The 72,089-nt window shown below is 39.5% G+C and overlaps 3 protein-coding genes across 5 annotated transcripts; 2 read left to right on the top strand and 1 right to left on the bottom strand.

Moving 5' to 3' along the window:
• Positions 1 to 16,280: 16,280 nt before the first annotated feature.
• On the top strand, positions 16,281 to 30,048 carry LOC149815611 (uncharacterized). 3 transcript variants are annotated; one of them, XM_089989160.1, is made up of 6 exons: positions 16,281 to 16,390; positions 16,705 to 16,836; positions 20,214 to 20,306; positions 20,406 to 20,632; positions 28,831 to 28,875; positions 29,342 to 30,048. In XM_089989160.1, exons 1-6 carry the CDS (start codon positions 16,291 to 16,293, stop codon positions 29,549 to 29,551), a joined length of 807 nt encoding a protein of 268 aa, XP_089845286.1. In that variant the 5' UTR covers positions 16,281 to 16,290; the 3' UTR covers positions 29,552 to 30,048. The 3 variants fall into 3 exon arrangements, with proteins under 3 accessions (XP_089845286.1, XP_089845287.1, XP_089845288.1); XM_089989161.1 differs by having other exon boundaries at positions 20,214 to 20,300; XM_089989162.1 differs by lacking the exon at positions 28,831 to 28,875.
• Positions 30,049 to 32,052: 2,004 nt separating this feature from the next.
• LOC149815612 (uncharacterized) lies at positions 32,053 to 32,637 on the bottom strand. The gene has a single exon (XM_089990583.1). The coding sequence runs from the start codon at positions 32,635 to 32,637 to the stop codon at positions 32,053 to 32,055; it is 585 nt and encodes a 194-aa protein (XP_089846709.1).
• Positions 32,638 to 47,603: 14,966 nt separating this feature from the next.
• On the top strand, positions 47,604 to 67,650 carry LOC149815613 (uncharacterized). Its single transcript, XM_089989516.1, has 5 exons — positions 47,604 to 47,799; positions 48,511 to 48,575; positions 48,991 to 49,124; positions 65,257 to 65,649; positions 66,910 to 67,650. Exons 2-5 carry the CDS (start codon positions 48,549 to 48,551, stop codon positions 67,322 to 67,324), a joined length of 969 nt encoding a protein of 322 aa, XP_089845642.1. The 5' UTR covers positions 47,604 to 47,799; positions 48,511 to 48,548; the 3' UTR covers positions 67,325 to 67,650.
• The last annotated feature ends 4,439 nt before the right edge of the window (positions 67,651 to 72,089 follow it).

The raw sequence follows: 72,089 nt of genomic DNA on the forward strand, positions 1-72,089 counted from the left end.
CTAAGAAGGTTGAAGATGTTGAAGATAGTGGTTATTCACAACAAGTCAACAATGAGAGGTTATATAGTAACTCTGATAAGCATGACAATATTGAAAAAAGGTAAGCTACATGTGGATGTTCAATTGAGAAAGTTTCAAAAAAATGGCAACACATTAATCATGGTAACAAAAAGAGAAAGGAAAGTAGACGAGGAGAAAATAAGAGGTACACCATCAAGGGTGTTTTACACAACAAGAGAGCTTAGGTTTCCATATGAGCAGAGATGACCTTACATTCACAAATATTGTAAATGTTGGTAACACTACAAGAAAATTGTTAATTAGCGACGACAATTTGCGACAGATTTTTTTCCGTCGCGAATTAGCGACAGATTAGCTAGAGAAACAATCTGTCGCTAATTCGCGACGGATTAGCGAGGAAACAACTTTTATCGCTAATCCGTCGCTACTTAGCGACGGATTAGCGACTGCAATTTTTTGTCGCTAATTCTTATTAAAAGAACACCATTTTAGCGATGGATTTAGAGAGGGAACTTTGTCATCGCTAATCCGTCGCTGTTTTTGTATTTTGATTTACGATGACTTAGCGACGGAAATCCGTCGCTAAATGTCGCGTAAATCCCTAATTCCATCCCTCTTTCTCTTTTTCCTGTTTCGCTGTCTTGCTCCCGCCCGCCGCCCTCTCCCTCCCGCCGCCCGTCGGCTCTCGCCACCGCCCGGCCGCCGCCGCTCCCCGTTCACCGCTCGCCAACCGCCGCTCCCCTTTCCTGGCTGCGCCCTCTCCCCACTGTTGCTCCTCCATCGCCAGACCACCGTCATCCTTCGCAAACCCTGCTACCTGCGAACCATCTTCCTCAAAACCCTCTCACCTTCTCCTATCCACCTGATCCCTTCACCACCATCTTCCTTGAAACCCTCGAATACCCAAAAGGACGATCCCGTACATGATGCAAGATCGTCAGGGTTCAAGTTTTGCTCGATAGGGGTTTGAGCGACAGAGTTAGATCGTCAGGTTTCTATAGTTCTTGATCGACAGGGGTCTGAGCGATGGGGTTTGATCGATAGGTTTCGTCTGGGTACTACAACGAGCATCCAATGTTGCCTTAGCGAGGTAAAGAATTCTGTCATCTCCCTTCCTTCTGTAGCTTTCTCTTTCCTAATCTCTATCGCCTTCTCTTTTTTAACCTAGTTGTTGTGCTCTTTCAATCCCTCAAACACTACTGGAGGTGGGAGATGTTTTAGGGTTTCTTTTAAAGAGATATCATCCTCTCTCTCTCTCTCTCTCTCTTCGTACTCTTGGCATCCTGCCAAGGAAATACGTTTCATTCATCCCGTCCATCTCTTGATGGACCTTTATGGCTATGGGCATGTTGCTGATAAAAAATTATGTGGTGCTTATAAATATTTGTTATGGGCATGTTGTGGAAATTCTTGTATTCTCCTGTATTGTAGCAATGTTTTGCAATAGCACATCAACTTATTTCTTTGATGTTATGTATAGATTTAACCTCAGTTCCAATTAATGGATGAGATTGCAATTTCTTTGCAACACATTGACATTTCTTTGCCTGTTGTCTAATTGAGACATTTTAACCCTGATTCATTGCGGACTTGGGAGTGCTGTATGAACTTTATGATGCTTATAACTGAGACATCATAAACTCCTGATTCATTCCTGATTTGGCAGTGTTGCATGAACTTTATGTTGCTTTTCGTATTTTCAATGCCTTTCAATATGGCCAGGAAAAAAAGATTCATCATGCAGGATATTGAAATTTTGAGATTTGTTGACTGTATCTGCTCATTGTTAGGTGCCTTCTAATTGTATTTGTGCCATATTTAAGATAAGTCTGCTTCTGCTACAATTCGTGTGTTTTTCACTTTAACATCACATTGCTATATCATGCAATTGTGGCATGACTATGATTTAAGCAATTTGTTTGTATCTGTTATAAGCAATCTTACAATGGGCACCCATTCCCATTGTCTTCTTCATCTTGATAGGCATCATTTCAGCCTTCACATTGTAACAGATTTGAGCACCGCATGCATATTTATTGTTTGAACTGAGGGTTTGTCCATTTTTTTCTAGCACTCTAGTTTGTATCTTTGGCATTTTAGACAAGTTATCTTGGTGGTTTTAATATCTTCAAAAGAGTGTAAAGAAAGTAGCACTGATCATAATCATCCCTTTAAAGTTCAAGTTTTGATATTGGGAACATAATTGTCATTTGTACAGTTTGATTGAGGTCTGAGTACCAAACAACTAGATATAGATTGAATATGGTATCTGGGAGTGTACGCAGGGGGAGCATTATGAGCTTTGAAAAATATTCATTTTAACACAGTGTTTTTTGCAGATTTCTCAATGGAACTCGCTTGTGCCCCGCCACCCGTGGTAAGTAAGTGACAAAAACAATGCAAATCGGGTAAATACCCGTGGTGAGTAAGTGATGCAAGCGCATCACATGTTATTTAATTTATTGAATGTAACACTTTATTGTTCACACACTCACTTAGTTGTTGATATCTAGGACTGCTTTGTTGGAGTTCGGAGATCATGCTGAGCATGATTTTAATGTATGAATATGGAAGTGTTCTTATTTTTGGAGTATGGAGTCCATGCTAGGCATGGTAGTAGTTAGTGGGATTATGAAGTGTGTTTGTTGCAGGTACATGTTTGACATTTGTTTGATATGAATTATTTCGATGTATTGCAATGTTTGATGTGATTGTATCCATGCTTACATATAGTTACTTTCAATTTGATTATGTCTTCCATGTGAAATTGTATACTGAAAGCATGCTTCAAATGAATGTATCGTGTCATGAATAGTTTGCACATGAAAATATTAAGTTATCAATGCATGCATCATAATTCTTGTGATTGTATGACATCATATATTGCATGATAAATTTGATATTTTGTTCATCATAGCATTCTGATGATTCTCTTTTAACTGGTTAGGATACTATTCGTAACATCATACGACAAAATGACTGCAAACCGTGAATGGATGTACCGTAGGATAGTGGACAATGAGTTATCGCATGAATATATGGATGGTGTTGACAGTTTTATTGAATTTGCAACGGCAAATGTCAGTACAGTAGATCCCACAGGTCAGATTAGGTGTCCCTGCAAGATTTGTAAGAATAATCGATTTGTAGAACCTTATGGCGTTAGACATCACCTATACAGGAAGGGTTTTGTGAGTGATTATCAGAACTGGACGTTTCATGGAGAAGAATTTAGAAACGATTTTAATGCACGGGTGAATGTGGTGCACGATAATCCATATACGAATTTGATATTTGATGCCGCAGGAACAGAACTGGGCTCTGCTATGAGTTCTAGTGATGTAAGAACTGCCGTAGATGAAGAATCACCAAACGATGCAGCTAGTAGATTTTATGATTTACTTAGAGATGCTGATGAGCCACTTTGGAACGGTTGTGAGAATCACACTATCTTGTATGTAGTTCTTCAACTAATGAATTTGAAGTTCGAGTATAATTTGAGTCAATCATGTTTTGAATTATTTGAATGTATTATAATTTACGCAACGAATGATTTGAATTATTGCAATACTTGATGTGAATGATTTGAATTATTTGAATGCATTGTAATACTTGATGTGAATGACTTGAATGCATTGTAATACTTGATGTGAATTATTTGAATGTATTGTATGACATATGTTATTTGTTAGAATATGGTTCGTGGAGGTTATAGTGGTTGCTCATCCAGTAGTAGTCAGGCTCAGCCTTCATCTTCACGGGCTCCTGTGATAGGTATATCTTATAACTAATTGGATGCTTGATTAGTTCAAATGCGCATTCTGAGAATTTCTAATGTATTTTTTTACAGATGATGTTGCGCTTGTACACGACCCACCTACATTAGTTGATCACACAAGTCAAGAGCCAACACAGGAAACAGGGTCTTCTCAGGCTGGCACAAGAAGACTCATTCGAATAGTGTATATCGATAATCGACCGTAAGTATTTTGTTTTCAATTACTGCATATCTTTTAAATATTTTATATTGATATTTACTATATAACAATTCATGTGCAGCACGAGGTTTGAGCCACAAGAAGTAGTACGGGAGATTAGGAATTCACTTCTTCAACATCTACCAGGACCAGTTGCTCAATGGAAAGAGTACCCAAAGAAAGTGTTAGACAAATTGTGGTCCTCATTCATGGTATACAGTTGTTCCTCATAGTGAATGTGTTTCATATTTAATTTATTTAAGTAATGTCTACTAACTTTTTGAAAATATTTGTAGGCTTCGAATCGCTTTGCAACTACGGTGGAAGAAAATGATGCAAGGAAGGTGTGGCAGAAGGTGGCTGCCAATCGATTTGCAGACATGTTGCACACTATGAAGACTGCAACAAAAAAAGCATCTGACGTAGTAGATGATCCATTACTGTGGAAGGGCCATGGTCCTATTACTATCAGGAGAGATTACTGGGATGAAATGTGCGATAAGTGGGCGGGAGATGTATTTAAAAATCGCTCTGCGAAGGCTGCACAAAATCGATCGAAGATGCCTGAAGCTCATCTACACACAGGTGGATCTAGGACATTTGGGAGCCACCTGAAGAAAATGGTAACTCATTAATATATAATATTAATTTTATAAGTATTGTTGCAAACTTGTGTACTAAATCTTTTGTTATTTAACTTCGCAGGAAGCAGAAAAAGGAGACGGTGTACCATATAAGGATGTGTTTGTTGAAACACATAAACGGAAGACCACGGGAGTCTTCGTATCAGAGAAGGCGAGAACGACAACGGTATATATTAATTCTATTAATAATCATTGCAATATATATGCAAGTTATCCTAATGTTATCATTAATTATTAATGAATACTTTAAACATTATTTTGTAGGAGGCATATGAGCAACAGATGGTAGAGCGATATGGCGATGACGCTACTCAGCATCCATCATTTGATCCTACAGCATGGGGTGACTGCAGCAGGTGAACCCAAATAAGGTCGTGTGTTCGGGTTTGGGAGTAATATGAACACTTCACCAGTTATTGGTTCTTCCAGTTACGGCTCACCGACTTCTTGCGCCGACATAAGCTCCAAGCAGCCGACTATTCTTTCCGGTGATGATGTACGTCAGATCGTTAATGAATCACTGAATAATTACTTCCAATACACCGTCGCCCCCTTTCTTCGAAATGAGATCAACAATCTTGTTCTGAATAGGGGATCTTCGAATCCAGGTCCTTCTCAGGTATAATCACATATTCAATTTTTTGTCTACCTTAGAACACATATGAGCATAATCGAATCACATATATAACTTTTTGTCTGCCTTAGAGCACATATGAGCATGATAGAATCACATAGAGTTTTTTGCTTGCCTTAGAGCACATATGAGTATGCTATAATAACATATAGAGTTTTTTTATTGCCTTAGAGCACATATGAGCATGCTATAATCACATATTCAGTTTTTTCACTGCCTAAGAACACATATGAGCATGTTATAATCACATATTCAATTTTTTGACTGCCTTAGCACACGTATGAGCATGATAGAATCACATATAGAGTTTTTTTATTGCCTTAGAGCACATATGAGCATGCTATAATCACATATAAAGTTTTTTTGCCTGCCTTAGAGCACATATGAGCATGTTATAATCACATATTCAGTTTTTTGACTCCCTAAGAACACATATGAGCATGTTATAATCACATATACAGTTTTTTGACTACCTTAAAACACATATGAGCATGCACAAATCACATATAGAGTTTTTTTACTACCTTAGAACATATATCATTTATAATAGAATCACATATAAATTTTTTTGCTTTGCCTGCCTTAGAGCACATATGAGCATGCTATAATCACATATTCAATTTTTTGACTGCCTTAACACACATATGAGCATGATAGAATCACATATAGACTTTTTTTATTGCTTTAGAGCACATATGAGCATGCTATAATCACATATAAAGTTTTTTTGCCTGCCTTAGAGTACATATGAGCATGTTATAATCACATATTCAGTTTTTTGACTGCCTAAGAACACATATGAGCATGTTATAATCACATATTCAGTTTTTTGACTACCTTAAAACACATATGAGCATGCACAAATCACATATAGAGTTTTTTTACTACCTTAGAACATATATCATTTATGATAGAATCACATATAAATTTTTTTGCTTTGCCTGCCTTAGAGCACATATGAGCATGCTATAATCACATATTCAATTTTTTGACTGCCTTAGCACACATACGAGCATGATCGAATCACATATATAGTTTTTTGCTTGCCTTAAAGCACATCTGAGCATGGTAGAATCACATATAGAGTTTTTCTAGCTACCTTAGAACACATATGAACATGCTATAATCACATATTCAATTTTTTGACTGCCTTAGCACACATATGAGCATGATAGAATCACATATATATATAACTTTTTGTCTGCCTTAGAGCACATATGAGCATGATAGAATCACATATAGAGTTTTTTTATTGCCTTAGATCACACATGAGCACTTGATAGAATCACATATAGTGTGTAATTTATTTCATTATATTTTTTTTATCAATACTGACTGTTCTTTTTTTGTGTAGGCTGCTAGCGATAATCAGCGTAGTGGAGCTGAAGGGACAGATAAAGACAATGAACAAGAAGACGCACAAAATCTTGGCGATGATTAGAGAACTATGTTGAAGAAGTTCTATTTTTTTATGTTTCCTAATTGTAATTGTTGAATTGTAAATAATTAAACTTGTTAATTTTAAGGTGGAACGATTAATTGTTGTAGATTCTTGTTATATGGAATTTTTTGTGTGGTTTGTTTTTTATTTACAGGAAATATAAATTGTACAGGAAATATAAATTGTACCATTCTCGGTATTTAATTTTCAAATAATTTTTTTTTTAATTTTTTTTCGTGTTTGCGACGGGTTAGCGACGGAACCATCCGTCGCTATTCATATAAATATAGCGACGGAAGTAAATCTGTCGCCAAGCCGTGGTCGCTGTTTAGTACCGACGGATTGGCGACGGAATATAGCGCTTGTTAGTCCGTCGCAATTAGCGACGGACCTGGCGACGGAATAAATCTGTCGCCAATTAGCGTCGAAAAATTCGCGACGTAAGCATATCGTCGCCTCGTCGTCGCTAAGAGGCATAGCGACGGATTAGCGATAGATTAGCGACGGAATGTGGTCGTCGCTAATCTACTGCTTTGTTGTAGTGTAACTAATGTTACCTACCTTACGTGAGTCCATTTACATGTAAAGCTTAATATATGTATGTAAGGTGAGACTACGTGGAAAAGATGTAAGAGAGAAAAATAAGAAAGATAGTAGAGAGGAAGTAGAAAAAAATAATTTTGTGGACGTAGGCTACACTAGCTGAACCGCGTTAATCCTTCTTTGCTCATTGTGTGTGATTTGTGTGTGTTAATCATGTTTTTTTCTGATTTTACACCAAGATAGGTGTTGAATGATACTTGTGGCAATTGTATTAATGAGTTGACAACTACACAGATAACCAATTGGATGTCTAGCTTTTGACCCTCAGTTTGAATCAATTGCCTCATACTAATATCATATTTACACCAACAACTTATTGACTTTCTATCAAAATCCTCCTAATTCATCTTGAAAAAATTTTCTTTGTCGGCTCTTCAAATGTCATACTTCATATTCCTGGTTGATTTCTTGAATATTTACTCGATAAGTTTTCATGGGTCAACTCATCGAACTCCAAGAAACCAACACTAGTAAGTTGGAAGCAGGTTATGTTGTCTATGGAGAATAGAGGGCTCCACTTATGGGCTATCAGACAGTCAAACTTTGCCTTTAGCTAAGTGGTGTTGGGATCCTTGTAACTCTCTATCTGACTGCTTTACCTATCTAAAATCCAGATATAACTTGGCCCTCTCCCATTAGAGATGAAAATCAAGTTCCTCTTCTTTTGCTCGCTTACATATCTGGGTCAGGTTGGTGTCAAATTTGGAGGGTCTTCAGAGAGTTTGACTTACCTCAATTGGGTGACAACTCACATATAAGGTTTTGGTTGAATTGTTATATGTTCAACAGATGACTCAGTCCTTCCCATCACTCTTTCATCTTGTTGTCTTTCTCGATGATTTGGTGCAACAGGTGTCGGGTGGGACATTCATTTTGTTAATGAAACTGACTCAACACACAAGGCAAGTCATTTTCCAAGGACTCCATCGAAGTTGATAATATCATAATCCACCAAGGATCATCCTACACATCAAATGAGGTTCAACCACAACTACCTCAATGTGATTTCAAGAAATGAAAGAGGTAGTGATTGAGCTTTCACTCTTCGACATTTATCATGTTTCCTTAAATTATGTCATTGCTTGTAATCCTTTTATATCTTTTCTTAATGTACATTGATCTAGATTTCTTTCTAGACTCACATCGTAATCAATCTCTTCATATATTTATTAAAGACTTCTCTTCTCTTGATGTACAAGAGAGATAAAGAGTTTCCCAAGTCATGAGGTATTCTTTCATGGTATCAGAGCGTACCATCTCTAACGAGTTTTCTATGGCCTCCTCCTCCTTCTCAGTGACTCAATGGAATGCTATAGCCAACCTTGTTTTGCTGAAGCTGAACCGACATAATTACCTTCTCTGGAGGTCCCAACCTGAGTCAGTTATGCTTAGCCAGAATCTCATCAAGTTTGTTGATAGGTCTTCTTATCAATATGATCAGTCCATATCAGTCGTTGATGGGAGAAAAACCAAAAATACAGGCATTGTTTTGACCAGTAGCCCCTCAGCTAGTCCAAAACAACAATATCTAAACCCAACCTAGGACAAATTATGAGAACTAGGCTAACACATGAAGCATGACTAATGCTGAAAAAAACATATGGATCTCAATCTCCGTTAAGACTCATAATTTTGAAAAAGGATTTTATTTTCATAAGAAAAAAGTATAGACATGTTATTGTATTTAGATTACATAAAATTCCTAGCAGATTCCCTTGTTGTTGCTAATCATTCTATGGAGGATAATGACCTTGTCCAGATAGCCTTAAATGGGCTTCTATTGAATATAAAAGTTTTGTTACTTCAGTCACCACTAATGCTTCTATTCACTTGCTTGAAAATCTATACGATCTCATCCATCAAGAAAAATGAGTTCTCGTGCTTCACCCAAAACCACTTGAAGCACGAAAAAATGCTCACATTGCCTTCAACACTTTTAGAGCCTGTGGTCATGTGTGTGGTTTCTAAAGAAGCTGAGTCAAAGGTCAAGGAAGAAATCCCAACCTAAATCCACCCAATTCAAATCAAGGTGCACAAAATCCTCAAAATCAAAGAGGACCTGTTGCTTTTTAGTATTGTGAAAAATGTGGTCATATAGCTAAAAACTATTGGGATATTCCTAAATCCTTCTTTGCCAAGTCCATACAATAAAGAATTAATGACTATTGGTATCTTAACATTGGCGCGACAAATCATCTTACCATGGACAATCAATAATTTTCCAACAAGTCTCAGTATCCTCTCTGCTTAAGCTCCTACATGTCGATGTTTAGGGGCCGACTCTAGTGTTCTTGCGTGAAGGTTTTCGATATTATCTTCTCATAGTGAATGACTTAACATGCTTCTCGTGCCTTTTTTCTATGCATGCTAAATCTCAAGTATTTGATTATTTCAAGAACTTTAAGCATATTGTTGAAAATCAATTTTAGTTTACTATTAAATCTTTTCAATCCAATGGTAGTTCATGATTTTAAAAAATTTCTACAAATTCACTGGATCCTCCATAGATTCTCATGTCTACACACACCTAAACAGAATGGCCTGGTTGAGCGTAAACACTAGCATATAGTTAAAATTGGTTTAAATATGTTGAACGTTGCCTCTTTCTTATGATTTTTGGGTTGGTACTTTTCGAACAATAACATATGCCATTAATAGGCTACCGACCTTAGTCCTTGGATGTAAGATGCCTTATGAGCTACTTTTAAACACTTACCTGATTATCAACATCTTTGCATTTTTGGCTCTTTTTGCTACTTGCTCATAACTCCTTACAAACTTCGTCTGTGTATAATTGTTTAGTTATACACTGGCGATCCCAAGCCCGGATAAAGGAGGAGGGTTGTGGTAGGCCAGTGACAACCAACATAAAAACTTAGTCATACCCTATGAATATGAACCAATATGAGAATTTCGTTGGGGCGTTCCCTACTAAGCGACGCATTATACTCTATAGGCCCGGAGGCAGTGATAAATGAGCAAGGGTTGCTAGGTCTAAAAGCAACGCGTCACACCGGCGCCCGGGTGTGATGTCAAATAGGAAAGGGTTCCCTCACTTTGTTGGACGAGTGTGGGTAAATAAGTTAGTCCAAGACCATAAAATTAGGTTAGCCACTTAGAACATAGGGTCTTTAACTGATAAGTTGGTAGAGTTGGTAGATGTTATGTGTAGGAGAAAGATTGATATTTTATGTCTATAAGAGACCAAATGGGTAGGTGAGAAAGCAAAAGTGATAGAACCTTGGGGATATAAGATTTGGTATACAGGAATAAATAGGAATAGGAATAGAGTAGGGATTGTTATGAGTCGTGAGTTTATAGATAATGTAGTTGAGGTCCGTAAGAAGGGTGATAGGATTTTACTTATTAAATTAGTATTAGGTACGAATATTATTAATATTATTAGTGTTTATGGACCTCAAGTAGGTTTAGATGATTCCATTAAGCGTCAATTTTGAAAAGATTTAGATGGAGTAGTACAAGGGATATCTTATGGAGAAAAGCTTTTCATTGACGACGACCTTAATGAACATGTAGGCATTAGTAGGGATGGATTTGAGAGTATCCATGAAGGCTATGGTATAGGAGAAAGAAACGAAAGTGGAGAAAGGATTTTAGATTTTGGTTTATCCTATGATATGATCTTAGCAAACACTTGGTTTAGGAAGAGGGAGTCTCACCTAGTAACATTTAAAAGTGCGGTTAATACAAGTCAGATAGATTTTTTCCTACTTAAAAAGAAAGATATAGGTTGTTGCATTGATTGTAAGGTTATACCGGGAGAAAGTGTAGCTACATAACATAGAGTCTTAATTTTAGATCTTAGAATTAAACAATGTAGCAAAAGGGATAGACATAGGATAGATTCTAAAATTAAGTGGTGGACACTGAAAGGAGCTAAACAAGAAATGTTTGTAGAGCAGGTAGTTAAGGAAGTTTATTGGTATCTCGAGGAGGATTCAGAATCAATGTGGAATAAGATAGTGAGTGACATGAGAAAGGTGGCTAAGGAGGTATTGGGTGAGTCTAAAGGCGGTGCACCGCTAGGTAAGGATACATCATGGTGGAACGATGATGTCAAATTAATTATTAAGGTTAAAAGAGAGTGTTGTAGAAATCTAAGTAAGAGTCATGGTGATAAGAATTTGGAGAAGTATATGATAGCAAAGAAGGAAGCTAAAAAAGTAGTTCAAAATGCGAGAGATAAGGTATATAAGTAGGTTTATGATAAGTTGGATACCAAAGAGGACAAGAAAGATATTTATAGGCTTGAAAAGATGAGAGATAGGAAATCGAAGGATCTAGGTATGGTTAGATGTATCAAAGATGAAACACGAAGGGTTTTAGTCAAAGATGAGGAGATTAAGGAAAGATGAAAAGATTATTTTGATAAGTTATTTAATAGAAGTCATGCTCAGGATCTTGAAGACTTCTTAATTCCTTTCCATGAGATGAATTGTGACTTCATGCGCAAGATTCAAAAGAAAGAAATTGCAGAGGCTTTGAAAAAAAAATGAAATCAAGAAGGGCAGTTGGCCCAGATGGTATACCTATCGAGGCTTGGAAATGCTTGAGAGAGAATGGTTTAGAATGATTGACAAATCTTTTTAACAAAATTTGGCAGACAAATAAGATGCCTAATGAGTGGATAAAGAGTACTTTGATGCCTCTATATAAGAATAAGGGTGATATACAAGATTGCACAAACTATCGTGGTATAAAACTCATGAGTCATACTATGAAACTTTGAGAGAAGGTGATTGAGTATAGGTTGAGGAAGGTTGTCATGATATCGAAGAATCAATTTGGTTTTATGTATGGAAGATCAACTATGGAAGCTATACATCTTCTTAGACAACTTATTGAGGGATATAGAGAGAGAAACAAAGATTTGCATACGATAGAGTACCTAGGGACGTTCTCTGGTGGACATTGATGAAGAAAGATGTTTCTCTCAAGTACATTAGTATAATTAAAGATATGCATGAAGGAGTAGTAACCAATGTTCGCACTTGTAGAGGGGTGACAACAAATTTTCCTATAACGTTTGGGTTACATCAAGGATCAGCTTTAAGCCCTTTCCTATTCGCTATAGTGATGGATGAGCTTACGAGATCAATTCAAGAAAATATGTCGTGGTGTATGTTGTTTGCTGATGATATTGTTTTGATTGATGAGTCTAGAGCTAGGGTTAATGCCAAGTTAGAATTATGGAGACAGACATTGGAAGCAAGAGGTTTTAAGTTGAGTAAGAGTAAGACAGAATATATGGAATGTCGGTTTAGTAAGCAACGAAGTAGTGATGAGAGTGTAGTGAAACTTGGTGAGCAAGAAATACCGATTGATGATTATTTCAAATATTTGGGATCTATCATTCAAAAGTATGGAGAAATTGATGAAGATGTAAATCATAGGATAAAGGTTGGGTGGATGAAATGGAAAAGTGCAACTGAAGTGTTGTGGCGATCGTAGAATGTCATTTCGGTTGAAGGGAAAGTTTTATAGGACGACTATTAGGCCCGTTTTACTATATGGTACAGAATGTTGAGCTGCCAAGAGACATCATATTAAAAAAAATGAGTGTAGCTGAGATGCGTATGCTTAGATGGATGTATGAAAATACAATAAAAGATAAGATTCGGAACAAGGTGATACATAAGAAGATAGGCGTTGCACCTATTGAAAATAAGATGAGAGAGAATCGTTTACGGTGGTTTGGACATATTCGGCGAAGGCCTAATGATGCTCCAGTTAGAAGGATGGAGAAATGAGAAAATATATTACTTAAAAAAAAGGTCGGGGTAGGCCTAGAAAGACTTGGATGGAGATGATAGGAAAGGAATTGAATGCTTTGAACCTCACCGAGAATATGACATTGGATAGAAATGATTGGAGGAGAAGGATTCATGTGGAAGACCCCGAATGGTTTTCTTTTTTTGTTCATATCGCCGACCTCAATTGTTTTGGGATGAAGGCGTAGTTGTTGTTGCTCACAACTCCTTACAATACCTCTAAGTTTCAGCCAAAAACCAAACAATGTTTATTTCTTAGCTATGTTTCTCGCCACAAGGAGTATGTTTGTTTTGATCCTAAAACTCATTGAACCTATGTCTCTCGTCATGTTACTTTGAAAAAATGTCATTCTCTTCAGGTAACCCGTCTGTCTCACCATCCTAACCGAACCTCTCTCAATGGGGCTTATCATCTCCCATCATCCTTCCACCCCTCTATACTGAACCTGAGGCCCTGCAGTCTCCTGTTGAACCACCTGGCCCACCCGAACTTGGGTCCCTTGAGTTCCTCTGTCTGACGTCTCTTGAACCTTCTCCACTCGAGTAGGATCAACCGTCTGCTCCTCACCTGCTGCATCTAGCTTCCACCATACTACCTCAATATCTTCTTCTTACTACTGCAGGTCACGTCTGTTGCCTCTCTCCCTCGACCTGCTAACCATGTTTTATCCCATGGTCACCCCATTTATGACCGGCTCTCTCAAACTATGATCCTTAATACTCTTTATCCCATGCTAATTAAAAAAAAAAAACACAGAAAAAATACTAAACCCTAAGAAAACACGAAAAAGAAGATCAACATTGACATGTCGTCAGACGATAACAAACCTAAGGCCCTGAGAGAGGACCTGCAAGGGATATGTGGCATGCATCGGAAGTCACCGTCGGTGGATGAAAGGCTAGCCCGCTGGAGGTACAGCTGTGCAGGTTCTGTGACGTTTTGGTGAGAGAGGTGGGGTTGAGGTTAGGTAGGGGGAGCAAAGAGAGGTCAAGGAGGACCTCTGGGCTGGGTTAGAGTTATGCTCACCTTGACATGACCTCTATTGCGAATTCTGGGTTAGGGTGAGCACGTGCCCTAACTTAGCTTCGCCCCTGTTTACAACTGAGATTCAAATTCTTTGCACTCTATCAATAGTGAGAAGCTTCAATTCACATCCCAAATATAAAGTTCACATTGGCCACGGCAAACGTTGCTTAGTCCATGTGTGCTTGTGGCAGTGGATTGAGGGGAAAGGAAGATTTGTTAGAACCCACCCCGTTTGGAAACGGGGTGGAGATGGAGGACATGAAACAGTGAATGGATGGGGAAAGTGGGGATTGGTTCGAACCCAGCCTCTTTGGGTCTATAAAGGTAAAAATAAAAACTGAGATGGAGGTGGGGATTAACTTATGCTTTTCCTTGTTCTGCCCCGTTTTCGATCTCAATTAATAAAATGATTAAAATACCTTTAGTTATTTAATAAAATTATGTATAACTCATATATATATATATATATATATATATATATATATATATATATATAATAAACGGGGACAAGGACAGGATGGGGGTGGTGGCTGCGATGGAGACGGGGATGGTAAATTTGAGACGGGGTGGGAGTGGAGGTTCAAAGTCTCCCCTGTCATAAGAATGGAACGAGGATGGAGGTCACTATTTTGAGATGGGGATGGAGATGGATACTTTGTCCCCCACACTCGCCCCGGTCTACTGCCATCCCTATCTTGAAATTTTTAGCATCCATACCACAACACAACAAGATATCTAGCCCTTCCTGCAGACTTAGAAATTTCAACTGCACCCAGTTCGACAGTAGCACCACCAACTTCAGAATCATGCTTCAGAATCATGCTTGTAAAAGCTTATAGTTTCATGCATTGTCATACATAGGGGTGGGCAATGGGCCGGTTTGGGCCATGATTTTAAGTCTGGGCCGTTAGTTACCATGTTATATACATGGATCAGGATTGGGCCGGCCTGCCGACTTGATGTGATTGAGTTATTTATTAATTTTTTAATAATATATAAAATTTAAAAATGAACTATTGCATAGTAACTTAGATAACTATTACTATTTACATAATTCGTTGCATGAAAACTTGCTATTTTGTTAATTATTACTATTTAACTAATTATTGCATTTGTTAATTATTACTATTTACCTTTCTTGTAGCATCATATCATAATACATCTGATAGTATGTTAACGTAGTGCATGGTGCTTTGTCCTTTGCACTGGACATCATAATAACATGGGTGGATGTGGATGTTTGCATTCATAGAATAAAAACCCATTTGAATCCATTTCAAGCTTTATATCTCTTATTTTGGAAATATCATAGCATGATACAAAAAGGCTTTTAAATGTTTTGTGTTATTTTGAATTTTATATTCTTTTATTTAATTTATTTTTTTGTATTCTAAGAATTAATATATTAATTTTATTAAAGAATAACCTTTAAATAGTTTTGGGCTGGGCCGCGGGCTTCTCTCCAAACACGAGCTCTTTAAGAACTGGGCCCAAGTCGAGCCATTGACCCGATTGGCCCGGTCAACGGTCTTATCAACCTGATCCATTAGCGGGCCGGCCCGATGCCCACCCCCAGTCATACACATGTCATTAACAATCAGTCCATACAGCTCGCTATAAACATGATTGATTAACCGCTCTTGACCCCAATGGTTTGTCCAAAATCTAACAGGTCTTCAACTCAACACCTTCACAACCACCCTGCTTGGGTAAAAAAAAAACACACAAAAGGTGCGATAAATTCACTTGGGGCTGGTTCTACCCGGATTTTATTATCAATTTATATTTTACGAATTTAACATGATAAAATTGCAATAATCTACAAAATCATCGATATTTGTGACATAAGAGTCCCACCTGATGGGACTAATATAGGCGATATTTTCAAAATCCAAAATAACCTGAAAAAACATGATATTTTCACAATATCACTCATTCTCAAAATAGCACACTTTTATCACGAGATTAGCATCAAGAACATTTTTTTATATTTTATAATTCTAATATTTTTAATGTATATTAAACATCATATATTTTTAATTATTTAGAATATTCGCTGAGTATTTTTACGACATTTTTCTGAATTTTTAGAGGAAAGTAAAAGAATATATAAATTGACCGCCAACCGCCGAAAAATGAGCAGCTTGGGGAATGGCGGGTTTCCGAAGACTGCTGGTTGCGAAGATGACCCTTCTCCCTTCTCCTTTTCCCTCCCAAAGGACTCCACGATTCCACGCTTCCTTCCATTCAAGTAAGTCTCTCTCTCTCTCTCCATTCCCACTTGATGCCAATTCTCTCTTCGCCACCAATTAGTTCATCTCGTTCAATTAGTTTCTCCATGGCCAAAAACGAAAAAATATTTTGTTTGGTTGCTAATACATTCTAAGAAAAAATTGGGACGAAACGAAACGCTTTCAAGTTTCAGCACTGCCCTAAAACGGTTGCAAATTTCATCTTTAGGTTTTCCAGACTACGAAATCCATGGAAACTGCGTTTCTGAATTCCTTTCTGCGGTTCTTTTTTTTTTCCTTCTTTGATTTGTTCCAATTCCATTTGGGTATGTAGTTTCTGGCAAGTACAAGCTTGTAAACCCGCAATTGAAGGTTTCTGATATCGCATTGCGATGTCGTGTGTCGAAATTGGAGGGGGTTTTCGATTATATCAGAAGAAGTTGTCTCCGTCGCACCAATTCTTCAGGTATAATCTTTATCCATGATGGGGATCAAATGACTTACATAAAGATGGCTTTGTTTGGCTTATTTACTACTGTGAGTATGAATTTCACTGTTAATTAACTCAGGTATTTGTCGCTTTAAGTGTGGTGTTGATTGGCTTCTCAGTATACATGTGTTTGTAGGAATTACAGCGTTAATTCTTCATATATGAGTTGTTTCTTTAATGGATTTTTGCTGTTGTTATCAGAATGCTTAGTTATGTGTGCTATCTTTCCCAATTTTTTTCTCAAATTTTAGAATGGCATTGGCGTGGAGTGGAAAATTAGAGGAATAGACCACTTAAAATTGACTCAAGCATAAGTGTGCTCTTGATCTTCTAAACGAGAGTGGGATGGCTGAACGCAAACCTATGTAGACTCTAATGGCTCTAGAGAGTCACTTGAGAGATGACAAAGGAAAACTATTAAAGCATCTTGAGGAAGTCAGAAATATTGTTGGGGCGATATGATGCATTACTTTTACTTGACCTGATATATTGTTATCGGAAATTAGGTATCTCAGATCGTGCATTCACCAAGTATGTCTCAGTTAGTTGATAGGAAAGAATAATCAGATATATAAAAGGGGCATTACTAGAAGGTCACTGTTATAAGAGATTGGAATCTCACACAAGTCTGCCATTTATTACTATTATGGCATAAAAAGTCAGATGCTGATTGGGAATCCGTTCATTAAACCAGAAGATCTTTTTTGAGGTGTTATGTTTATTTGGGTTGTCACTTCATTTCATGGAGCAACAAAAAGCAAATAACTGTGGCTGGATTCAACACTGAGGCCGACTACTGTTGATGTCATTAATTAAATTGGAAGTCACTTGGATTCCACACCTCCCCATATTGCTGCACCAAAGTATTGGGAAATTCATTTTATATAGTGGCAACAAAAGTGTGATTTCCATCTGCATGAATCTGGTGCAATGTAACAAAATCAAGTCTATTGAGATAGACAAAAAATTTTGTTTGAAAGAAGGTGGAAGACCAAGAGATGGGCTGCCGGCTGTGGTACCATTGGTATGGAATTTCTAGTTGTGAATATTGTGACGAAGCTTCAAACTTTTTCATAGTATAATATGATCAAGTGGGAATTCTCGCTAGTGATTGACCATGCTCAAGACAAGGGTGTGAGAGATAAGTTATTTTAACATAGTGGTAAGCCTGTGATGTATTTGGTAAATCTGTAGCTATTTTATATAGTTATAATTTAATGTATTTTATAAGTTGTTCCAGGGGTATTTTTAGTAAAATACCCTATAAATCGTGACTTCATGCGCAAGATTCAAAAGAAAGAAATTGCAGAGGCTTTGAAGAAAATGAAATCAAGAAGGGCAGTTGGCCCAGATGGTATACCTATCGAGGCTTGGAAATGCTTGGGAGAGAAAGGTTTAGAATGGTTGACAAATCTTTTTAACTTGATTTGGCGAACAAATAAGATGCCTAATGAGTGGAGGAAGAGTACTTTGGTGCCTTTATATAAGAATAAGGGTGATATACAAGATTGCACAAACTATCGTGGTATAAAACTCATGAGTCATACTATGAAACTTTGGGAGAGGGTGATTGAGTCTAGGTTGAGGAAGGTTGTCATGATATCGGAGAATCAATTTGGTTTTATGCCTGGAAGATCAACTATGGAAGCTATACATCTTCTTAGACAACTTATTGAAAGATATAGAGAGAGGAACAAAGATTTGCATATGGTTTTTATTGATTTAGAGAAGGCATACGATAGAGTACCTAGGGACGTTCTCTGGTGGACAATGATGAAGAAAGGTGTTTCTCTCAAGTACATTAGTATAATTAAAGATATGTATGAAGGAGTAGTAACCAATGTCCGTACTTGTGGAGGGGTGACAACCAATTTTCCGATAACGGTTGGGTTTCATCAAGGATCTGCTTTAAGCCCTTTCCTATTTGCGATAGTGATGGATGAGATTACGAGATCAATTCAAGAAAATGTACCGTGGTGTATGTTGTTTGCTGATGATATTGTTTTGATTGATGAGTCTAGAGCTGGGGTTAATGCTAAGTTAGAATTATGGAGACTGACATTGGAAGCTAGAGGTTTTAAGTTGAGTAAGAGTAAGACTGAATATATGGAATGTCGGTTTAGTAAGCAACGAAGTAGTGATGGGAGTGTAGTGAAGCTTGGTGAGCAAGATATACCGGTGAATGATTATTTCAAATATTTGGGATCCATCATTCAAAAGTATGGAGAAATTGATGGAGATGTAAATCATAGGATAAAGGTTGGGTGGATGAAATGGAAAAGTGCTACTGGAGTGTTGTGCGATCGTAGAATGCCATTGCGGTTGAAGGGAAAGTTTTATAGGACGACTATTAGACCCACTTTACTATATGGTACGGAATGTTGGGCTGCCAAGAGACATCATATTCAAAAAATGAGTGTAGCTGAGATGCGGATGCTTAGATGGATGTGTGGAAATACAATAAAAGATAAGATTCGGAACGAAGAGATACGTAAGAAGGTAGGTGTTGCACCCATTGAAAATAAGATGCGAGAGAATCGTTTACGGTGGTTTGGACATATTCGGCGAAGGCCTAATGATGCTCCGGTTAGAAGGTTGGAGAAATGGGAAAATATATTAGTTAAAAGAGGTCGGGGTAGGCCTAGGAAGACTTGGATGGAGATGATAGGAAAGGATATGAATGCTTTGAACCTCACCGAGGACATGGCGTTGGATAGAAATGATTGGAGGAAAAGGATTCATGTGGAAGACCCAAAATGAATTTCTTTTTTGGTTCATATCGCTGACCCCAATTGTTTTGGGATGAAGGCGTAGTTGTTGTTGTTGTTGTTGTTGTTGTACCCTATAAATCATTATAATGAGAAAAAGATGTCCCAAAGAGTTTAGCTTTAGGAGTCTTCTATATTTAATGTTTAGCTTTTCCCTTTCCTTTTCATCTCTGTTATTCTTCACATCATCCTAGTGTTTTCCTTCTATTCACGATGTTATTTCAGGCATCTAAAGCAGCAAAAATTGGAATTCTAACATGATTAGACCTAAGTGCGTATTTATGTTAAAGTTGAAGGTGGTAAAGTAACTAATGTTCTCTTTGTGAAGTGACATGACAGTAATGATATATGCACCTATAAAACTCCACATTCAAAATTTTAAGTTATGGAATCAATAAAACCTTGACGTTTTATCTGATTGACTCGGTATAAATCATTCGTTGTTTGAGAAAGGCTATTTATAATCTAGCACTGTTATGTTCACTGCATTATGCCCTAGGTAATTGCTTCTTTTTATCATTTTCTTCTGGAATAATTATTTATTTTATCATCTGCATTTGATGATTCACATTCTTATTTTTTCAGGAAAGTGTTTGAGCTTTAGTTTTTTATCAGGAGTGCCGCTTGCAACAGGATTACAAAGCCTATGCTCTACAGTATATGCTATTGACAGTAAGAGTGTGTTTCTTTATCGGAGATCTAGCTGTATGAAGAAGAATGTAATGAAGTTTAATATTTCATTTCTAACCCCAGAACTCTACTGCTTACGTAATGCAGAAGATATGGCTTTAGTGGAAGAACATGATTTAGATGTCTTAGATGATTCAAGGCAATGGAAAGAACATGTTTTTTGGATGTGGGCAACAAAACTCTGGCTGCCGATTGTATCGGTTATAACTGTGCTGATGGGATGGAGACATCCTTTGACTCTTGCCATAAACTTTACCCTTCTCCTTTTCAGCACAAAGCCAAGTCCATTTTCAGTTTACCTCTTTATTGAACAGGTAAATCTTATAGTTAGTTATTGTTAAAGAAACTATTTTGTTAATTATAATTTGACAAGGCTTGTGATGATTGCCACTGTGATGAAGCCATATAGTAATGATCTATGTCACAGGGATTCGGCTAGCAGGGTGCCGCACCCGCGTCGACGCGACTCGACGCGGGTGCGGGTGCGGCACAGGGTGCGGTAAACCCGATCCTGGGTGCGTTGACCGCACCCAGGATCATTAAGGTCCATTTTTTTTGGGGATTTTTTTTTTAAAAAAAAATTGCCCAAATAGGCTGCGATTTTTTTTTAAAAAAAAATTATGCTGACAGCTACAGCAGCTGTCTGTCAGCTGCTGACAGCAGCTGTCTGTCAGTTGCTAACAACTGCAAAATTTGAAAAAAAAAACCCGCCTGTTCCCCCACCCCCTTTATATATATATATATATTACATTTTTGCCCCTACCGCACTCCCGCACCCGGGTTTTTTGGAAGTGCCGAATCCCCGCACCCGCACCCGCACCCATGTGACATAGGTAATGATCATAAAACCAAATGGAGAAATCTCATTTATTCTCAAGGAGTTTACTATTCGGATAATATTATATATAAATTTTTTGTTGTGTAAGGATGAGGTATTCCCGTCTTTCTATGGGTATTTATTGTGGTTAAATTCTATACTTGATGTGCAATGTCTGGAAGAGCTATACATGGTATAGTGTTTGAAAGTTGATCTTCTTCCCTCAGGGTGATGCTTTAACTGCCTACAACAAGAGAGAGAGAGAGAGAGAGAGAGAGAGAGAGAGAGATTTGTCATTCCAAGTCATTGGAGGCCACCTCACTCCAAAATCTCAACATACTAACGGAAAGAGGGGAATTTTTACCTGAAATGCTTCAAAAGAAGTGAAAGTCATGAAGATCACCTTTCTTCGCCTCAATGGTGGGAAATAAAGCCCCTTATCATACAAAATCATCCTCTATAATGCAAAACAAAAGGCCCATCTAATCTCCCACTTGAAACTCTGAATACCCATACTGGAACCCTCTCAAATGCATTATGGTATCTTTGGAGTTAAAAACAATCTAAACAAATAAAGAAAAAATAAATAATTTTCTTTGTAATTTCTGCCATATTGGCATCACGCAAATGCACTCCACATCACAGTGTATCATATGAAATATCCCTGTATCATATATGATAAATATGTGATGCAGGGCAAGACCTGATTGGACCCATCGTGCCACCCAATCCACCACAAAGGGCAGATGATCGGACCCACGTGTCTGACCTCATTGCAGGTACGGAGCCGCGACGCAGGGACGTACCCCTGCGCACCTACTCCAGGCGTGGTGCGGTTCGAACATCACAGAGCCAGCAGGTGATTGAAGCTGACCCGGATCGCGATTCGGGTCCAAGGCTGGACCCGCGACCCGGGTCTAGCAATAGTCTTTAAAAGACCCTCTCCTAGGGTTTCGTGGAGGACAGAATATGAAAGACTCAGCAGCCTTTTCCTTTTTTTCTTTAGTTTTGACATTGCTTGTTCCTTTTCTTCATTCCCTTTCAGTTAATCGTCGTTGTTTTATTCCTTTACTATTCCTTGTTTCCCCTGTATTGCTAGAACCTTATTGAAAATAAAAAAACAGCATAAGCCACACCGATTCCAGGTGGGCATCAATTCTTTCTCCCCAAGAACGCTGCATCGAAGTGGTATCAGAGCGGGCGTCCACCTTCATCAGCGAGATGACTCTTGAAGCAGGGACCGATCTGGCACGAGGCGAGGAGCGTGAGGAGGTTGGCAGCGAAGATCCAATGCTGCGTGTGATGGATGTACTGACGAAAATCCAGGAGAATATGCTGCGAATGAACATGGACATCGTCGGCCTGTCAAAGCGACTGGATGGGTTTGATGAGCGCTTGGTGGCCCTTGAATCACCCAGGGAACAACATGCAGCAGCAGACACAGATCTGGTGGACCGCGACTGTAGGCGTAAGCCCCAATCTTTCTGCATCCTGTCAACCGACCCAACTTCAACATGGTCGTGTCACTTCGTTATCGTCAGCTCCGATGCCCACCACCGATCCGAGTATTTTCCAGCTGCACCAAGGTGTTTCAATAAGCGACCTTTCCTCTGTGGGGGTATCACAACCAAGGCTGCCAACCAATGGGGCTGCGTTGCAGGTTGGACCGGCCCTGCAGGGGCCCAACGTCCCACTGGGTCCACCTGCAGGTTCGGGTCCGGGGTATCAACACCTTGCGATCACGTCGCAGGCCGGCCCGAGTCAACGGGACCCAGCATTACACTGGGTCCACCTGTAGGCCCAAGCTCGTGGCATATGGCAGCACTATCGGTCGGGTCGGGACGACAGGGCCCCAGCGTCACGCTGGGTCTCTCGTCGGGCCCAGCTCTGTTGGCCTGACCCGGGAAGGAAATCTTATACCCCCCTGACCTAGTGCGTGGAGGCCTAGTGACAGCGTACCCGCGCACTGGAACAGGTGTGCCCCTTTTGAGTGGGTCGAACCCAGGAGGGTCCGGTCCAGCCTTCATGTCTACAGGGCACAGGCCCGATTCGCTGGGACCATCCGTTGGGTCTCAAGGAGCGGGTCTGAATCCAGAACCCCTTCACCCGGCTTACCTAGTTGGGTCCGGTTCGCGGGCTGCTCCGAACCAGATCCAACTCGTTAATTTTATCCCCAAGATGGATCCACTGCCGACCCAGACCCATATCGGACCCGGACGAAGCTCCAGTTTGGATTTGAGCCGGGTCAAAACCAAACCCATCATCATATGGATCGCGGATCGAGTTCAAACCGAGCCTCTTATCCCCACAACTCGACCCACGATCCAACCTATCCAAATCTAGGTCCGACGAATAGTCTAGGATTAGGCCCGACCCATATCCAATCGGGCGAATCATCTCAGTCCTATCCCAACCTAACCCGATACCCAAACCCCAACCAACCCATTAGCCCCTTACCGATCCAAAACCTGATACCTCACCCGACCCAACAACACTATCATAACCCGAACCCGTATTACCCTGCTCCTACCCAGTTAGAACCCGAAAGCCACCAGACCCACACACTTTACCCTGGACCTCCTGTCATTCCGGTGCCTTAACGCCGACCGCAGATGGCTCCCGTCCACGGACAAGCCAGACTGAGACAGAATCAACAGGGAGCGGCGCGACCTGAGCACCAACCACCCATCAGTGGAGTTCGTCAGCACCAACATCCAGGCGAGCAGTACCGCACAACGGGCGATGAAGCAGTATGGGACGACGACACTTTCTGGAACGAGTATCCTGCAGGAATGGTAGAGCCTCAACAACAGAAAACACCAGAACACTCTACCTACGGGGTGAAGCTGGATCTTTCGGAGTTTGCGGGGGGTTTCGACGCGGAGCAGTTCTTCGACTGGTCTTATGTCGTGCAGTTCTTCAACTACCACATCGTCGTGTCTCTCTAGCGTCTACTCTCCTGAGAGGCCTAGCACAGACATGGTGGGTGAAGCTGCAGCGATCGAGAGAGCGACAGGGATTAGAGCACGTACAGTCATGGGAGGAGATGCAAAGATTGATACAGTCAAAATTTGTGCCTTCAGATCACGCTGAGAGAGCCTACAAGGAGTACCTGACCCTGCGTCAAGGCACCCGAACTGTGGCAGAGTACACTGCGGAGTTCCATCGTCTTTCCCTACGTGTGCAGATCGAGGAAACCGCTCGCCAGCAGGTCACGAGGTACATTTCGGGTCTCTGCCCTGCCATTTCTGATGATTTTAGTTGTGTCACAGTTGAGACATTAGATCAGGCCAGCAGTTGCGCCATGAATGTCGAGGAAAAGCTGAAAAGGAGGCAAGAATATAGGACCTCCCGTAGTGAACCCACCAGTCGACCTAAGTCGGGTTTCTCAACCAAGGGAGCAAGCTCCCCTAGTGACTCAAAGCCTAGAGCAGACTTTAGCAAACCTGGCCAGTCAGGACCAGCTTTCCATACCCGGTCCAAAGCCAAACCTAGTGAGTCGACCCTTCGTTGTTTTAGGTGTCAGGAGTTAGGGCATGTCGCGTCTAAGTGTCCCACCGTGAGCAAGAACACCCATCTTGTTGAAGGTATTGTAGAGTCAGCATCTGAGAGTGAGAGTGAGAGCAAGTCATTAGTTGAGGACGAGGATGAGAGGAAAGTTATAGAGTTCGACGGTAACGTCGAAAGTTTGTTGTCCATTCGTCATGTGTTGACCACACCTTGAGAATCGACCCCATCGAAATGGTTGAGGAATAACATTTTCAGGACCCGGTGCAACTGTGAGGGTCACGCATGTGATGTTATCATTGATATCGGGGCATGCGAGAACATGGTGTCTGAGAGTGTAGTGTCTACCTTGAAACTCAACACCGAGAAACTGTCCCAACCCTATAAGATGGCTTTGGTTCAAGAAAGGAAATGAGGTCCCCATCACTCAGCGATGTCTAGTTCGGTTTTCCATGGGGTAACACTACCACGATGAGGTGTGGTGTGATGTAGCCCCTATGCACGCGTGTCGCATCTTTTTGGGATGTCTCTGGTAGTTTGATCGCCAGACAACTCACGATGGCCGCAAGAACACATACTCTTTTATCTTTAATAGTCATAAGATAGTCCTTCTCCCTATCAAGGAGACCGGGTTTCCCACCGTGGATAAGCATGAGTGAGTCCCCAGGCTAGCAGGCCTCTCGTACCGGCTTTTCTTGAACCATTGTCAGGAAGATGGCTATTGTTATGCCCTGGTGGCAAAGCTCTTGATGAATTCGTTAGTGTCCATTCTCGCGGACGTTGCCCCTCTTATAGAGGAGTTCCGCGACATTATGCCGGATGACCTACCTGATGGATTACCTTCGACAAGGGTAGTCCAGCATGCCATTGACTTTGTGCCGGGTTCGAGTCTACCCAACCTCCCTGCATATCGCATAAACCCCTCCGAGCATACCGAGTTATTAAGACAGGTTCAGGAGTTACTGCAAAAGGGTTTCATTCGCGAGAGTGTTAGCCCTTGTGCAGTACCCGCCTTGCTCACTCCTAAGAAAGATGGGTCCATGCGCATGTGTGTTGATAGTCGCGCGATTAATCACATCACGATCAAATACGTTTTTTCATCCCTCGTTTGAACGATATGTTTGATATGTTGTTTGGTGCTTCCATTTTCTTTAAAATAGATTTAAAAAGCAGGTATCACCAGATTCGTATACGGGAGGGGGATGAGTGGAAAACGACATTCAAGACACGTGATGGGCTGTATGAGTGGTTAGTCATGCCGTTTGGGTTATCTAATGCCCCAAGTACCTTCATGAACATGATGACCCAAGTCTTGCATCCGTGTATCGGGAATTTTGTTGTTGTCTTCTACTTTGATGATATTTTGATTTATAGTTCGTCTTTGTCCGATCATTTGAGTCACCTGCGTCAAGTCTTAGAAATTTTGAGGAAAAACAATTTGTATGTCAATGCGAAAAAGTGTGAGTTTATGACGTCCAGTGTCGTGTTCTTAGGTTTTATTGTGTCTCATCTGATGGAGTCAAGGCAGATCCCGCAAAAGTCTGTGCGATTGTCGATTGACCTACCCCAAAGACTATAGGAGAGATCCGTAGTTTTCACGGGTTGGCCACTTTTTACCGACGTTTCGTGAGAAAGTTTAGCACCCCCATGGCCCCCATCACGGAGTGCCTAAAGGGTATTAGCTTTCATTGGACGCCCGCGGCTGGAAGAGCCTTTACGATCATCAAAGAAAGAATTACTAGTGCCCCTATCTCGGCTCTCCCTGATTTCAGTACAGTCTTTGAGGTTGAGTGTGATGCCTCTAAAGTGGGAATTGGTGCCGTATTGAGTCAGAATCGCCATCCTGTTGCTTTCTTTAGTGAGAAGCTGACTCAAGCCAGGTGCCAGTATTCCACTTATGATGTTGAGTTCTATGTCGTTGTACACGCCCTTCGTTATTGGAGGCATTATCTCATTTATAAGGAGTTTGTCTTATACACGGATCATGAGGCATTGAAGTACTTGAATAGTCAGAAGAAGCTAAGTGCTCGTCATGCCAAGTGGGTCAGCTTCTTGCAAGAGTATACTTTCACGATTCGTCATCAATCGGGTACTTTGAACAAGGTGGCTGACGCCCTTAGTAGAAAAAAAAGCCTTCTGATGACTATGTCAGTGCAGGTTATTGGGTTCGAGCAGTGCAAGGAGTTATACCCGACTGATCTTGACTTCCAACAAGTCTGGGAAGGATGCATCTCTTCAGATCACCCCGTCGACCACCGTTTTAGTATTCATAATGGTTACTTCTTTCGTGGGAACAAGTTATGTGTGTCTGATTTTTCCCTTAGGCTTCAGTTGATTTCCGAGTTACATGAGGGAGGGTTAGCTGGACATTTTGGATATGATAAGACGTTCGCCTTATTAGATGAATGATACTTTTGGCCCAAAATGCGCAAAGACGTGGTCAAGTTCATTCAAGGGTGTCATGTGTGTCAAGTGTCTAAGGGTTATCGTCAGAATAGTGGTCTGTATACTCCGTTACCCATCCTTGAGCGACCGTGAGAGCACGTATCCATGGACTTTATTGTAGGCCTTCCCAGAACTCCACGTTGTTTTGATTCAATTCTAGTCGTTGTTGACCGGTTCTCCAAAATGGCTATTTTCGTCCCGTATAAGTGAACCACTGACGCCTCATTAGTAGCTTTCTATTACTTCAAGGACGTCACCCGTTTCCATGGCTTACCCCGCACCATCACCTCTGATCGTGACACGCGTTTTATGAGTCATTTTTGAAAATCGTTATGGGCTTTATTGAAGACCAAGCTTCAGTTCAATAGTGTATATCACCCCCAAACAGATGGCCAAACCGAAGTTGTCAATCGCACCTTAGGAAACCTGTTACGGAGTCTAGTGGGGGAGAATGTCAAAACTTGGGACCTCGTATTGCCTTAAGCCGAGTTCGCATATAACAATTCCATTAACCGTTCTACAGGTAAATCCCCGTTCCAAGTGGTGTATGGTCGGTCACCCACCCATGTCGTTGACCTAGCCCCTGTGTCCGATCTCCCAGCTCCAGCTCCAGCTCCAGACGCATTTGATGTTGTCGAATATATGCGTGACATCCACAGACAGGTCTGCGCCAAACTTGTGGAAAGCTACGAGGCCTACAAAGCTTTCGTAGATCAGAGTCGTCGTGATGTCCAGTTTCAAGTCGGTCAACTCATCTGGGTTTACTTGCAAGTCGTCAGAGCCGACTTCTTCCCAACCAGGGGAGAATGATGCAGGGCAGGACCCGATTGGACCCATCGTGCCACCCGATCCACCACAAAGGGCAGATGATCGGACCCACGTGTCCGACCCCATTGCAGGTACGGAGCCGCGACGCAGGGACGTACCCCTGCGCACCTACTCCAGGTGTGGTGCGATTCGAACATCACAGAGCCAGCAGCCGATTGAAGCTGACCCAGATCGCGATTCGGGTCCAAGGCTGGACCCGCGACCCGGGTCCAGCAATAGTCTTTAAAAGACACTCTCCTAGGGTTTCGTGGAGGACAGAATATGAAAGACTCAACAGCCTTTTCCTTTTTTTCTTTAGTTTTGACATTGCTTGTTCCTTTTCTTCATTCCCTTTCAGTTAATCGTCGTTCCTTGTTTCCCCTGTATTGCTGGAACCTTATTGAAAATAAAAAAACAGCATAAGCCACACCGATTCCAGGTGGGCATCGATTCTTTCTCCCCAAGAACGCTGCATCAATATGGTACAGGACTGACGTACCCCTGAAACACATTTCATGAGTGTATTGCCACTACAGGACCATGTATTGAACAGTGAAATGTATGAATGCATGCGATGTAAAATATTGAAGTGGCATGCAAACAACGAAGAGTAACTACGGGTGTAGTATTCTTTCCAATCTTAGTCTAAACATCTAAATTCCTAGGTGAAGAATGAATAATTTAACCTTGCAAGGTTTGATGCTGGTACCGATTCCATTGGCAATTTGCCAGATTCCTTTCCTTTCCATGTAAATCAGTATATTGGTGTATTCTTACTGAATAGGAACATACTTGACACACGGATGATCACCTCATCACTAATGGGTGAACATGATACTATCTGCATTTCTTTTGTATTTTCATGTTAAATGAACCCATCCATATTTAATTTCTGACTATGTAACATATTTCTGAAATTAACACTATATTTTGCAGTGTCCGCGTCCTTCAATTTGGAGGCAAGGACTTGACAGAATGCGGGTATGAAGTCATGCATGTGTTTTGGCAATAGTAGTACTTATCATCAATTTTTAAAACCATCAAGGTGCACTCATAAGTGCATATATTGGAGCATTTTCCTGTTTAAGATGGGATCATGGGGAAGATATCTCGAATTTGCTGAAACAAATCAAAGCACATAAACAAATAGAAAATGCCACTCTGAATGTCTATTCTGTTTTTTGCACTTGGGTAAATATTCAGCAGATATTCTGAGATCAATGATCAAAGTGACTTGGCCAAGGAATTGGTGTCTGTGAACGGTACATGACTTGGCACACAATCCTAACGATGAAATTCTGCAAATGTAGCTTGATGTTGACATGGCACATATCCTTACAACTTCTTAGCGAGCCATCTGTTGCATCTCTCTCTCTCACACACACACACATTTGTTTTATGTTCTGTTGAAACTGTTATCTGGCTAAGATTCTCTCTTGAGCTGCAGCTATTTCATGCCAATAAAGTTGAAGTCCAGGATTATGGGATTCTATGTTTGGCCTGCGTGGAGCATGGAGACAAGGAGACTGTTTTGATTGGAATTCTAGGTGGCTGGTGGGTTCTGCATTCTTCACCGCGTTCTACGCATAACTCTCGGTTGAGAATGAGAAATCTGGCTTCCTACGTGCCATGGCAAAAGCAGGATCTTGGATGCTGAACTTGTGATGAGCAGCAGCCTCTTTTTTTCGGTTTGATGCACTTGCAGGACTGTTGCTTCTTGAACCTACGAACCAAACTCTGGTCAACTTGTAGGTGCTTCACATTCTTAACTGGGCAGCCAACCATGTTCCAGGCTTCCAGCTATGGGTCTGACTGGCCATCTGAAAATTGATGCTTCCCTACTCTCTCTCTCAGTGCAGGTGCATGCCGTGCACCCCACCTATTATTGTGGTACAACTTCTGGCTTGCAAGGTTTGAAAGATTCAAAACTAAAACCAACTACTGAGATATGCCTGCACTAACCTATCTACTATTTGGGGTATCCACAGTTTATGGTTATGGAGATTTTGCATGCTATGATAGTTTTGGCTGTCTACCGTGGTTAACTTGGTTTGACTGGGTGGCGTTTTATTATCCGCACAATTGATTGTTGCAGCTTAATGGTTGTGAGTTATGATGGAGCTTGCTGGGATGGTAAAGAGACCACATTGACCATATCTAAGTGCTAAGTATAACTTTTGTTGCCCAGATTTATTGACGGAAAATATTGGCTACACTTGACTGTATTGTACTGTTTAGTAGAAACCACCTTGTGTCATGTTTTCGTGATTTCTTTTTAATTAAGGTCAAGCCCTATAGATATGATTTACAGGGTTTGTTTAGTTAGAAACATATTTTTGCTCGTTTGATTGTGTTGCGTAAGAATAATTTTTATGAGCTCAAAAACTAGTGGCTCAAGTTGCATGATTAAAAAAAAATCATGTTTTACATTGTAAATTTGTAACCACTTGATCCAAAGTTTATTCCTAATAAACAAACCATGCTGAATGCGTCTGTGGGGTTGGTGAAATTGATATAATGCTGCGCCTGTTGAGTTTCTGCTAGGGAGTGTGATGCAGTCCAGTGTAGCCAATGTTTTCTCTTTATATGGATCGAAAGAGTTACCATGATAGTGTCATGATCCCGTTGTCACATGAGGAAGTCTCGGGTTCAAATCAGATGAGGAATATCTCTCAGCTTGCGTGTTGGAAAAAAAAGAGAAAATAATCAATCCTTGTAAGAAATGTGTTAAAAAATATATGTTGGAAAAGGCTTTTTTCCCCATAAAAAATATTAAAAAAATAAATTTATGGCCATGTCCGAATCAGCATGTCTGCTTATGTCATCAGGGACATTCAGCTGAAATGGCTTGTACCTGTGATATAGGTTCTAGCCCAGTCTAGTTTGGGTCAAGCCCCAAGGGCATAGACACCCCAACTAACTTGAATGCAAAGGCAAGTTGGATGCTTGGAGCAACCAAATCGAACTTGCAGCATCCTTTATTATTTTACAGATGTTGCCCACTAATGACCATAGTGACAAATATCTCAAGATTTATGAAAATCTAGCAAGAAATTACCTGAAAGTTAAACATGGTAATTTCTTGTGCTATTTTTAAAATATCGCTACTTTTTATCAAAACATAAATATCATAATTTAAATGCGATATTTATGTTTTTAAAGGATATTTATCATGAAAAAACTGTGGTTTTTATTTTTAAATATTTTTTATTTATATTTTCTTATAAAAATGTTTTTTTATTTAAATGTATTTTTATTGCCGAGATTTTGCTGAAAATGTGAGATTTTCAATAAAAAAATCAAATTCTCATGAGTTTTTGACTGTTGACATTTTGCCGGTTTTAATTATGCTAATGCCACGCAAACATTATCGCTGGTTCAAGCTTTAAACTGGTTTTGCCTCATGTTTTACATGGCTTGCCTACTAATTACCAAGCAAATAAGTCCCCATCTATTCCTGGTTTACAAAAAAAAGATCATCTATATCTTTTGGAGAAAAACAATTTCATGTTAACAAAAGTAGAGTACAATCCAAGAACTTAACATTCTGAAAAAAAGTAATAGGCCAAATTTGTAGAGCATGTGAAGAAAATATCTCGTATCTTTTGCAATTCTCTTCATAATTGCATCTATTTCCTTGTATCATAGAAAATCTATTCGTGGCAAGAGCAACTTTTATATATTTGAACATCACAACAATCCGCTCAAGGGGACAAAACAAAAGAAGTAAAATGTTTTCATTTAGTAATGAACCAATTCCATGCCCAAGACGCAACTAAAACCCATATTTCCTCTTTTAGATAAATGTAAAGATAGAAACAATCATCCCCTCTGCAGATCACAAGAAAAGCTTTATGGAATTTTACACATAATAACCCCTCAAACACATCCAGATAACTTAACCACAACAAACATAACACCGTAATCTCCATTTGCCTTGAAAGAAGTATATATCTTATATGCCCGGTGCGATATCAAAAACCCATTTGTCCCAAAGGTCACCACTCCATTACAAGACTCTTAACCAAAGCAAACTCCAATGCAAGGAATCAAAACACCAAACACCCATTTAGCCCAAACACCGTTGCTCCCAACCCAAGCATTTATTGCCCCTAAAGAGAGAGAGAGAGAGAAGGCACCCACCCACCCTTTCACTTTTTACTTCAACTTGCTAGCCAATGCTAGGGCATTGCTAACCACCTTGTGCAACTCATCATTATACCTCGCGAGGGGTGAGGTCGCGTCAGGGTCGTCCTCGGTGAACCCATCGTCACAGGTCGCAAAGTCAGACGACGCAGCGCTGAGGTTGACGGAGAGGTCCCAGCGCTTCCGGGCCTTCAGGTTGGTCAGCGCCATCTGCAATCTGGACAGTGCATCAGCATAGACTTCAGCGCACACCTTGAGGTTCGCTCGCGTCATGGCGTCGTTCTTACGTGCGGCCAGCTGCAGGGCGTGCGCACGTGCGGCCTTGGTCCTGACTTGGCAGGCGCGGATGGTGGCGCTGATGGCCGCCGGGCCGTTGAGCACCGCCGTGGGGGCGGCGTAGCCGAGCGTCGAGATGCAGTTGGCCGGATAGTCGGTGCTCTTGCAGATTCCGGCGAGCAGGCCGGAGCCGCCGACTAAGCTGTCGATGCGGAGGCTGGTGCGACGGGACCGGTGGCCGCGCGCCGCCACGGTCGTCCCGGAGAGGAGGACGGCCGAGGCAGCCATGAAAAAGAGGAGAGAGAACGAGAGTCGAGCCATCTCTCCTGTTCTGGTTCTCAAGGAAGGGCCTCTCCTCTACTTGGTCCCAATGCCTCTCTCTTCTTCTCTCTTCCTTCTTGCTTGTTGTTGTGTGGAGACGTTGGTCATGAAGGGAAGAGAGAGAAACAGAGAGCGCATATGAGAGAGAAGAGGAGGGCTTTGTGGGAGAGGGGAGAGGTGTTGCAGAGGTGGGTGGTAATCGTGATTGGTAGGGAACCCACCCTTTTTGTACTCCCTTCGGTGGAATGAGAGCCATTGCTTGAGCAACAACCATTGCATGCTTTTAGGGGTAGTCTTTTTTCTCTTTTTTTCTTGTTGCATGCTTTTTCATGGCTAAGGTTTTGCTCTTACAGCTCCTTGGCTCCGCTACAAAATCGCCTCTCTCTCTCTCTCTCTCTCTCTCTCTCTGCAGTCAACCAAGATCGTTGGAGGTACGTGGATGCGTTTAAGCAGAATCGGATGTGAACCTATCAAATATAGCTTGGAGATGAGCCTACCACCTGTTCAGATGGGCTTACAGGGTGGCCCGTAGAATTCTTAGTTGACAGGTGTTTTATGTTTACGATGCATTCAATTCTAACCTAGATTTAAACTAAATTTGGGGTAGTAGTTAATCTGAACGAGAAATTTATATGGTAATACTAAATCTGGTTAATAAAGGTTATAATGAAGAGTTTTAATGTAAAATGTGAGAATGATCCAATTAGATTCAGATACAAACATAGGTCAAGAAAACATCAATCAAAATCCTAATGTGCAGTTCAATCATACAAGTCCAAATATTATCTTTGCATATACGCACTTGGGTTTTAATTTAAGATCAATATCCATGAATAATTTACCGGATCCTTATTGGATATGCGATTGAATCAGAAATCCACAGAACCACATGCTTCCTGCGAAGGGGTTTTATGAGAGGAGGACCCCCAAAACAAACTTAGCTAACAAGGTTGAGGATCAAAGTAAGGTCTAGCCTACAAAAAATGGAGTTGCAATTTAAATTTGTAATAGACATTGAATGTTTTTCGCACATCATGGTTTTTTTTAAGTAGTTCTCAATGGACTTGGCAGTAAGACATTTATGGGTTGGTGTTTGGATGCAGAGCAAATGAATTCTGCTGCTAAAAAGGGTTTTCTCTGGCACATGTACTAATATGTGTTCATGCTGGAATTGATCAAGACATTGGAGGACTTTGGATCAGTTGATCAAATGAGGTCTACCACAACCTTCTCATTAATTCCATTTCCTAAGTAGGTGCTAGGCGCGGTCGAATCCCTTGGACCTCAGATACGAGAGATCTAAGATCGCTGGCATTGAGATCCGATCTCCTCAAATCGGACTAAAGACCCATGGATTTGTGTCATTTTGACCTGAGGATCACTCTGTTTTAGAGAGGGTTCGAATTCCATCAAGGTGTGGGGCCCACGACATGATCGGCATGTCCGTGGATCTCCTCAGAGATCCACCAACGAGCTTGCGTATGGGTGCGGATGCTATGGGGTTGGATTTTTAATAAAAAACAAAACCAAACCAACTTGCCAGATCCAGGTAATATATATTTGGATCTGGGACAGATTCAAAACACGTGGCTGGGTATAGTTGGATCCTGATCGGAAATAAAGTAACATGGTTACTTTTGTGTCGTAGTTCTGTTTAACTCAACCTCTTTTTTTCACTTTCATCATATTTTTGCCCATTTTCAATAGGTCGAGTATCACAAGAACTCAAACCATGACCAGATCCAACACTCAATTTGAGACCATGATTTGGAAACAAGCCAATTAACTATTCAAAAATTGGTTACAGATCCGGTTAAGCATGACCTGTTTTTGCCTGTGGGATCTGCAACCTAAAAATCTATTGGCGTGCAAATTTTTGTCTCATGGACTTTTTTTTTTTTATAACTCAAAGAAACCACACCCAGCACAAAGACCTGGCTCTGCCTGACATACTGACATACCTACAATAGTCGTTCCGGCAGCGTAAAACTCCGAGGCTAAGACCCCTGACCCCAGGGCCTATGCTATGTGTTGCTCATGGGAATCTAGCAGTCAAGGCCCACACCTCACTACGCCAACCCCTCTTGGGGCTTGCTTCATGGACTTGAACGCTAAACGTGGCATCTCAATCCACAAAAATATACCACGTAGCCAATTATCAGAGTCATCTTCATGCAGCGAAAGCTCTCTTTCACCCCACTAGAAAAAAAAGATAAAAAGAAACCTCTATTCTGATTTCTCTATCTTCCAAGAGCACCAAAATCTCATCCCTCTCTCTCATAGATGGGTTCGAGGAAGATAGGCGTGGCAGTGGATTTTTCAATGGGAAGTAAAGCAGCACTAGGAGAAGGAGACCACCTCGTGCCCTTGTCCATGTTCAACCAAGCTTGCTCTATGAGCAAGGAAATATGTGTTAGCATAAAATAGATTACGGAAGAGCCACTTACTTAATGCAGCTTTGGACGATCCAAACGACCGTTCGGTGGATGTAGGTGATCGGCATTCTCCTTAGCGAATCAACATTTTCAATAAGCCTAGACAAAAATGTCGAAAGATGAGCAAGACCCTTGAACCTAGAGAGAGACACCACACACAAATGTGGTACTAACCAACCATGTATGCTCTTATGGTAGTCCTCATCAAGCTACCATGGATTTCTCCTATTTATAGGGAGATTTGAGGAGGCTCATAATGGGTTCTTAATGTGTTCATAATGGGCATAAGTGGAGGTCTCTAATGGGCAGTTATGAGACCTTATAATGGTCTTGTAACCTCTAAAACCCAAGAGCAACACCTATATATATGTCTCTTGATGTTCACATGTCAGTATGGGTCCCATCCAAGTTGGATTTAATTCGATCCAAAAATCAACATTCTCTTACTTGATCCATTGGCATGGAAAAACACATAATCAAATTTTTTTATTGTTATCTCGATTTAATTTTCATGTGAGTTCATATGCAATTCTGTATTATAAGAATGAATCATACAAGCAATGAAGATAAACACCTCTATAAAAGATGTCATATTTTCATGTACTATAATATTATTCTTTTTTAGTGTTTAGCATATTAAGAATATTATTTTGTTGGTCCTTTTAATATTGTTATTCTGCTATTCTTTTTTTACAAAATGAGATACTTTACACAGAATCAATAATGTACAAAACAAACAAAAATCAATTTAGTTTCATAAATGTGATCGCATATAACCATAATGTATTATCATACATCAGAAAGAATCAAATAAACTCATCATCATTACATGTTGAGAACATAATCTTGGTGCTAACCTTTTAGTAATAGGATCCACAATCATTTTATTCGTACCAATTATGTTAATACACACTAAATGATTCTTAGTCTTTTATTTAACAACAAAATACTTTAACCTCATGTGTCGATATAAGGTGGAGCTCTTATTGTTATTCAAAAAGGACATGACAACTTCATTATCATATAAGATCTTTAGTGGTCTTTCAATAGAGTCTATTATACCATGACCAGAAATATTGATTTTAATTCATATGACCTAAGATAAAATTTCATTTGAATCAATAATTTCTGCCTTAATAGCTTTCAAAATTTTCTTCATTGTCCTACAATGAGAGATGACATCTCGAATATTCTTAACCACTCCTAATTGCAAAAGCAACGGGCTAAGATTATTTAAGTATATATTCCCACTTATCATAAACAACCTTCTGAGTGCTCTCACTTCTCCTAGACAACCTTCTATTCGATTGTATTATTCTCTGTATGAGTGAAAGATTAATCGCTTTATACGAGATTTATATTGAAAAGATAAATGTGAGACCCTTTATTATTCACTTTTTCTAAGGCAAGCATAATAGATTTATTATCATTTTACTTTAGTAAAAATAATAATACTTTGAGCTTCTTTACTTCCTTAATTCTCAAGGAATTGACTTCAGTTTAGAAAACTAGTAGATCATATAACTAGAGACAATTTAGCATTATACCTTTGAGTACGAACATGCATCATAAGCTGATATACACATCTACTATTACACTCTGTGTAGATTTAGAATATAATGAACTACCTTTGGGTAGAATCATTATTTCATAAAGTCACACACAATCTCAATAAAGAATTACAATATCAATACAGTCTAATAAACCCTCAACCAACAAAACTCGAATCACTTTACTGATAACCAGAGTGAGTTGATTGAAATCTTTTATCGTAAGTTTATGTAACACATGTCATAACACAAATAAAGTTCATACATTCATAATCCCATGCTTAAATAATCATAGATAACTCAAAAACAACATGAAACATACCTTATATCATGTTAAAATGATCAAACCTTCAATCTCTCATGGTCTTTCTTGTTTCAAGCATAATTCACTCAGGTATAAAAAAGAAAAAGAAGAATACAAAAGAATTCAAGAATATCATTGATTGACAATTTTGGGTAAAGTCTACAAATGATAAATTTGAAGAAAGAATAGAGAAAATGCAAAAATTAGTTTTTTCCCATGGTGCTTTAGGCATGAACAAGGGGCATATATATGACCACCATGTATTATAAGCTGTAGTGGTAAAATGATAGGTTCGACGAACAAGAGGCATCATCTCATCCCATGAGCCATGAATGAATCCCAAGTAAAATCCCATTGACTGCGGAAAGAAAATTTGATGAACCATTGCTTAATCACCACATTGCATGGGACCTCTTGTTGCGCAGAGAACTGATGAACACAACGAGCTGGTAAGTAAATCTCTTTAAAGAAGGGACCTAGAAGCACTACAGGACGGTGAGTAATCCTCAAAATAAAGTAGCGATGATATCCCAATATGTACCATGACACTGAATCAAGGGACACACTCTAGAAGACCTCAGTAAAAAAAAAGGGAGTTAGAGCCTTAATGATCTTGAATCAAGAAATATCGGGTCTCTATTTATTCCAAAAGAAGGGTAGCAGAAGGCCACTCAGATTGAAAGTTCTTAAAGAAGCATATTTGAAGAACTTTGCAGTCAAGAAACTTTGGGGTACCAAGAACAAAAAACTTACTCACCTCCTTGTAAGTTGTTGCTAAAACGACCATGCCAAGAGACAAGCATTGCCTGTTAATGTACCAACTCTTCAACATATGCATCTATCTGAAGTTAGGGGTGGCAAAATCTAACCCGACCTGCCAACCCGCTTCTTAGCCGGGTTAGGGTTTGGCTTAAACAGGTTCGTGTCGTAAACGGGTTGACCCGCCTAACTCGTATATTAAACGGGTCGTGTTCGTGTTAGGGGTATGCCAACCCGCCAACCTGTTTGACCCGTTTAATAAACGGGTTAGGCGGGCAGGTCAACCCATTTACACAAACCCGTCAACCTGCAACCCGTTAATATATATATATATATATATAAACTTATCTAACCCTAACTCCTAACTTTACACTTTAGTCACCCACCTAACTCCTTCCTACCCAACCGAGTTGAGAGCCCGAGACCTCTCCTCTAATTGCAGATTTGCAGAAAAAAAGTATAATATGTATGTTTTTTGTGTTTCTAATTATGTTATTCAGGTTAGACAGGTTATTCGAGTTACTCAGGTCGGTTATCGTGTCTATGTTATCGGGTAGACCCATTTAATAAACGGGTCATCGTGTCGTGTAATCGTGTCATGTCGACCCAACCTGTTTATTAAACGGGTTAACCATGTCGTGTTGGGCTACCCGTTTAATAAATGGGTCGTGTTCATGTTTGCCACATCCGACCCATTTAATAAACGGGTTCTGACCCGCCAACCTGTTAACCCGACCCACCAACCTGCCGACCCGACCTGATTGCCACCCCTATCTGAAGTTCAGGAGGTGATCACCATATGGAAAAAGCAGAAGACCCACAACACAAACGTAAAAGGCCCCCAATAAATATTTTTCGCATGCACACCAGCTGATGTAAGGATGCAGGGTTGAAAGGTTGATTTGAGATCTTCAAGCATGATGTGAGGATACTGATTTTGTGTATCTCATAAAGGATGGACCAAGTCCCAATATGAATGACCAAGCAAGAAAGACAAGAGCTTTTTGGATTTTATGGTATCATGACTTATCATAAAACCATTTAACGAATGCAAGAAATGAGAATAAACTCGTCCTAAAAGATGAATTGTTTTATTAAGGGTGATGGTTATCTCTCAAAAAAGGAGCCAAAAAGTGTTCATGCGAGGGTTCTAGTGTTCCATGAGGGCAAAAAGAATGGGCACCATTGAGTGGTATCTTTCACAACTAAGAGACATGATAAATTCTAAAATCCTTTAAGAATTGTCGATGAACTGTTCAAAGCTCGGTATAACCATTCATTAAACCAATGAAAAGTTGTGATTTCCCCCTTTTAACCATTGTAGAAGAAAAGCAAAAAGGGCTAGAAGATGATAAAAAAAAGAGAAAGAGAAAATATTTTCTTTACCAGTCACCCATGATGAATATGGTGATAAGCATGAACTTGACAATGATTGATAAAAAAAACAAATTTCTTAAGGGTGACAATGACTACAGGCGAGTCTATGACAAAACATAAGGATCCTGATGCACTATTGGACACATAGAGCAAATATTTAAGGTAAGAAATCTACTCCTATTGAAAGTCAAATACCTCTTCAAGCCTCACACCGAGCAAAATCGGTTTCCTATAGGATGGCGTTCTTAGATTGTCGTCTAATATTGGATGACATTTTTGGACTGCCATCTGGTTTGGGGGACGATACACCATGATTGTCATTTCACTTGGAGATGAGAAGCGACATGTTTGGGTCGACCTCCTCCTGATTGCCCCTGATTCCTGAAAGGCAACATTTCTCTTGTCATCCCTGGGGCATTGCTTTCATTTTTTGTCAAAAACACTAGCCTGACCTCATTTGGAGGGACCCAAATCGTCCTCAAAATCCATTGGTTTTCAAACTAGCACTACAACAAATCGGTGGATTAGCGATGACTTAATTCCGTCGCTAACTGGCTTAGAGACGGATATCTTCTATCGCAAATTTTTTGACACTAATAAGTGACGACATATATCCATCGCCAGTTCCGTCACTAAGTTGCGACGGAATAACGAACGACAACGTCCGTCGCAAAGCCGTTGTTACTAAACGGCGACCTCAATTTGGTGACGGCTTTACATCCGTCGCTAACTTATACATCTAGCGATGGATATATCCGTCGCTAATCCTTCGCAAACAAGGAAAAAATTTAAAAAAATATATTTGAAAATTAAATATCGAGAAAAAATTTCTCGCGCTACAATTTATATTTCCTGTACAATTTATATTTTCTGTGAATAAAAAACAGAGTACACATAAAATTACATATAAAAGAAAACTAAAACAATTAATCGTTCCACTTTAAAATTCACAAGTTTTAATTATTTACAATTCAACAATTACATTTTCGAAACAAAAAAAAAGTAGAATAAATTCAACACATTAATCTAATCATCGCCAAGATTTTATGCGTCTTCTTGTTCATTGTCTTGATATGTCCCTTCGGCTCCGCTATGCTGATTATCGTCAGCAAGCTACATAAGAAAAGAAAGGTCAGTATTGATAAACAAAATATATTGAAATAAAAAAAATTCTATATGTGATTATATCATGCTCATATGTGCTCTAAGGCAAGCAAAAAACTCTATATATGATTCTATCATGAATAATGTATTCTAAGGCAGTCAAAAAACTGAATATGTGATTATAGCATGCTCATATGTGTTATAAGGTAGTTAGAAAAACTCTATATGTGATTCTACTATGCTCATATGTGCTCTAAGGCAGGCAAAAAGTTGTATATGTGATTTTATCATGCTCATATGTGTTCTAAGGCAGTCAAAAAACTGAATATGTGATTATAGCATGCTCATATGTGTTCTAAGGCAGTAAAAAAACTGAATATGTGATTATAGCATGCTCATATGTGTTCTAAGGTAGACAGGAAAACTCTATATGTGATTCTACCATGCTCATATGTGCTCTAAGACAGGCAAAAAGTTGTATATGTGATTTTATCATGCTCATATGTGTTCTAAGGCAGTCAAAAAACTGAATATGTGATTATAGTATTCTCATATGTGTTCTAAAACAGTCAAAAACTGAATATGTGATTATAGCATGCTCATGTGTTCTAAAGCAGTAAAAAAAACTCTATATGTGATTCTATCATGCTCATATGTGCTCTAAGGCAGACAAAAATCTTTATATGTGATTCTATCATGCTCATATGTGTTCTAAGGCTGTCAGAAAAACTCTATATGTGATTCTACCATGCTCATATGTGTTCTAAGGCAGTCAGAAAAACTCTATATGTGATTCTATCATGCTCATATGTGTCCTAAGGCAGTCAAAAAACTGAATATGTGATTATAGCATGCTCATATGTGTTCTAAGACAGTAAAAAAAATGTATATGTGATTCTATCATGCTCATATGTGCTCTAAGATAGGCAAAAAACTCTATATGTGATTCTATCATGAATGATATGTGCTCTAAGGCAAGCAAAAAACTCTATATGTGATTCTATCATGAATGATATGTGTTCTAAGGCAGTAAAAAAACTCTATATGTGATTAGATCATGCTCATATGTGTTTTAAGGCAGTCAGAAAATCTCTATATGTGATTCTACCATGCTCATATGTGCTCTAAGGCAGGCAAAAAGCTGTATATGTGATTCTATCATGCTCATATGTGTTCTAAGGAAGTAAAAATATTATACGGAAATATTATATAAAAGGTCAGTATTGATGAACAAAATATACTGAAATAAATTATATCCAATGCACCTAAGTTAAGGCAATCAAAGTTACATGAAATCTAACGACATGCAATATATTGCATGAAACTTTCATACCTGAGAGACACCTGCAACCAAAGTTCTCCTGTTCAGCAAAAAACTGTTGAACTCATATCGGAGAACGTCGACGATGGTTTCATGGAAGTAGTCACGCATTGTGTCCTTAACGATCTGGCGTACAACATCACCGGAAAAAATAGGATGCTGCTTGGAGCTTATGTCGACGGAAGAAGTCTGTGAGCTGTGACTGGAGGAAGCAATGACAGGTGAGGTGTTCATATTACTCCCAAATCCAAACACACGACCATTTTTTGGTTCACTTGCTACAGTCACCCATGCTACAAGATCAAATGATGGATGCTGAATAGAGTCATCGCCATATCGCTCTACCATCTGTTGCTCATATGCCTCCTACAAAATAATGTTTACAATATGCATTAATAATCAATAATTACAATGTTTATGATAACTTGTATATTGCAATGATTATTAATAGAATAAATACATACCGTTGTCGTTCTCGCCTTCTCTGATACAAAGTCTCCCGTGGTTTTCCGTTTATGTGTTTCAACAAACACATCTTTATATGGTACAATGCCTCATTTTTCTGCTTCCTGCGAAGTTAAATGATAAAAGATTTAATTAACAAGTTTGCAACAATACTTATAAAATTGATATTATATATTGATGAGTTACCATTTTCTTCAGGTGGCTCCCAAAAGTCTTAGATCCACCTGTGTGTAGATGGGCTTCGGACATTTTCGCTCGATTTTGTGCAACCTTCACAGAGCGATTTCGAAATGCATCCCCCGCCCACTTGTCGCACATTCCCTCCCAATAATCTCCCCTAATAGTAATAGGGTCATGGACCTTCCACTGTAGTGGATCATCTATTCCGTCACATGTTTTTTTTGCTGCAGTCTTCATATTGTGCAGCATGTCTGCAAATCGATTGACAGCCACCTTCTGCCACACCTTTCTTGCATCATGTTCCTCCACCGTAGTCGCGAAGCAATTCGAAGCCTATATATATTTTCAAAAATTTAGTAGACATGACTATAAAAAAAAATTAAATATGAAACACATTAACTATGACAAACAACTATATACCGTGAATGAGGACCACAATCTGTCTATCACCTCTTTTGGATACTCTTTCCATTGAGCGATCGGTCCTGGTAGATGTTGAAGAAGTGAATTTCTAATCTCGCGTACTACTTTTTGTGACTCAAACCTCGTGTTGCATATGAATTAGTACACAGTAAATATCAATATAAAATATTTATAAGATATGCAATAAGTGAAAACGAAATACTTACGGTCGATTATCGATATACACTATTCAAATGAGTCTTCTTGTGCCAGACTGAGAAGACCCTGCATCCTGTGTTGGCTCCTGACTTGTGTAATCAACTGGTGTAGGTGGGTCATGTACAGGCGAAACATCATCTATAAAAAAATATGTTAAAAATTCTCAGAATGCGCATTTCAACTAATCAAGCATCCAATTAGTTAAATGATATACCTATCATAGGAGCCCGTGAAGATGAAGGCTGGGCCTGACTACTACTGGATGAACGACCACTTTAAGCTCCACGAACCATATTCTAACAAATAAAAAATAGCATACAATACATTCAAATAAAAAACTGAGGCAAATGAAAAACACTATGTTAAAATGAAGTCACCACCTGCCGAAAAAAAAACCCGAGGCAAATGAAAAAATCTTGCATAAGCCTTTTATGTAAAAAATGCGGCCCTTACAGAAGCCGAGCTTTGGTGCACGTATTAGCTCTAGGTTTACTAGAGTTATCCAAGTAGCAAAAATCATCAAACAAACTATAACTGATTTAATGAGTCATTCACAGTTTCACAGAACGATGTATTTTCACAAAACACAGGGGGGCGACCCCCTGCCGGACACGCAGGAGGGGCGACCCCCTGCCTGCCGGAAACGCATGGGGGGTGACCCTCTGCCTATCAGAAACGCATGGAGGGCGACCCTTTGCCTGCCGAAAACGTAGGGGGCGACCCCCTGCATGCCGAAAATGCAGGGGGGCGACCCCCTGCCGGAAACGCAAGAGGGTCAACCCCCTGCTTGCTGGAAACGCAGGGGGGCGACCCCCTGCCTGCCGGAAACAAAGTGGGGGCAACCCCCTGCGCACTGCTGCCGGAAACACAGAGGGGCAACCCCCTGCTGCCGAAAACGCTAGGGGGTTGACCCCTTGCTGCCGGAAATGCAGGGGGTCGACCCCTGCTGGAAACGCAGGGGGTCGACCCCCTGCCGGAAACACAGGGGGGGCGACCCCCTGCGCCCTGCTGCCGAAAACGCAGGGGGTCGACCCCCTGCGCTCTGCTGCTGGAAACGCAGGGGGTCGACCCCTTGCCAGACACACAGAGGGGCGACCCCCTATTGTCGAAAACGCAGGGGGGTCGACCCCCTGCTGCAGGAAACGCAGGGGGGGCGACCCCCTGCGCCCTGTTGCTGGAAACGCAGGGGGTCGACCCCTTGCCAGAAACGCAGGGGGGTGACCCCATATTGTCCAAAACGCAGGGGGGTCGACCCCCTGCTACCGGAAACGCAGGGGGGTCGACCCCCTGCCATCGGAAACGCAGGGGGGTCGACCCTCTGTTGACGGAAACGTTTACCTGTGCGTCTCCGAGCGGCGGTGGGAGGTTGACGGGGAGCGGCGGCCGGCGAGCGGTGGGGGCCGAAGAGAGGCCGACGGGCGGCTGGAGGAAGAGGGCAGTGGGAGGGAGAGGGCAACGAGCGGGAGCATTGGAAGAGGCAGCAAAATAGGGAAAGAGAAAGAGGGCTGAGATTAGTGATTTACGTGACATTTAGCAAAATTCTGTCGCTACGCCGTCGTAAATAAAAATATGAAAATAGCGACAGAATCTATTTTGTCGCCAAATCCGTCGCTAAATAGCAACAAAATAGATTCCGTCGCAAAATACATCGCTGAATGGCACGACTATTACGACAAAACCTTCCATCGCAAAATTCGTCGCTAATTAGCGACGGTGTTTGCGACGAAATCTATTGCATCACTATTTTCGTAAATATTATTCATTTTAGCGACAGATTTGTTTCTCTCATTAATCCGTCGCTAGTTAGCGACAAAATTATTCCGTCGCTAACTTTTGTCGCTAATTCCATATTTTCTTGTAGTGTAGCCCAACCACGTTCGGCAAGACCAATCACGATCTCGACAACATAATTTTTCCCCAAAATATTGGCCCAACCCCATTTGGTGGGACCCAAATGGTCCTCCAAACCTAGTGGTTTTGCAAACTAACCTGATCTTATCCGATGGGACCAATCACAATTTGACAACATAATTTTTTTTCCAGAAAAATACTGGCCCAACCTCGTTCAGCTCGACCTAAATGGTCCTCAAAATCCAGTGGTTTTCAAACTGAGCCAACCTAGTTCAGCAAGACCAATCACAGTCTCGACAATCGAGTTTTTTTTTAGAAAACACTGGCTTAACCTCATACAACAAGATCTAAACGGTCTCCAAAACCTAGTGGTTTTCAAACTGGCTCAACCTTGTTCTGCGAGACCAATCATGGTCTCAGCAACCTAGTTTTTCTCCAAAAATACTGACCCGATTTCGTTGGACATGAGCAAATGGTCTTCAAAACCTAGTGGTTTTCAAATTGGCTTGACTTTTTTTGACGAGATTAGGCATGGTCCCAATAACCCAGTTGTGTTTAAAAACTTTGGACATGTTTATTTCTTTGTCATAAATTAAATCATATTTGATTAATGATAACAAGGAAAACCTGTAAACACCAAAATTTCTATGATGCCCGATTACTGATGTCTTTTGAATCAAGTCTTTGTAGGTACCCAGCAGGAATAAAAAATCCCTCAAACTTGGACGACAAAGTGGATTTGGCCATCTATTTAGAGGATGACTTACTGAACAACCATCAGATAACAAGATGACAGAACATACCGTTGTCTGGTATTGTGGACAAAAAAATGGAGCGTCGGCTGCTATGAGAGGACGTAGCTGCTTTGTCGTCTGTTCTGCCGAATGTGTGGATAAACCATTTGGCCTATCTCTATTTTTTTTCAATCACCCTGAGTATTTTTCATGATGAAAGGTCTCCTCTTAGATGAGCTGACTTCTAAGAGGACTCTCTTGGATGAGTTTTATCCCCATTAGGGGATTAATTCAGAGAAATCTCATGATCTGTTCAGGGTCCTATAAATAGGAGTTGACTCCTAGGACTTAGATATCTGAATTTTTTCTACTCAAGCTTTGATATGAGAGAAAATAAGCTCAAGCCTCTTTATATAGTCCTCTTTCGAATTAGCTTACTTGTGCTGAAGTATTACTGTAACTGCAACCATTTTCACCCCTACGTAGGAGCATCGTAAGGATCAAAGAACTTAAAAGCTTAACTGATCCCTGAATCTAAAAAAGGTGATTTAAAAACCTTTCATTCTTTGTTTTCAATTTTTATCATTTTAAAAAATAGGTACTTATATACTTTTGATCTTTATTGCATATTCGAGTGTATCCACAGAGCAATTTGCCATATGAAAATAAGAAAACTTGCCTAGATCCTACTTTGCCGTTAGGCGAAAGATGATTGAAGCTCGTACATGGCATCCCTCATATTTTTAAAGGATTTCATGAAATTCAGGTAAGTTTTGTTCTTAATCATTCAAAAAAATTTGTAAACACATCTATATAGTAAGATTTAAGAAAAACATGAAAACCCCCTTTCAAGATGCAAAAGTGGTTAGCAGCTACCACCTCTCTCTCTCTCTCTCTCTATATATATATATATATATATATATATATATATATATTTGAACCTATTTGAAGAGTTTGAACAATTTCTTTATGAGCCGAATAAGAGCCAAAAACCATGGGCGGCTCGTTTTGTTCCCAGCCTTAGCTTACGGTATATACTTGGTTTGGCACTACAGATTATGGGCTTCATTCGAAGCTGAACATAGCTCCAATTCTACTAATCAAATCATAACTTCATTGGATATGGAGCTCCTTGACTGGATATGGACCTTTGATATTGCGAGAAAACCAAGTCACCGCCATGCTCTTGACTCTGTTGGGATTGGAAACATAAAACCAGAGTGCCAATTTGATCTTCAGGTCCAACTCATAGTATAAATGGATCTTGTAGGTCCAACATAACAGGTAACATTGTATACAACCAATCGGTGCTTGTACTTCAACCCCACCATACATCTTACTTGGATCGTTGGATGGAACTATGAATCTCTTAGGAATCGTGAGAGTGAGACAACACATCTCGATTAAGTGATATATGTGCTGAGGATTGAATATGATAAATAGTTATATGCAATATCACCTGATCTACTGATGCAGTTCGGTTCGTACCGACTCTTTATCAGCCTATGAGCAGCCCTAGTGAAATGACAAAGAAGTCCCTGGCTTCATTGCCCACACCACAGGGCGCTAACAACAGGGACGGGAAAGCATTTCTGTCATTTTCCCAGTATTGAGACTGAACCGACTCAAAGGCTCACGAGGGACAATGTTGTTAAAATCAGTCAGATCGAATCGGCCGATTCAGACCGAATCGACCCTCGCCGATTTGAAATAGAACCCGATTCGTTACACCCTCCAAAATCTTCCGATTTTGGGAAGAATTTGCCTGAGTGAGGTCGAATCGGATACTGTTTGCAACAAACAAAAAGAAAAAAATTGCAAAGCCTACCCATAACCCATAACCCGAGAGAGAGAGAGACGGACGTGCTGCTCGCGAGTCGCCGGACAGCGTTCTTCGTTAAGTCAGATTTTTTTTTTCTGGGTTTAATAGAAAAACAACTTTTCTTACGCGTTGTGCTAAATAATAAATATCTAAAACAATTTACGTTTTAAGTTATGCATATTATTGATTTATTTTAGTTATTTCTTAGTTATTAGTTAAATTTATCGTTTCTATTTTGTTGTATTTATCTGATTTTTGATTAAAAATAATTTTTAAATATGCTAATTCACAAACGATTCGATTAAGGTTTTTTTTAAGAAACCGATTCATCTAGTGAACCGACTTTAACGACAGTGATGAGGGGTACCTCACTTTGCTCAGGTGACGTATTCCATCATTCATCCCTCTCTTTTTAGTTATTTCAATTTCTGCCCCACCGGTTTATCCATTGGTTTATAGGCGAAGCAACTAGAGGTTCTTTTATCTATGAAGCGCGCAGGAACGTATTTTGTGTGTTCGGGTTTGCTCTCTTTCTCCTCTCTTGTTGGTGAAGGATTCGTTGGAAGTTGTATCTTGGTGAAAACCCATTGTTCTTTTGGGTGCTCCAGCATTTTGGACACAATGATTGCCGGCTTTGAGGTCAGTAAATTATTATGTGGTAATTGGTTTCTGAGTTGAATATGGTGTCTTTTGCCATTTATATTAATGACTAGTATTCTTTTTCATTCTTTTCCTTTATTGTGTTTGAAACTCTTTTAGGTTTTTTCCCCCACCTGTTGTTGCTCTGTTCGAAGGAAAAAAATATCAATTTGTGCCTTTGAATCATATTGGGGTTCAACCATTTTGTTGAGGATGGTGTTTCTATTCTTCCTTAAATTGCCAGATTTATGCTGTTTTTTCCTCTCCCCTCAGTTTAAGGGAGACTTGGTTTGGTGGGGATTTGATGTTTATTGTTTCTTGAAAGAAAACAAGTAAATGAGTAGACTTGTCTTCGTGGGAGTTGTTGGGTTATTGCAGTCTCTGTTTTTTTTTGTAATTGATACCTATTCCAGAACCCTGAATTTTTCCGCTTGGAGCAATTTAAACCATTTAGCTTTTAACATTTTGGGTAGTTCAATATGATTCTTCTTTTAGTTTACGTTTTTCCTAAATTTTATTCATTATGATTTTGGGGCAGTGGTTGCTAATGTTAAATTTTGCTTCCAAAGGAACGAAAATATGTGGAATTTTTAATTGTTGTTGTGATGTAACTCTTGTCTGAGAAGGCCTTTAGAGATAATGGTGTATTGTGCCGGTTGGTTGCATGATTCTTCCTTCTGTTTACACTTTTCACTGTGTTTGGTAAAATAGGGTTCGTTGATGTGCGGAGGTTCGAGGTAGAAGAGGAAATGGCATTGGTAACTCACCACGCACAGGTATATTTCTGTTAATTTAGGTGGTAATTTAGAGGATGAAAAGGAATTTAGGCCTTTTCTTTGTTAACATTGTTCGCAGGTCCTAGTGAAATATGGTTGTTGGTGTTATATCATCATGTTAATTGAGATTTATCCATTCCATAATGTGCATGATTTTTGCAATGAATTGTTATGCATGACATAAAGCTGTATCAAGTGCAGCCCTTTGCTAATGGAAAGAAACTTTAGATAAGTTCTATACAAATCTTCTAATTTTGCTGGCCTCAAGGTGTCTAGTTTCTATGTTGGTTGATTTGTAATTCATTAGCATTTAGCTCTTAAATTGTGTGCTCCTTCCACATTAATTGATGTCACACATTTCTTTCCAACATGTCCATAAAGGAAGATTCATGTGTATTTGTTGATTGTATTGCAGCATTCTTTTTCAACCAGTGCTCCTAGAGTATCATTGCCATGTGCCAAAGTGGTCAAAGTAAAATCTTCTGTAGCCCTTCGCATGATTAGTAGAATTGAAAAAAGCAACCCATCAAAGCATCGTTTACATCGCAGGTGAAGGGTTATTACATCATCAATTTTTTCTTTTCAAAAAGAAAAGAAACAGTACGTTAGTCATGCTTGAGTAGCTTTATTGTTTTTTTTTTCTTGTTGGAAATGATATGTTTTTTTCTTTTCTTCGATCGTTCAATTTATTTACTTCTATTTGAGTATTTACTATCCTCTTTAGGAATTTTTGTTACACAAGTGGTCATGTTAGATTTCCTTGAATTTTCTTGTAGTTGGAGGACGACATGCTGGTTTTCTTTGCGTGCTTCTGCCTTGTATCTTTTTGTTAGCTAACTGAGCGCTCTCTCTCTCTCTCTCCAAAAGATCAGCATGATATGGCTAGGCAGCCCCTACCAGTTCTAAGTGGGCACAATACATGTGAATAGAAGAATTACACATCATTGTGTCTAGGAAACTATCATCACACCTACCTATTTAAAACCTTGTTCCATTATCTGGATAATTTCCATGGGAAGTTTACATCTCATCATCTAGAAAATGAAGAAAGAGGCTAAAACTGATTTAATGAATACAAGCCTTCTAGCCATGGGGTAACAGTTTCCTGTTCCAAAATTCCAAACGCTTTTGCATCTCCACTAACAATCGATCACAGATCTTGGATTTAATACACCATTAAAGATCAGAATCACCAAATATTTGAAAGGGGGTTTATCTTGGTTCCAGTGGAAACAATCTCTAACATATTCAGCGATTTTGCATCTTCGCTAACAATCGATCACAGATCTTGGATTCGAGTCTGTCAGTAAAGATCAGAATCACCAAATATTTGGAGGGGAGTTTTCTTGGTACCATTGGGAATGATATTTAACGTGTTCAAGCTGCTGGTTGGGAAAGTTAAAGTTAATGAAGGTGGATTTTCTGTGCTCACTTGCTGTCCTGCAGCCCTCTCAAACTTGGAGAATAGTCCAAAAAGGCTCAACCGATTGCTTCTTATAATGAAAAATGATGCATCATTTAGGATTTTTTTTACTCCGTTTAAAATATATCAGCTGCTGTTGGTTGTTTTCCTCTTGACTACTTACTTCCCAACATCCCCGTTTGCTTTTTACATATTTTAGTTTGATCTTTTCTTAATACTTTGGAATTTTAGGCATGTTGCAAGGTCATGGAATCAGATGAGTTCTTCGTCTTTATCTTTTTTTATCATCAGTTCAATGTCATTGGTTGATGGTACTTGTTTACATCATTTCCTTTTGCTTCATACAAAGTAGTTGTTTGGATTTTGTATGTGACACTTTTATCAGCATTCTATTTTGTCATGCAGCTAAACAAGCAACTTATCTAGGAATGCGATAAGGCCTACAGCCATCTAAGACAACTAACAGTAGAGAATGGAACAAGTGAATGACCTATCTAGAGTTGATCTATAGCATTTTCACTTATTAGTTGCTTTCCACTTCCTTGACCCATTTAAACCAAGCTTTGGTTGGAAGATGCAAAGTGGTCCTTGCAATAGGTTTCCACTTGGGGATGACTATGCTGTTCCTTGGGCACATCAGCAGTAAAAGAACTGGAACTGCTTTTAGTTAAACTACACATGATGCTTGCCTCCTTACCTACATGATATTTGCAGTCTTTTCATCATGGACGAAGGAATAAATCTTTAATGTTATTTATAGGTATCTATCATTATTTGGTATATTTTCTTTTTCCTACTTTCTCCCAATCTATTTTTTGCAATACCATAAACACTCCCACTGTTGAGTGTACCATGCTGGTGGTATATCATAATCATTCACTTTGGTTGAGACTTATGTGATGGGACCATCCAGCCTAGACAGTTCCATGTCAAATTCACACTGAAATGGTGCCAGTTGAGGGGCAACATAAAGGGGAGAGGTTAAATTGAATCTAAACCTATGTCACAGGGATTCGGGCAACCAGGTGCCGCACCCGCGTAGACGCGACGTGGGTGCGGCACCCGGTGCGGTCAACCCGACTCTGGATGCGGTCAACACATCTAGGGTCATTTATGTCCAACTTTTGGACTTGAAAAAAAAGAGGCCCGCTGAAATGGGCATGACAGCCATAAAATTTAGGAACTGGTTTGTTAACATGGCGAGTTTCGAGACACAACTCTTCAACTTTCTTTACGACAACCACATGCCGTAGCCAACTACCAAGGAGTCTCTTCTCCGAATCGTTTCTCAGGGTCAAGCGCAGGCTAAACCTGCAAAGGTGCTTGGTTCAACAAAAATCGATTGACAACGGTGAAGAGATCAGTTCCTTCTAGCAGCGAGTGTGACTCGCCGAGCTTCTTGTGTCTCTTGAGTTGCTTCGTGGTTGAAGGGAAATGATCCTCATTGAATTCTGCGGAGGGGATTGCGGTTGGGAGATACCTCTATCTCTTGGACAGGCTGCTGGTCCTCACTGCAACTTTGATGGGGAGTGAATCAGGCAATGCATTGATACTGCACCTGGTGGCTTTCTTCATCATTCTCACCTTTTACTGAAGATCTGACACCTCTCGTAGTTGATGAGAGCTTAACTTTTCATGAAAATTTGCATGGTCTCAGAGAACTACCATATTGTACCCTGAAAATTGAAGAGAGCACAGATGGTTCTGTTAAAATAGAGGGTTCACAAAAGGAAGGTGAAAGGGTAATGATGTCCGTGTTAGCTCGTATAGATTGCAGTCCACTGTACCTGCCTGCAAATATTAAATCAGATTTTGATTTCCTTCTGAGATATGCACTGGGCTGGAGGTTACATACTACAAAAATTAATACAAAATATCCAAAGCCAATGAGCTGCCAGATTTTGGGGCAGGATGTAATGATCATGGACATAACAACCTTTCTTCAGGAATAACCAGCTTGGTTACCATTCAAAAGTAGCTCAGTTAGGTAACTAGGAGAGAATAACTAAAAGAGGGATGGAAAACCAAGCATATATGTCCTGGTCAGGGGGAAAATGGGGTCTCGATCCGTTTGGACCGGTGTCCGTACCTTATTTGGTTCTTTTACATGTAATCAAATATTCATCAAATCGTGATATTTGTCTGATTATATTTGAAAAATGTGTATAGTGTTTCGGGTCTGGATCCTATATCAGACCCGAGTTCATTCCATTTTACGTATTAGTGTAAAATTTTAAATGTATTTCTTTTTTTGGGTTGGGTTCGGATATTATATTAGACCCGACCCGACCCGACCCATGTACACTTAAGTGCCTTTATACAATGCATTAGGTCACGATTTCTGAGATACAGAAATCGTGACAGCTGCAGAGGCCCCTTTTGGTTTTCTCTTCTCGTCTCTCTCTCTCTCCCTCTCTTTCTCTGTTTTCTCTCTTAATGCAGGTGCAGATGGAATTCTATCATGGTATCAGAGCGTAGATCCTTCTAGAGGCAAAAATGAACTCTGGCTCGTGACAACGATAAAAAAATTTGAGGTTTTTCGCTTCTCATTTTCTTTCTGTTCTTCTTTCTCCTTCGTCTCTCTTCTTTCCCCCTTTCTGAATCTTCCTGTGTACTCACACCTCATGTGAGTTACATTTTTGTGAATCTGTGATTCACGGACACTCTATTCACGTGAATCCAGATCGTGGATTGACTGCATTTCACGTGAACGGGTTCACGTGAAGCATCGGTCTTCTCCCAGGTCGTGGGTTAACATCTCTTCACGTGAATTCGTGAACTGATTCACGTGAGATATTAAATTTGTTTCTATTAATCGTTTGATTCCCTTTTCATTCTGTCTTTTCCAAAATCTCTCTGCATATTCGGATGTTATAGTGCTTCCCTTGATTCCCTGTGCTCTGCTGCACATTATTATTCTTGATTTCCCTTTGCTGAAACAGTCAAAGGAGGGGTTTCTTAACGTGTGATTACTTCTTAACGTGTGATTATCTTTTCGCGCAAGCCCTTTTTGGTGCACAAAAAGGCCCAAGTTTCTTCATTTTCTGATTTTAACAGTCTACGATTCTCTGACAGCAAAAAAAAAAACAGAGTGTTGGGAGAAGGTTAAACTTTTTTGTCTGTTGATTCTTATTCTCTATGGATCCCTACCACCCTCAATCAAATCTTTCTTCAAGTTTTCTCAACCAACTTGTTTCTGAGAAGTTGAATACCTCAAATTTCTTGATCTGGAAGAGGCAAATTATTCCTTTCATAAGGAGTCAAGGGCTCTTAGGTCACCTGGATGGAACCACTTCAGTTCCACCATAATTTAGCCCGAGAGAAGAAAAAGATGACAAAGGGGCGAGTTCAATCGTGTATGTCAAAAATGCTGAATTCCTCAATTGGGAAAGAAAAGACCAGTCAGTTGTTGCATACATCACATCCACCCTGTCTCAAGAGATCCTTCTTGCCATTCCTGACAATTGTACATCTCTACAACTCTGGGAACGACTGGTTCAGACGTATTCGCAGGTTTCTCAAACAAGAGTAGTTTTTCTAAAAAGAGAATTTCAGTTGTTAAGGAAGGATTCCATGACCATCATGGAATATTTGAACAAGATGAAGACCATCACAGATCAACTTGCAGTTATAGGGTGTGCCGTTAGTGACAGTGACATGGTGCAACAAACCCTGAGTGGATTGGGATCTGACTACAACATGATAGTCACTTCACTATTGTGTCTTCCTGTTCTTCCTACCTTTGATGAGCTACGAGCCAAATTGATCCAATATGAAATGACTCTGAAAGGATTCTCTGAAGAAACTCATAATCATTCAAATTCTCAAGAAGTTTTTGCTACAGGAGTGACCTATGGTAGAGGACGAGGACGAGGACGAGGACGAGGACGACAAGGGCGAAGTGGACACGGAGGGCGTGGTTTACTTCCCACTCCAAACATGTTTACTCATGCGCAGGGAACAAGATCCATCTCTACTTGCTTCCTTTGTAACAAAAAGGGACATATCAAGGCGAATTGTTAGCATAATCCAGAGAATAAAGGAAATAGTCCACAGATAGAAATCAAGAGAAAGTTCACAAATACCAGAGACAGTGGAGAGATTAAAGATTTGCTGATATCTGCCTTGTCAGAGTTAAAATTGAAGCAGAATGATAAAGGCACTTGGTTTGTCGATTCCGGGGCAGCGACTCATGTGACAAGCGATGCAGGTAAAATTTCTAATCCTATTCCTTATTTTGGAAAAAGTAAGATTGTCACTGTAGATGGATCCCACCATCCTGTTTTCCATGTTGGAAAGACTGTCATCCCCATGTCACATTCCACTCTTACTCTTTCTGACGTTCTTCATGCCCCTGACATTAAGAAAAATATTGTCTCCGTCTCTAAACTTATTGATGATAATAATGCTTCAGTTGAATTCACTCCCTTCTCTGTGCAGGTCAAGGACCTACGCACGAGGGAAACATTCGCTGAAGGAAAGAGACGAGGCAACATGTATGTCTTTGAAGAAGCTCCATGTCGTGATGTTCGCCCTTCTCACCTGATTTCGAAGCCTTCATCAGAGTCATGTTCCTCCTCCTCTGCTAGTGTTTTTAGTATCTCTGAATGCAATAAGCCATCCTTATGACATAGTAGGTTAGGACATTGTGGGAGTCATTTTATTGAGAAACTTGTTTCTAATAATCTCATTCCAAAAGAAAGTCTTAAAGGGGATGAGAGTAGTCATAAATGTTCCAGTTGCCTTTTGTGCAAGAGTCATGTATTGCCTTTCCATTCAATTAATAAGAGAGCTTTAAAACCTTTTGAGATCATTTGTTCTGATGTGTGGGGACCCGCCCCAATTGGCTCTGGGTCTGGAAGCAGATATTATCTAATCTTTGTTGATAGCTATTCTCGATACACTTGGATATATTTCATAAAAAATAAGTCAGAAGTCTTCTCTTTGTTTCAAAATTTCTTTTCCTTGGTCAAAAACCAATTTTTTGATTCCATTCAGTTTTTCCAATGTGATGGAGGTGGGAAATTTTCATCCCATAATTTTATTTCTTTTCTTCGAGATAACAGAATAGGAAGAAGGGTGTCCTGCCCTCACACTCCTCAACAAAATGGGATTGCTGAACGAAAACATAGACATATCGTTGAAAGTGCCATGAGTATGCTTCATGACAACAATCTTCCCACCAACCTATGGACAGAAAGCCTTTCATTCTGCCGTGCATGTGATAAATAGATTGCCAATGGTCATTCTGGAAAACAAGTCTCCTTATCACTGTATCTTTGGAGCTCATCCTAGTTATCATGATCTGCGTGTTTTTTGATGTGTTTGCTATGTGCATATTGATCGGTCCCTGAGAAACAAGTTTCAAGACAAGGCCCAGAAGTGTAGGTTTGTGGGATACGCAGATGATTACAAATGATATAGGTGCTATGATCCCACCAACAAACGTATCAGAATCTCAAGAAATGTTGTCTTTGATGAGCAAAATTACGATGACAAAGCTGATGCAACCAATATACCAACTGAAGTTTACTATCCTTGGTTGAGTTCGAAACTTTTTGCTAGCTCCAAGGAAGCATGTTCACCAGATTGCGTGCAGCAAGAAGAAGAGATGTCTGAAAACACTGAGACGTCGGGGTCACAGAATTCAGAAAAAATACCTGGCAGATACAAAGGCATTGTCTATTCCAGACAGAGACCGATGACATCAAGCCATTTAGATAATGCTTCAGTCAACAATCCAACCCCTTCTCACACTCCTGAGATCAGAAAATCGAGCCGCATACGACATCCCATTGACAGGTGGGTCAGCTATAACAACTTTTCCTTGGATCTTCAGCTGTTTTTAACTGCTCTCAATAAAGAAGATGAGCCCACTATGTACTACTAGGCAACCACTTCTACCAAGTGGGTAGAAGCCATGAATGATGAAATGCAAGCTTTGCATGAATGTAGAACTTGGGAAGTCGTTCCCAGACCGCCTGACAAAAATGTTGTCGGATATAAATGGGTCTACAAGATAAAGTACAAGCCAGATTGAACTATTGAGAGATACAAGGCAAGGCTCGTAGCAAAAGGATTCACTCAAGAAGCAGAGCAAGACTATGATGAGACTTTTAGTCCGGTTGTAAGAATGAGAACAATTCGGATTATTATCTCTCTGGCTGTTGAACATGGGTGGAAGTTGAGTCAGCTTGATGTAAAGAATGCCTTCTTGCATGGGGATTTGAAGGAGGAAGTGTATATGGAGCAACCCCCTGGATATCAAGAACAAAATTGTAAAACCCATGTGTGCAGGTTAAAGAGAGCTATCTATGGTCTGAAACAAGCATCTCGCTCTTGGTTTGATAGCTTTTCACTAGAGATTCAGAAACATGGATTTTCGCGTTCCATGCTGGACCACTCATTGTTCTTTTTTAGAAGCCAGACTGTGACCACTCTGTTATTAATTTATGTTGATGATATTGTTATCACAGGAAACTCTGTGGTTCACATCCAAGAAGTGAAAGACTTACTAGGTCAGAGGTTCAAAATGAAAGATCTTGGAACTCTACGCTATTTTCTTGGTGTAGAAGTTGATAATCAAACTCATGGCTTGACACTCACACAGCACAAGTACACCATAGATGTTCTCCGCAAGGCAGGTATGAAAGACTGCAAACCTCTGGGAACTCCGAGTGTGCTGCATCAAAAACTTAGTGCCCATGATGGAGATTTGTGTGATGATCCCACCAGGTATCGAAGCATAATAGGAACGTTACAGTATCTGACCTTCACTAGACCAGATATTGTTTATTCAGTCAATCAAGTATCTCAATTTATGCATGCGCCACGTACTGGACATATGGAAGCTGTCAAGAGGATCCTTAGATATCTGAAAGGGACTATTGGGGATGGATTGACATACTCACCACAGTCATATGGCAAAGATGAGCATGGACTCACTGTATATTGTGATGCAGACTGGGCTGGGGATCCTGATGAACGAAGATCTACATCAGGATATCGTGTCTTCATTGGAAGAAATTTAGTCTCTTGGAGCAGTAGAAAGCAAAAAGCTATCGCTAGATCAAGTACTGAGGCTGAATATAGATCTATGGCTGCTGCCACTGCCGAAGTCACATGGATCAGACATCTACTGACTAAAGTAGGAGAAAAGATCTCCCACACTACCTTGCTATGTGAGAACCAAAGTGCTATTAACATGTCATTCAATCCAGTACATCACAGTCGTGCTAAGCACATTGAGATTGACCAACACTTTGTGAGACAAAAAGTTGAAGAAAGAGATTGAGCTTGAGTTCGTCAATACTGAACAACAAGTTGCAGATCTATTTACGAAAGGATTAACAAAGGATCGTTTTTGGACGCTCAAAGGCAAGTTGTGCATGGTTCATAACCATGATCAACTTGAGGGGGGGGGGTGAAAAAGGTGTATAGTGTTTCGGGTCTGGATCCTATACCAGACCTGAGTTCATTCCATTTTATGTATTAGTGTAAAATTTTAAATGTATTTCTTTTTCTGGGTTGGGTTCGGATATTATATTAGACCCGACCCAACCCATGTACACTTAAGTGCCTTTATACAATGCATTAGGTCACGATTTCTGAGATACAGAAATTGTGACAGCCGCAGAGGCCCCTTTTGGTTTTCTCTTCTCGTCTCTCTCTCTCTCTCCCTCTCTTTCTCTGTTTTCTCTCTTAATGCAGGTGCAGATGAAATTCTATCAATATGCATCTAGCAGTGCTCGATTAAACTATTAAACTCGCCTCAGACCAATAGAGCTTAATGAAGCTTTGAAACTCGATTAAGCTTGGTTAATGCAGTCTTATAATGATGAATTTTAGCATATATATAATTTTTGTTTCTTAAAATGTACTCACGATAATTGTTTTTTATTTCATTGTTACTGTTGTTAACTGTTAAAACTTCAAAATTATATATATATATATATATATATATATATATATATAATTTTTTATATATTTGCCCTCCCACACCCCACACCCAAGTTTTTTTAAAATGCCGCACCCGCACCCGCACCCGCACCCTTGTGACATAGATCTAAACCTAACAGATCTCTTTATGTTGGGGTGTCTTTCCTCTGATTTTCAGATTTGGCACAACTGGAAACCAGCAAAGGGGAATTCTGTGCAAATGGCAATAGCCATTTTTGCAATTTTCTTTGGGCCTTGCTGGGACCAAAAATTGGTAGGGTAACTAGTGGGTTCTATGCCTAGTCAATAATATCACCATCAGCAACTTATTGATAAGAAAAACTTCCAGACAGATTCAAGAACAAATACTTGCTCATAGGTAATCATGGGAACAGGAGAAAATAGAAACTAAAGAGAAAAAAAAAATACTATTCATGCTTTTGAAAAAAATGAAAGCTGAAAATGAAAAAAAATGTAAATCCTTTTCTGGTATGAAGGCATAATGATTTTTGCCCTATTCTTGGCTGATAAACCATGGTGAAAGGCATTCTACATAATATATATGTATATATTTTTAATGAAAGGTAAACTTTATTACAAGCTAAACAGGAAAACACCGGTTGTGATAAGGCATCACCCCAAACAAAAACACTGAAAGTTTTAGGACTATACGCTCCCCATTCTATTAACATTCACCCATGCATATCATGACCTGGCCATTTGAGATTCAAGCTGGCGTCTAAGTATGTTTGGATCCTAGTAAGGACACTCCAATTGTTGCTGTTAAAAACAAAAGAAAAAAGATGCCTATTTCTTTCTTGCCAAACTTGGTGCCATGCATGGATCAACCAACTTCTCCACATAAAAACCATTAAGCTGAAGTGCTTCACCTTCTGGCCAAAATCAGCTCCCTAATAGATGCTGTACTTCCCCAATCTGCCAGTGAGCCTCCCCAGGCCTGAGAACATAGAGATTTAAAATACTCACAGCTCCGAAAAAAGGTGGTATAAACTTTCTGCCTCCATCATTCATATGAGACACTGATTGGCCAAGTGAATCACTTTAGATTTAAGTAAATCTTGAGTATGTGATCTAACCAGCAATATTAGCAATGCTATAATCAATGCATGAGGCAGAAAACCCTTTCCCCCACATGCAGTTTTCAGTTAGCAGCTTCACCAAGGGGTCTCCCAGACTACGGTAACATGACTTCATGAAAAAGACGAATTTCTCCACCACAACTTGTCTTATTGCTAAGTGTAAACTTAGATAACTTTGTCATGAGCAGAGTTGCCAGTCGAGGAAGCGAGGGCGGGCAGTGATTCGGGAAGTAGGAAGTGAGACACTTCTAAAATTTTAGGAAGCGGAAAATGTAGAACGACTTTGAAGCGTGAAGAGAAGCGAACCGAAATTGTCATAGGAATCAAATTGGAATCGAACCGGAATCGAAGAGGGAAACAACGTAGGATTCGAGTGGAAAGCGAATATGAATTGAACAAGAAGCGAAAATGTAATTATATTTTTCCTAATTTACCAAAATATAAAATTTATGTTATCATTGACAAAATAAAACATGAGTAGATAACATTAAAGTTGATCTATTAATCTCAAAATTAAATCATATATGCAAGTGCAACAATTTAACAAATGCATTATGTAGCAAGCATTTAATAATTAATACATCAAGAAAAAATCATAATTTCATATTCCATATTCCATAATTCATACAAGAATTTAAGTACTAAAATAACACTACACTTTTATAACTACTAAAACTCAAATCTCACTGCTTCGATCAAGGTAATTTAACCTAAAATTCAAATCTCACTGTCTCGGGCCTCACTGAAAATCAAAATGCTAATAATCTCGAGGCTTCAACAATTTCAACAAAGTACAAGCTAAAACAAAATGACAATCAAATGGTGCAGTTCCCTAATCCAATGTTTCCTAGAATGGTGTTACTATCACATTTCGTCCTAGGTTAGAATGTGTGAAAAATTCATAATTTGTTGTATTAATTTGCTGTCTAAACAATGAAGAGTAGCCCAGAGAGAGAGAGAGAGAGTTATATATATATATATATATATATATATATATATATATAGAGAGAGAGAGAGAGAGAGAGAGAGAGAGTACCTGAGGACACCTATGGATATTGCCGAAGCTCGTTGGAGGTCGCCGGAGGTCTAGGACTTTAGAATGAGAGGTCGAGAGGCGGTAGGGTTTGGGAATCGAGAACCCCAAACCCTATTCGTTTTGGTTTTTCATATTTCACAAAATTTTAAAAATGATTAGTTTACCCTTTAGAATAAACAGAGTTTGTTTTATTTTTGGGTAAAAAAAATTACTAAAGACTAAAACTGTCCAAGCCCCAAATAAAAAAGAAACTCGCTTCTCAATAATGGGAAGTGAGCTTCCCATAAAAGGGAAACAAGCTTCCCATAAAAGGGAAACAAGCTTCCCATTTAAAAGGGTCACTCCCCCGCACGTTTCGGAAGCGCCACGTTTCACACTTTCAAAAAGCATTTTGGGAAAGCACGATTCCCCGAGTCTTATAGCATTTCCGGTAATCCTGGTCATGAGTTCACTCCATTCAACCAGCATCTCTTTGCTAACATTACTTCTCAAAATCACATCTCTATCTCAATGTATTCTTTGCTACCAACATTGAACAACTGGGCATTCCTTGTATTTGGTCATAATATAGAGGTGAGGAAAGCGGTATTTATGATAGATTAGGTTTTAGAATGATGCTCCAAAGTTGAAGACCTTTACTGTTCGGATTTTCAGCCAAAATTGTATTGCAAGTGGATGCAAGTGTAACTGAGGTATGTTTTTAAGCAGAAATAACTGATATTATTGTCTTTGTTTCAAGTAGCTACGAAAGCAATTAACACAAATGCAAAGAGGGCAGTTCTATCTTATCAACTTAAATTTTTTTGATATATTAGATGAATGTGTTCACGAAGATCCTAGCATGTTGAATAAATAAAATGTTCCATGGATTGGGAGGGAAGGAACAACAGTGGTCTGTGATGAAAAGAACTGGTATGTTGGTTATGATCTCAAGGATCATGAGACCTATGAAGAAGAAGGAGATGATTGAATTGAAGCGAGAGAGCATCACATTTTATTTAAAAATTTGGATTGTAAAGCTTAAATATTTTGACTTATATTTTAGATTTTTTTTATTTGGTTATGGTAATGCATTCGCTTTATGTGCTATACTTGGCTAAATTGCATTTTCTATTAGTCATGAATCTCATTATTAAGTGATTATCTTGATTCTTGAGAGTAATATTTTATGTGTTTGATCATTGTTTTTTCCTATTGTTGACTTTACTTTATACTTTGCAGTCTTATTTATTGCAATATAGAATTATTTTTATTTGTGGCTACTACTACTGCTGCTAGTGTTAACATGTAACATACTATATATGATTAAATGTTATAAATTATGGAGTAAATTACAATTCTTATGCCTTTATTTAATTTCATTCACAATCACCATATTAATTATTTTTTATTTATTTATTTATTTTTAGTTTACATGATAGGTTACAATACAATACTTACTTTTCAAAATACAAGTTATGTTGCACTTTACAATACTGGTGTTGGTGCCGTCCAGGAAGTGCTGACATCAGCATTGCTAAAATCGTTATTTAGACCTTGTTGTCATCAGACTGACCAGCAATTGTTTACAATTGACCATCAATCTCATTCAACTCCTGCCTAGAGAGGGAAAGATTTCATATTTTTGCCTTTACTTTCTTTTGATCAATTATTGCAAGTCTATCAATGTGCACTTCTCTTTGATTAGGCTTTCAGAACATATTTACTGTCTTTGATTGGACTTATATAAATATATCCGAGTCATTGATCAATTTTGAGTGCCCGTATCGCCTCTAAATACCACATTCATTTTCACTGATCGAGCTGCACTTGCTGTTGTAATTAGATCCATTATCCTCTAGTTGGAAAATCAGATTTAACACCCTTTGGACGCTCAGAAGCAGTGAAGCACATATTGACATTTGTCCAATAACCTATTATTGAGGTAGTGCAGAGGAAACTAAAAATCCTTTGATTATGCAATTGGCGGAGGAGACCAGTCATGAGATGATATATAATCAAATTTCTTGTCTTGGAAAGGAATCTCATATGGAGAAACAAAAATGGTGAATAGTAGTAAGCTCAAGTACAAAAGTTGAGTATAGATAGAATGGCATGGATACATGATGTCCTCAGCTCATCATATGATAAGCAAGTTGATTATATATTGCGAAGTTTAATAAAATGACATTCAATCCAATACATCAAATTGACAAATACATATGAATCAACCAGTAAATGTGTGGAGGAGAGGTAGATATATGTGGGATACATCTATCTATATTGAATTGTGGATACATCAGTGAAAGAATAATTTCTGGTTCTGGTTGAACCAAACACTAGTCTGATAGAGCTGAAAGGGGTAAAAAATAGGAGAAGGCACTTTTTCTGATATTGTAGAAGATAAAGAAATGGAAGCCTAATTTGTTAGCACAAAAAATTGGGGTGAAAAAGACACACAAAGGTGTAACTTTAGATTCTAAAGGCTAAGCAGTCCATGATCAGAAGACATCCACAGCGTAGGGGTGGCTATTAGGAAGAGAAGGGGCAGTTTCATAATTTTATATATGTCAAGGACAGCTTAGTAATTGAAGTTCCAGGCATGAGATCAAAGATAGTGTTGGCAAGTTTCCTAAATTCCTATGTCACATAATTGTGGGTGCGGATGCAGATATGAGTGTGGAGGGTGCGATATATATATATATATATATATATATATATATATATATATATATATATATATATATATATATATATATATATATATATATATATATAGTGTGTGTGTGTGTGATATGGATAAAACTGAACTTAGTTAGGGTTAATCGAATCCACTTTGGAGAGAAATGGACCTGTGTCATTGACTTTACCTGACACAAAGAAAGCCGTGCCGACACGGGTGCGTTGCCCTATTATAAGTGTCCATGTTACATAGTTAAATTCTGTTTTTATGCTGTTATTGGTTTCTTGTAAAATGTTTTGTACTTCAGGGTACTTTGTTCATGTTATAAAACTCTAATCTATATATATTATCATTAAAGAGATCCCATTAAGAGAAAAAGGTGGGGCTGCTGCTGGGATTTCTTTCCAGAAAGCTCTCTCCCTCCAATACTTTTTGGAGGGCCTGCAGAAAAACTCAACCCCAGTCCATCCCTGCCTAGAAATTTTCAAACTCTGTCTAAGCTCTTATGCAAAAAAAAAGAACTTGTTGAGAAGGGAAATTGGGTCTAAACCCGTCTCAGTCTGCTGGACCCAATTCAGTTGGATACCCAGGCAGCACAATCTGGCTCACTCTGTTATCCTTTTTGAAAAACAAAAAGCTTTCTGTCTATCAAGCATGATGATGCCTCTGACACAGGAATGTCAACTCTGGCCCAAGATTTGGCCTAAACCCCCTAATTTATGAGACAGGATGAAGGGTTGGTCATATCATGCTCTTAAAATGATGGAGGTTACATTTTGAACCCAGTTCCAACTTCTAGCTGCAAAGCGAAGGTAAGTACAGAAGGAAAATAGAAGACAAAAAAGGGAACACAGTAAAGGAAGGAGGGAAAGTAGGGAGAAAAAGTGAGAGTAGCTATGGGGCCCTTCTCCTTTTTTATATTGCTAACTTTTGACTTACAAGAATGGACAAGAATGTCCTCCATATATACAGGATAAAAAAGTTAGAAAAGTAAAAAACAGGTCAATTACAAAGAGACGCTAACTTGGACACCAAACTGGACCTTCTTCAATATGTTCTCATGCCATGGATCAGCATAAACTTTCTCATTCAAGGCCAAATACCTGATTCTCATGATTGGCCTTGCTCGATATCCATGTGTACTTAACAATTAACATGTTTGCATATGCAACATTATGTCCGAAAAAAGAGGGGAAAAGGTAAGATTAGAAACTAATGAACCTAAAATCTATGGCAGGCAACAAAGCTAGATGAGTAGGTATATTCGCATAATATTGCAGTGGGAGGGACTGCACACATATGCATGCACTCCTAGGAAAATCCTCTTTTTCGGCCTTGTACTCCCACAGTAGTACTCGTGCTCCCAGCTATTATACTACTAATAACTATTATTATGGGGTAGAATGTGGAAAAATAAGAGATCCTATAAGTTCCTTTGCTTGTATATGGCATTGTACATGACATTGACTAACATTTTGGTCACATGTAAATTAGTTTGATACATACAATTTTGTCATATGATTGGTGTTATAATGACAATTTTGTAATATGATTGTTGTTATAATGAATGCTATTATTTTAGTAAGATACAGCTGCACTTATATGGCATGGAAAATCATGAATTTTTTATCAAAATTGTATTAATGTGTCCCGTTTCTTTTGTAATTTAGATTTGGTTGGATGTTCCTTTATCATTGAACTTCTCATCGGATATTCTTTTCGGTAAATGTGAATGTATGGGAGTCATGCATGATCTATGAAACCATGCATCTCAGATGAATGTGCTTATCACAGTTGATGGTTGGCTCATTTAAAAAAACTTCCCTGTGTCACATGGGTGCGGGTGTGGGTGCGACACGGGTGCAGCGCAATTTCAAAAATTTTGGACACGGGGACTCGGCTATATGTATATATATATATATATATATATATATATATATATATATATATATATATATAAAGACTCGGTCAAAGTTGTGCCCATTAGGGGACAGGTGATGAGTTGTGAAGCCTGATTCAGGATTTTTTTTTAAATTCTGTAGCCCAGATTTTTTTTTTATTTTTTATTTCCAAAAAATGGACCAAAATGACCCTGGGTGCGTTGACCGCAGGGTCGGGTTGACCGAGTCCGAGCCGCACCTGTGTCCGCACCCGTGTCGGTGCGTGTCGACGCGGGTGCGTCGACCTTGGAGCCGAGTCCGTGTGACATAGAAACTACCTAAGTTTTTGCATGCTATCCATCTTGTAGGTGGACAATGCATTAACCATGGATGATAAACTGTGTCTCATCTAAGGTCCTTTAAGCATTCTCCATCATACAGGTGGACAATGCTTGAAGGACCATATAAGTTTACTGTGATTTTTTTTCTTGCAGTCTAATGAAGCTTTGATTTTTCCTAATTGAAAAACTGCATTGATTTTATTCCTATATCTTAATTTACTTCCAATGATTCTATTGTATTGCTTTTTGTTTTGCATTAGTGTTTCTACCAATAGTACTGATGCATAGTTCCTCTCTGCAGCATTGGAAACCGACCCATTTTATTGTCATCAAGGAAACCTTTCAAAGTATCATTATTTAAAGGCAACACTAGCAGTGATGAGTCAGAAATCAAAACTGATGATTCTAGATCCTCCAGTTCTTCTATTCAACTCTCTTATGTCAAACAACAAAATGAAGAGGCTATAGCGGGTTCTCATGATAAACAGAAGATATTCTCAAAATGGTTGCTAATGTTGTGGTCAGCAACTCCTGTTGAGAAGGCAGATAGCATCATTGATGAAAGACCGCTGCAAAGTGAAACTCGGTGTGTCAAGAATGATAATCTTCAGAATCCAGCAGTGAATCTTCTGAATGCTATATGGAGGGGCTTCCTTGGACTGGATTTTGCTATAAAACTACCGTTAGCAATCTTGTGAGTTTGACATTTTCCTCTTTGTTTTGTTTTTTCCCTTCTTAGGATATGCCCGTTATGTTATACTCTAACCCACCTCTAGGCCATTATAATGGCCTTGTTTTTCTGTAAGGGTGACAAAAATGAAAAGTTTGGGTCACTAACCCAACTTGAGATTTAAGGTGCGATTTTGGAGCCTATGTTGATAGTGACTTGTCCAGTTACAACAATCACATGACCTGGAACAGACCGAAGCTGCTTGTCTGTGATAGGTTAGGACACACACACACACACACACACACACACACACACACACACACACGTGTGCACACACACATGCAAACATACATGCATGCACACATGCATTTAGGAAATACCAGAATCGATTACAAACTCTGTATTGTGGTTTAACCCAGAGTTACCGGAAGCTTCTTATGTAGATGGGAAGCACACTTCCCAGAAACTCACTTCGGAAGCACGATACTCCTCGCTTCCGAAACATCATGGGGATATCGATTCTTCCACATTTATCCTATACTTACCTCACACATCGACCGTGCTTTTCTACATGCTTCCTATATGCTTTTCTCACTTTTTTTTGTGTTTTCCATGTGCTTCCTCTCATGCTTCCACTCAGTTTCCATGTGTTTTCTCTAAATTGGTAACCATCATTGTTAGATTTTAACAAAAAAATAATTCTTACACTAAAAAATTGTGAAAGATAAGAAATCATTTTTATTTTAATTTGTATTTGCTTCTTATTTGATTCCTATCAGTTCCCATGTTGTTTCCTTTTTTATTCCTGTTTTGCTTTCAAATTGAAACCTTGCTTCCTGTAAATTTTAAAATGCCTTGCTTCTCACTTCTATTTCCCGTACCATGCTTTCTAGTTCGACAGCGTTGGTTTAACCATATATTAGCCTTATTTTACAATGAGAGCAACATTGACTATGGCACACCAAAAGTACCCAAGGACTTGCACAGTTCCGTATAATTGGTTTTGTCTACACGAGTATCATAACCAGGATGATGTTGCAGAAAATGACCAAAATGATGACCTATTTGGACAAATTGGACCGAATTGTCTTTGGTGCAGGTGAAACTTAAGATGATTGACTTCTGTTGAAGAAAAAAGAACTTGAGTGATTGATGCACATGTTCTTTTGATGGTCCAAGTTTCTAGTTTGGACCTGAGTTTTTCTGGTATTTATAACTTGATTAACATGGGCTAATAAATGCATGAAACCAGTTTACCTGATTCGGATCCTTTTGTGTATGCAGCCTTCCTTTCTATTTGGTCTTCAATGTTATATATGGAGCAGAAATTGCAAAGGAGCTCACACCTCTATGGACATTAGGACCTGTCATTGTCTTTCTGTATGTTAAGCTTGTGAAAGGAGTCTGGTCTCTCTATCTTTTTACCTTCAAGCAGGCAGTCTCACTAGTGAAGGGGGCACCTGGGTTCTCTCTGTGGCTGTACAACTATATAAAGGAAGGAAAACTACAAGCGAAGATCAGGGCACTGTTTTGGCAACCTGTGGTTGATATAAAAAATCTAGATTACAAGGCATTACTGAAATCAAAATTGAAAGAATTGGAAGTATGGGTAGTGGAGAAATACCTGGATTTTATTGAGTCAATATGGCCTTACTATTGCAGAACAATCAGGTTTCTGAAAAGAGCCAATCTCATATGAATAGCTGGTTCTCTAGGATATAAATCAAGAAAGCCATGATTTACTTTGGTTTTATACTGCAGTATTTGACTTGTTGATGCTGTGTAAATGATTGTCAGAGATGAGGACAAGATCTTCACGGGGAGCTAGGGAAGAAAATCTTGAGATATTTTTTGCTGGTGTAAGAAAATCTGCAATTTTTTCCTGGATGGAGTTTCATGTGAATTAAATCAAGTTGGACGAGTTTTTGCTCTTGAAGAGGGTTTAGAATTTGGCTTCTGCCAGATGTTATGTAATCATTAAAAGTTTTCCTTTTTCTCTTCCCTTCTATATTATTATTGCATTGCCTATGTTTTCCTGTTATTGTTGATTTTCTTCTTTTTAATTCTATCTCCCATAACAGGCTACTTCGATTCATTAACCCTTTTTGTGCACAACCCCAATTCTTGGAAAATCTTACTGTTAATTTAATCAGGGAGAACCTAAGCTTGTGTATTGGTCTCACAGATTTAAGTTGCAAGCAATGAATCTGTCATGCTATGATGTAGAACACCTCGACTTCTATGAAGAGTTGGCTTGATTTCAAGTTTTATGTGCTTAAGCCAGAGGCGTCAAATCTGGTTCTCGCTTTGGATATGAGTTGAAACTCCAGATCCTTATTAATGGTGAAACCCAAATTTTGTATCTATTAATGGCCGTTAAACTCATCCCTTTCTGTAACTTTAAAGTTGGCTGAGATTGCTGGATATGTTTAATAGTCAATCCAAGACATGAAATGGAAGGGTTTAAAGCAGTGTACTTAGGGTATGTTTGATGAGCAGTTCCCAGCGTGATTTGGATGGAAATTTTGCTGGGAACGGTGATTTTTAACAAACATTGGACACACCCGTCCTTATATATGTGGTTTTTTCATTCCACCCTCTCTCTCTCATGTTAAAAGTAACAGGGACGAGGGGAACTAAAGTTTCTCGATGGACATGCCTGCGAGCTCTTCGTTCCCATTGGATCCCGAGTTCTCCTTTGCCATCGACACCTCTTCTATTGCCCCACCAGCACCGTCCATGATAGCTAGAGTGAGACGGAATAACTCCACCGGCCAATCCAGAGGAGAGCCCGCCGTCGTCGTTTCTTCCTCACCCCTGGTGGTGGCGCTTTGTTGGAGGAGCCCGTGAGCTCCATCTTCGACACCACGTCGGAGGAGAACGTCTTCATCTCCCTCATGCTCCTCTCCCATGATGTTCACCCCTAGCCGGACTCCTCCATCACCGTCCCCTCCTCTGCGGTGCTCAGCTGTCGTCGGAAGTGCGACACCTGCCAAAAGATCTTTCCCTCATACCAGGCCCTCGGAGGCCATCACGCCAGCCATAAGAAGTCCAAGGGAAGCTGCGCTCTGGCCAAACTTGACGGCCTCCCTGACCTCTTTGGTGACGGGAAAATCCATGAGCGCCCTATTTGTTTCAGTATCTTTGGGTTTAGGCATGCGCTCGGAGGGAAGACACCATACTCGATCCGAACCTTTCGGTTGCATTTGACGATTCAACGTTGGCCATCTTTGATGGGGAGTTCATTGATTCAGAGAACCAAAATTAAGCTTTCGAAGTGGGATTTTTCGATCATTTCTTGGTTGCCCATACGGAATTTGCGTCGAAAAATCAGATTTTTCTGCTAGCTCTCTATCACCAGCGACCCCGATCAATCATTCGGTTGATCAATGAGAAGGGATCGATCGTGATGGTTAACCAATGGGGTTCAAATTCATTTTCTTGAAAAATCTGGCAGGAAACTTGCATGCGGATCGTGTTTCCGACAAGCTCATCAAGATTCCTGTGTTATCCACAAGAGTTCCGATGAACATTCTGTCTGAGGCAAACAAATCAGATTTTTCTGCTAGCTCAGTATCACCAGCGAACGGGAGGAAACTTGCTTGCGGATCGTGTTTTCGGCAAGCTCATCAAGATTCCTGCATTACCCACAAGAATTTCGGAAGGCAAACAAATTGGAGTAATTCGAAGTTGTTTGCACATCGTCATCAAACAACCGGACATTTGGAAAATAGCATTTGAGTACGGTCCAAACAAATGTTGGACTTGAAACAGTTGTTACGGAACAAACAAAACCAATGTTCTGTTCCATTCTTTTTGTTCATTTCGTCCAACCTTGGACAAGCCATCAAACATACCCTTACAGTACACCTAGTCTGCTGCTAGTTCTTTTTTTATTAATTTCTTTTTATAGATTTAGCATGGAGAAATCACCGCTATGGTTTGGACGTACTGTTACGGGTCAATAGGTGCGATGTTGACTGTGGGCATAGTTGGTGTTTGCAGTGTAAAACTTCCAAATACTCTCCATCCCTCCTGCACCGAGGGATAGTTTTCCATTGTTTTAGACCTTGCAGCAAAAGAGTCATACCCTGGATATCGAACTCTTGACCTCTTTCAACTTGAAAGTCTTAAGTCGATTCAAGGTGTGTGGAGCACTTGTTGGCCAACTGCTGTTCATTCTTGCCAACAGACTAGACAGAGCAGCCATATTTGGTTCTTGAAACGTAAGATATTATGTCAAAATCATGTTTTGTAAAACTGGAAGTTGCAAAAATACTGTCTGCTATCGAAAAATATTGGCTCAGTTGTGTGAAAACGATTTTGGTGGTCAAATGTAGGGGTGGCAAAATCTTACCCGACCCGCCAACCCGCTTCTTAGCCGGGTTAGGGTTTGGCTTAAATGGGTTTGTGTCGTAAATGGGTCAACCCGCCTAACCCGTTTATTAAACGGGTCGTGTTCGTGTTAGGGGTATGCCAACCCGCCAACCCGTTTAATAAACGGGTTAGGCGGGTGGGTCAACCCATTTACACGAACCGTCAACCCTTAACCCGTTTTTATATATATATATATATTAAACTTGAAAAATACATATTGGACAGGTTATTCGGGTCGGTTATCGTGTAATAGTTTATTGTATTTGATTACCCATTTTTTGTGTTTCTAATTGTGTCGACCCGACCCGTTTATTAAACGGGTTAACCGTGTCGGGTTACCCGTTTAATAAATGGGTCGTGTTCGTATTTGCCACATCCAACCTGTTTAATAAATGGGTCGTGTTTGTGTTGAGATATTCTGACCTGCCAACCCGATCAACCAACCCGCCGACCCGACCCGATTGCCACCCTAAATGACGCCAGAAAACAACGGCTTTACTTTTGCATCTTTTTATTTGATAAATGCAGACCTTGAAGAAGGGAAGCCCCCAACACCGATTTTACAGGTGCCGCTTGACTGTTAGAACCCATCTCTGGAATAATAAAGGTGGGTCCATTTAATGGCCAACATTTTCTCTCTAACAAAGGTGGGTCTCACTTTTCTGAATTTCTTGATATGGACTTCTGTTTTTCTGGAAATGGTTAGAGATCTACTTGGGTTATATCTCAAGTCAAATTACAGTAATATCCTTCATAATCAAGTAACAAGATATTTATACCCTTTATTTTCATACGAGAATAGATGAGTATTTTGTAATTTCAAAGGTGTGGTTACGCAATGGCCCAATACCCCAACTACAACAGGGAACTTCCGGGACCAATAACTAAAACTGTCAACGGGTCGGATTTATTTTTGGCAGAAAACTTTGAGACCCGTATAAATTTTACCGGATTTGGCTTCATTTTTCAACCCTAACCAGGTTCGGGCCTGGTATGATAACATGTAAGAGCCATTGATCTGGTACCTGACCCTATAAAAGTGTATCTTGATTTTTCGTATTTGGGTTGGATATCTGACCCAAAAACTCATAAACACTTAAATGTATCCTTAAAAAGAAAAAAAGAATCGGGCCCAGCTCTCATCTAACAGCTAAAAGTTCCCCCACTATAACACTCATTTGTTGATAACCGTAATATTGGTGAAAAAAGATATAAAGGTGTGAAAAAAGATATAAAGGTGTGAAAAAAACAAACAAACATCAAATCTTGATCCAACCTGTTGTTACATAATACCGGGTATGGGATTCTGAAAATTAAAGCTGATCAGGTATGAGACATCTGATATCTGACACAAAAGGTACCCGAACCAGCCTATATTATATGGTCAAATCTAAACGGGACCGGCTCCTGAGCATAGTGACAAACGTTTTTATCGGCAATTTTTAGTTTTTCAAAAACTAGTGAGAAATTGAAAAAATTTCATAAATCTCGCATTTTTTTTTGGGAAATCTTGGCAATAAAAAAATAAATTTAAAAATATAATATATATATTTTATAAGAAAAATATTAATAAAAATTATTTAAAAATAAAAATACATGATTTTTTCATGATAAATAGCAGTTTAAAACGTAAAAATCATGTTTAAATCAAGGTATTTATGTTTTTTTCATAAATCTCACGATATTTTGAAAATCTCATGAGAAATTGCCGTTTTAAACTTTCAGGCAATTTTTTGCGATATTATCGCAAGATTTTCATAAATCTCGCGATATTTGTCACTATGCTCCTGACCCATCCTACCTGAATAGTCTCTCATTATATGACATCTTGGGTGTTCAGGAGAGAGAAGACAGCATGGGGCTTAGGGGGCACCGGGGGTCAAACCAAAAGGCAAACATAAACAATAGAGATAAGAAAAGAACTCATCCCAAAAAAGCATAAACAAAGAGAGTAATGACTTTATCAACACTACCCGGGCGACCATCGACAAATATTTTCCATTCCCAGCGACAAGTCTGGATCGAAATTTAAGTATTAGAGGTTCACACGTACCTTTTGTGAACTTGCCCTTGAATAGAGGAGTGCC

Source organism: Nuphar pumila, chromosome 15, assembly GCF_984573655.1.
Source record: "Nuphar pumila chromosome 15, dmNupPumi1.hap1.1, whole genome shotgun sequence".
Classification (NCBI taxonomy): Eukaryota; Viridiplantae; Streptophyta; class Magnoliopsida; order Nymphaeales; family Nymphaeaceae; genus Nuphar; species Nuphar pumila.

Bases quoted from the DNA above. Each gene is read 5' to 3' on its own strand.
- LOC149815611 (XM_089989160.1), top strand. From the start codon at position 16,291: ATGGCGGGTTTCCGAAGACTGCTGGTTGCGAAGATGACCCTTCTCCCT. The intron at 16,391-16,704 runs GTAAGTCTCTCT...TTGGGTATGTAG, and splicing joins CCACGCTTCCTTCCATTCAA to TTTCTGGCAAGTACAAGCTT. The intron at 16,837-20,213 runs GTATAATCTTTA...TTATTTTTTCAG, and splicing joins CCGTCGCACCAATTCTTCAG to GAAAGTGTTTGAGCTTTAGT.
- LOC149815612 (XM_089990583.1), bottom strand. From the start codon at position 32,637: ATGGCTCGACTCTCGTTCTCTCTCCTCTTTTTCATGGCTGCCTCGGCC.
- LOC149815613 (XM_089989516.1), top strand. From the start codon at position 48,549: ATGGCATTGGTAACTCACCACGCACAG. The intron at 48,576-48,990 runs GTATATTTCTGT...ATTGTATTGCAG, and splicing joins TGGTAACTCACCACGCACAG to CATTCTTTTTCAACCAGTGC. The intron at 65,650-66,909 runs GTGAGTTTGACA...TTGTGTATGCAG, and splicing joins AAACTACCGTTAGCAATCTT to CCTTCCTTTCTATTTGGTCT.